At 43.7% G+C, this 72,089-nt stretch overlaps 2 pseudogenes; both read right to left on the bottom strand.

Annotated features, from left to right (window-relative positions):
• Nucleotides 1-43,742: 43,742 nt before the first annotated feature.
• On the bottom strand, nucleotides 43,743-44,376 carry LOC103640043 (uncharacterized; annotated as a pseudogene).
• Nucleotides 44,377-62,057: 17,681 nt separating this feature from the next.
• LOC103638612 (protein trichome birefringence-like 16) lies at nucleotides 62,058-63,188 on the bottom strand (annotated as a pseudogene).
• Between the last annotated feature and the right edge of the window lie 8,901 nt (nucleotides 63,189-72,089).

Genomic DNA, 72,089 nt, shown 5'->3' with positions numbered 1-72,089 from the left:
TCAACACAAACACATGGACTAACTAGTTTGTCTAGAATTCAGGTATTACAGATGCATAAGGTTCAACACAAACCAATAAAAGATTCAAGTTAGGGACTCAATTTGAAACGGAGCAAAGAACTTGAGTGGGCTGAGAATTGGCGCACCAGACAGTGTCCGGTGCACCAGGACCGTACAGATGTCAACCAGCCACTCTTGGGAATTCTAGGGCGCACTCCGCTATAATTCACCGGACTGTCCGGTGTGCCACCGGAGCAACGGCTATCTGCGCCAACGGTCGACTCTGATAGCAAGAACAGTGCAGCACAGTACCGCGCAGAAGTTAGAGCAGCTAAGTGAGAGGGGCACCGGACTGTCCGGTGCCGCAAGAGGACAAAGCCTCCAACGGTCGACCGGCTTCGAACCCTAACGGTTGGGTGACGTGGCAGCGCACCGGACAAGGAACAGTGCCTGTCCGGTGCGCCCATCGCCAGCAGCCTTGGCCAACGGCTACCAAGGTGGTTGGGGGCTATAAATACCCCCCAACCACCACAACCTTTGGAATCCAAATTTTTCAGAGATCACATTCAATACAAGAGATAGTGCATTCACTCCAAGACACATTTCCAAAGATCAAACCCTCTCCAAGCCTAGAATTCAACTCAAACATTTAGTGACTTGTGAGAGAGTGTGTTCGTGTTCTTTTGCGCTCTTGTCTCTTGGATTGCCTTTCTTCTTTATCATTCTTGTTCTCAAGTGACTTGTAATCAAAGCAAGAGACACCTAAGTGTGTGGTGGTCCTTGCGGGGTCTTAGTGACCCGATTAATTAAGGAGAAGGCTCACTCGGTCTAAGTGACTGTTTGAGAGAGTGAACGGGTTGAAATAGACCCGGTCTTTGTGACCTCCTCAACGGGGACTAGGTTCTTTGGAACCGAACCTCGGTAAAACAAATCATCGTGTTCACTCGCCTTGATTCTTGTTTGATTTGTTTCCCCTCTCTTTTGGACTTGAATTTAATTCTAATGCTAACCCCCGGCTTGAAGTGTGTGTTTAAAGTTATAAATTTCAGGTTTCGCCTATTCACCCCCCTCTAGGCGACTTTCAATTGGTATCAGAGCCAGTGCTTCATTAAGAGTATAACCAACTCGAAGTGATGTCTGGATATCACGCCAAGGGGGAGATCATGACCGGCGACAAGTCCGCAAGCTCGGGGAGGACTCCTTCAAAGGAGTCCGGCAACAAATACAAGGAGGAATCCTCTTCCTCCATCAAGTCGCATCGGAGAGGTGATAAGAAGAAGATGAAGAAAGTGGTCTACTACGAGACAGACTCTTCGTCACCCTCTACATCAAGCTCCGAGTCATCCACTACTTCTAAGCGCCATGAGCACAAGAAGTATAGTAAGATGCCCCTACGCTATCCTCGCATTTCAAAGCGTGCTCCATTACTTTCCGTACCCCTAGGCAAACCACCATATTTTGATGGTGAAGGTTATTGTATGTGGAGTGATAAAATGAGGCACCATCTAACCTCACTCCACGAAAGTATTTGGGATATTGTTGAGTATGGAGCGCAGGTACCTAAGGTGGGGGACAAAGACTACGACTCGGACGAGGCCGCCCAAATTAGGCACTTTAACTCCCAAGCCACGTCTATACTCCTCGCCTCCTTGTGTCGAGAGGAGTATAACAGGTGCAAGGATTAAAGAGCGCCAAAGAAATTTGGGACGTCCTCAAAACCGCACACGAAGGGGACGAGGTGACCAAGATCACCAAGCGGGAAACGATCGAGGGCGAGCTCGGTTGATTCGTCCTCAACAAAGGAGAAGAGCCGCAAGCCATGTACAACCGGCTCAAGACCATAGTGAACCAAGTGCGCAACCTCGGGAGCACCAAGTGGGATGACCATGAAATGGTCAAGGTTATTATTAGATCACTTGTTTTTCGTAATCCCACTCAAGTGCAACTAATCCGTGGAGACCCTAGATATAAACAGATGTCTCCCGAGGAAGTGATTGGCAAGTTTGTGGGCTTTGAACTTATGATCAAAGACTCCAAACACATTGTCAACATGGAGCAAGGCACCACCTCCACACCCGAGGTGCAACCCGTCGCATGCAAAGCGACGGAAGAGAGGAAGGAGGAGTCTACATCAAGTAGGCTTCCAATTGACGCCTCCAAGCTCGATAACGAGGAAATGGCTCTCATCATCAAGAGCTTCCGCCAAATCCTCAAGCAAAGGAGAGGGAAGGACTACAAGTCCCGCTCCAAGAAGGTGTGCTACCAGTGTGGTAAGTCCGGTCATTTCATAGCAAAATGTCCAATTTCTAGTGGAAGTGACAGGGACGACGACAAAAAAGGGAAGAAGAAGGAGAATAAGAGATACTATAAGAAGAAGGGCGGCGATGCCCACATATGTCGGGAATGGGACTCCGACGAGAGCTCCACCGACTCCTCCTCCGATGAGGACGCCGCCAACATCGCCGTCAACAAGGGCCTCCTCTTCCTCAATGTCGGCCACAAGTGTCTCATGGCTAAGGACAGCAAGAAGAAGAAGGTACACTCTAGAGCCACCCCCAAATATACAACATCTAGTGATGAGTGTAGCTCTAGTGATAGTGAAGATAATTTAATGTCTCTCTTTGCCAACCTTAGCATGGACCAAAAGAAAAAATTAAATGAACTAATTGAAGCCATTAATGAGAAGGATGAACTCTTGGATAGCCAAGAGGACTTCCTCGTTAAAGAAAACAAAAAATTTGTTAAACTGAAAAATGCTTATGCTCAGGAAGTAGAAAAATGTGAAAATTTAGCTAAGGAGCTTAGCATTTGACTTGACTCAATTTCTAGTCTTAGAACTGAAAATGCTAGTTTAATTTCTAAGATTGAAAAATTGTATGTTTGCAATGATTCTATTTCCTGTCTTAGAAATGAAAATGTTAGATTAAATGCTAAGATAGAGGAATTAAATACTTGTAAACCATCTACATCTACTATTGAGCATATTTCTATTTGTACTAGATGTAGAGATGTTAATATAGAAGCTATAGATGATCAACTTGCCATGATTAAACAACAAAATGATCACATAGCTAAATTAACTACTAAAATTGCCGAGCATGAACTAGAAAATGAAAATTTTAAATTTGCTAAAAGCATGCTTTATAATGGGAGACGCCCTAGCATTAAAGATGGCATTGGTTTCCAACAGGGGAGCAATGTCAAGCTTAATTCCCATAAAAAATTATCTAACTTTGTAAAGGGCAAGGCTCCCATGGTTCAGGATAGTGAGGGTTACATTTTATATCCTGCTAACTATACTGAGCATAGAATTAGAAAAATTCATGCTAGGAAACCTCATATTGTTTCTCATCATGCATTTATGTATAAAAATGAGGCTTCTAGTTCTAGGCATGCCACTCACATTAAAATGCCTAAAAAGAAAATTCCTGCTGCATCAAATGAGCATAATGTTTCATTTAAGACTTTTGATGTATCTTATGTTTTAACTAACAAATCAGGCAAAATAGTTGCCAAATATGTTAGGGGCAAACACAAGAGTTCAAAGACTTATGTTTGGGTACCCAAGGTGCTTGTTTCTAATGTCAAAGGACCCAAGACTGTTTGGGTACCTAAGAACAAGGCCTAAATTGTTTTGTAGGTTTATGCATTCGATGGTTCAAGTTGGATAATCGATAGCGGGTGCACAAACCACATGATAGGGGAGAAAAGGATGTTCTCCTCCTATGAGAAAAATGATGATCCCCAAAGAGCTATCACATTCGGGAATGGAAATCAAGGCTTGGTCAAAGGTTTGGGTAAAATTGTTATATCACCTGACCATTCTATTTCAAATGTTTTTCTTGTAGATTCCTTAGACTATAATTTGCTTTCTGTTTCTCAATTATGCAAAATGGGCTACAACTGTCTATTTACAGATATAGGTGTTATTGTCTTTAGAAGAAGTGATGATTCAGTAGCTTTTAAGGGAGTGCTAGATGGTTAGCTATACTTAGTTGATTTTAATGATAATCAAGCTGAACTAGACACTTGCTTAATTGCTAAGACTAACATGGGTTGGCTCTGGCATTGCCGACTGGCCCATGTTGGAATGAAGAATCTTCACAAGCTTCTAAAGGGAGAGCACATTTTAGGACTAACAAATGTTCATTTTGAGAAAGACAGGGTTGTAGCGCATGCCAAGCAGGAAAGCAAGTTGGCGCTCATCATCCACACAAGAATATAATGACGACTTACAGGCCACTTGAGCTACTCCACATGGACCTATTCGGCCCGATCGCTTACATAAGCATCGGCGGGAGTAAGTACTGTCTAGTTAATGTGGATGATTATTCTCGCTTCACTTGGGTATTCTTTTTGCAGGAAAAATCACAAACCCAAGAGACTTTAAAAGGATTCTTAAGACGGGCTCAAAATGAGTTCGGATTAAGAATCAAAAAGATAAGAAGCGACATTGGGACGGAGTTCAAAAATTCTCAAATCGAAGGATTTCTTGAGGAGAAGGGCATCAAGCATGAGTTCTCTTCTCCCTACACACCTCAACAAAATGGTGTAGTGGAGAGGAAGAGAAGAACTCTACTAGACATGGCAAGGACCATGCTTGATGAGTACAAGACTTCGGACCGGTTTTGGGCGGAGGCGATTAACACCGCCTGCTACTCCATCAACCGGTTATATCTTCACCGAATCCTCAAGAAGACATCATATGAACTCCTCACCGGTAAAAAGCCCAATGTTTCATATTTTAGAGTCTTTGGGAGTAAATGTTTTATTCTTATTAAGAGAGATAGAAAATCTAAATTTGCTTCTAAAGCAGTAGAAGGCTTTTTACTTGGTTATGACTCAAACACAAGGGCATATAGAGTCTTCAACAAATCCACTGGATTAGTTGAGATTTCTTGTGATATTGTGTTTGATGAGACTAATGGCTCTCAAGTGGAGCAAGTCGATCTTGATGAGCTACATGATGAAGAGGCTCCATGCGTCGCGCTAAGGAACATGTCCATTGGGGATGTGTGTCCTAAGGAATCCAAAGAGCCCACACAAACACAAGATCAACCATCATCTTCCATGCAAGTATCTCCACCAACTCAAGACGAGGATCAGGCTCAAAATGATGAAGATGAAGATCAAGAGGATGAGCCACCTCAAGAGGAGGACAGTGATCAAGGGGGAGATGATGATAAAGACAAGGAAGATGAACAAGAAATACAGGGTCAAAGACCGCCACACCCAAGAGTCCACCAAGCAATTCAACAAGATCACCCCGTCAACTCCATCCTTGGTGACATTTATAAGGGGGTAACTACTAGATCTCGAGTTGCTCATTTCTGTGAACATTAGTCTTTTGTGTCCTCCATTGAGCCATACAGGGTAGAGGATGCACTAAGAGATCCGGATTGGTGCTGGCTATGCAAGAGGAACTCAACAACTTCACGAGGAATGAGGTATGGCATTTAGTTTCATGTCCTAATCAAAATGTTGTAGGCACCAAATGGGTATTCCGCAACAAGCAAGATGAGCATGGTGTGGTGACAAGAAACAAAGCCCGACTTGTGGCTAAAGGTTATTCACAAGTCGAAGGTTTGGACTTTGATGAAACTTATGCACTCGTAGCTAGGCTTGAGTCAATTCTTATATTACTTGCCTATTCTACTTACCATGGCTTTAAGCTTTATCAAGTGGACGAGAAAAGTGCCTTCCTCAATGGACCTATCAAGGAAGAGGTCTATGTTGAGCAACCTCCCGGCTTTGAAGATAGTGAGTATCTTAATCATGTGTATAAGCTCTCAAAGGCGCTTTATGGGCTTAAGCAAGCCCCAAGAGCATGGTATGAATGCCTGCGAGATTTCCTCATCACTAATGGCTTCAAAGTCGGTAAAGTCGATCCTACTCTCTTTACTAAAACTGTTGCAAAAGACTTGTTTGTAAAATTTATGTTGATGATATTATATTTGGGTCTACTAACAAGTCAACCTGTGAAGAGTTTAGTAGGATCATGATACGGAAATTCGAGATGTCAATGATGGGGGAGTTGAAGTATTTTCTAGGTTTTCAAATCAAGCAACTCCAAGATGGCACCTTCATCAGCCAAACAAAGTACATTCAAGACATACTTAAGAAGTTTGGGATGAAGGATGGCAAACCCATCAAGACACCCATGGGAACCAATGGGCATCTCGACCTCGACACGGGAGGTAAATCCGTAGATCAAAAGGTATACCGGTCGATGATAGGATCTTTACTCTATTTATGCGCATCTCGACCGGATATTATGCTTTCTGTATGCATGTGTGCAAGGTTCCAAGCAAATCCTAAGGAAGTTCACCTTAGGGTCGTAAAGAGAATCATGAGGTATTTAGTTTACACTCCTAAGTTTGGCCTTTGGTACCCCAAGGGATCCACTTTTGATTTAATAGGATATTCTGATGCTGATTGGGTAAGGTGTAAAATTGATAGGAAGAGCACATCAGGGACTTGTCAGTTTCTGGGGAGATCCCTGGTGTCATGGGCTTCAAAGAAACAAAACTCTGTAGCTCTTTCCACCGCCGAAGCCGAGTACATTATCGTAGGCCATTGTTGCGTGCAATTACTTTGGATGAGGCAAACCCTCAGGGACTATGGCTACAAATTGAGCAAAGTCCCTCTCCTATGTGATAATGAGAGTGCAATCCACATGGCAGATAATCCCGTTGAACACAGCCGCACTAAGCACATAGACATCTGGTATCACTTTCTGAGGGATCACCAACAAAAGGGGATATCGAAATAGCCTATGTAAACACCAAGAATCAATTAGCCGATATCTTTACGAAGCCACTAGATGAAACCTTTAGCAAACTAAGGAATGAGCTAAATATACTTGATTCTCGGAATTTTGATTGAAACAATGCACACATAGCTCATTTATATACCTTTGATCATGTCTCTTTCATTTGGTGCAAATGCACATTTCTTATTCTTCTTGTACCAAGGCTACGACTAATGTGTTTTCAAGTGTATTTCTATACTAAGTCGTAGATTGAAAGGGAAATGGAGTCTTCGAAAAACAACAAGACTTCCACTCCACAACTCTGACGGTATCATCTACCCTTTGTCGTTGTTCCTCCACGCTCTCAATTGGTATGATCCTTCACTCTTATTTACTTGTACCAATCGGGAGAAAGTATTAAAGGGCTCTCAAAGTCTCCATTTTTGGCGATTAATGCCAAAGGGGGAGAAAGTATTATGCCTAAAGCAAAAGGACCGCACCACCACCATTTCAAAAAAATTCAAAATGAAGTTTTAATTGGCATTTTCTCATTTGGTATCTATTTCAATTGATGTATTCTCAAATTATTATATGATATCAATTGGTATCTATGTTTCACTTGTAAAATTTCAAAACCCTCTTGAAAGCTAAGAGGAGAATTTCATTCAGTGGGAGTTTTTATTTAGTCAAAGGAAAAGCATTTGAAACAGGGGGAGAAATTTCAAATCTTGAAAATGCTTCTTGCAAATCTTATTCATATACCTTTGACTATTTGCAAAAAGAGTTTGAAAAGATTTTCCAAAAAGATTTGCAAAAACAAACATGTGGTGCAAGAGTGGTCCAAAATGTTAAATAAAAGAAAACGCATTCCATTCATATCTAGTGAGATTTTCAATTGGTTTGATTCCAAGTAACCTATGCACATTTCAAATACAAACTAGTTACAATTCTGCACTCTATATTTTCTTTGGTTTGTGTTGGCATCAATCACCAAAGGGGGAGATTGAAAGGGAAATAGGGTTAACTGTTTCCTATAATTAATTTTGGTGGTTGATGATCAACACAAACACATGGACTAACTAGTTTGTCTAGAATTCAGGTATTACAGGTGCATAAGGTTCAACACAAACCAATAAAAGATTCAAGTTAGGGACTCAATTTGAAACAAAGCAAAGAACTTGAGTGGGCTGAGAATTAGCGCACCGGACAGTGTCCGGTGCACTAGGACCGTACAGATGTCAACCAGCCACTCTCGGGAATTCCAGGGCGCACTCCGCTATAATTCACCGGACTGTCCGGTGTGCCAGCGGAGCAACGGCTATGTGCGCCAACGGTCGACTCTAGCAGCAGGAATAGTGCCGCACAGTATCACGCAGAATTCAGAGCAACGAAGTTAGAGGGGCACGGGACTGTCCGGTGTCGCAAGAGGACAAAGCCTCCAACGGTCGACCAGCTCCGAACCCTAACGGTTGGGTGACGTGGCAGCGCACCAGACAAGAAACAGTGCATGTCCGGTGGCACACCGGACTGTCCGGTGCGCCCATCGCCAGCAGACTTGGCCAACGGCTACCAAGGTGGTTGGGGGCTATAAATACCCCCCAACCACCACAAACATTGGCATCCAACTTTTTCAGAGATCACATTCAATAAAAGAGTTAGTGCATTCACTCCAAGACACATTTCCAAAGATCAAACCCTCTCCAAGCCTAGAATTCAACTCAAACATTTAGTGACTTATGAGAGAGAGTGTTCGTGTTCTTATGCGCTCTTGTCTCTTGGATTGCCTTTCTTCTTTCTCATTCTTGTTCTCAAGTGACTTGTAATCAAAGCAAGAGACACCTAAGTGTGTGGTGGTCCTTGCGGGGTCTTAGTGACCCGATTGATTAAGGAGAAGGCTCATCAGTCTAAGTGACTGTTTGAGAGAGGGAAAGGGTTGAAATAGACCCGGTCTTTGTGACTTCCTCAACGGGGACTAGGTTCTTTGGAACCGAACCTTGGTAAAACAAATCATCGTGTTCACTCACCTTGATTCTTGTTTGATTTATTTTCCCCTCTCTTTCGGACTTGAATTTAATTCTAACGCTAACCCCCGGCTTGAAGTGTGTGTTTAAAGTTATAAATTTCAGGTTTCGTCTATTCACTCCCCCTCTAGACGACTTTCAACCCGTAAAAATCTTATTGATCGCCGACGGTGCCATTGTCAAGCTGGAGCATAAAGGATGAAGGATATGAACCGTGACATCATCGTGCTGCATAGACCGGCCTGGACATCAGTGGTGGCTATGGTGCCATCCTTGTGATGTAGGTTCACCAAGGAGAAACTGTTTCTTGGTTGGTGATGGTTACATAGGGAAAGCTATGAACATATAGAGGCGTCTTTAGAGCATCTCCAAAAATGCATCCTATAAAAGTAGCATAAAAATTAAAAATAGATGTATTTTATAGAATTTAGACACCAACAAAAAATTAAACTCCAACAGTTTCTTTTATAGCTTGAGCCATATAACTTAATTTGGGACACCGAGATAAGTCACTGTTGAGATGCTCTTATGCATTGCAATAGTGAAACCGAATAACACATACTCACATAGTAATGATGTTGGTTTTCGATTTATAAGGATAGTAATGGCATGCATGAGTGTGGTCTAGTTGATGAATTGCACGGGGGAGAATTGGATGCCATGTGTAATAAATGAAGGTTGCATACTCTCTATGGTGTAATATTAGATGTCGTTTTATACAACATTTCATATACCAAGAAATGAGTAACCGGGGGGGGGGGGGGGGGGGGGGGGGTAAATTTCCAGTCATACCCATATTAGATAGGGGTCCAATGTCCTCTTTGTATGCGCGTAACCAGCCAGCCATGCAGAATCAAGAGGTAAAACTGGATAATATTGGTTTTATATTCTAGAATGATACCTTTTGTTACTCTATACTTATTGATATATGATGACATCTAATACTACAACGGAGGAAGTATATGCGACAAGCATATATTCTTCTGGGTTTCGGGGATTTTAATATGCCAAATTAAATTCTGCGGGTGGAAGACATTTGGACGACAGGAAAGTGGTGGGACAAGAAAGAGATGGGGAATTTGCTTAATTTGCCAAACGGATCCAACCCATTTCTTACCAATCAGTTCTTCGCGCTACCAGTACAAGTTAATAAAATCAAATCGTTCTTTGAAAAAACACCGGACGGATTACATATATGCGGACAAACCCACTCCCCATGCATGTGTCCATCCGTCAGACCAAAAACGCTTCTTGTTTGGGCGTGAATCCTGGAGTAATCCAATGCATTGGAATTAAGTTTAGATTCTCATGCAAACTCCAAGAAACTGATAAAGCCTAGTTTGGGTACTCTAATATTGACACTAATTCATATGTGTTAAGCTGGATTGAGGTATAAATTAGTTTAAGTTATACCTCAATGCATCTCAATACATGTAGATTGAAGTTAATACTAAAGTACTCAAACAATGCCTAGCCTAAATGGGCAGCACACATCTGATAACTTTTATGTCATTCTTTTTATCTTTCCTCAACTCCTGTTTTCATTATACTTAACACTTATAGCCAGATACGTACGTATAACAATTGGAGCCAAATACTCAGCATGATTCTGGTATTGAAACCCAACCGTTGAGACTTCGGTAACTCAGAGCCTCCTTGCAACCATCGTCAGATTATGGAGACGAGCTCATCAGAGTCCAAGACGACAGCAACGCCACCAAACAACAAAAGCACAGACAGACAGATAACAATGGCTACCACGATGGATCCTTTGCCATCAACTTACACTCCAATGACAGATAAAACCAACGTTCATCTCATCACGGACGACGTCTGCACCCGCCTATAAAAAGCACCGGCTTCATGATGGTGGCGTGCACGGGCGAGCTCACGAGCCAAGCCACGGCGACCATGGCGACCTGGTTCGGCTGCTCCAGGAAGGCGGCGCGGGGCCAGCACGTGAAGCTGGTGTTCCCGGGTGGCCACGTCGAGCTGCTGGACCGCCCGACGCTGGCCGCGGACGTGATGGCGCGGCATCCGCGGTTCTGCGTGGCGCGGCCCGACGTGTTCCGGGAGCCGGCGGGCGCGGTCGCCGCGCCGGACGCGGTCCTGGAGCTCGGGCACAAGTACTTCATCGTGCCGTGCAGCACCGTGCGGAGGCTGCTCAAGTACTCCGCCCCCGCAACCCCATCCCTATCCCCATCGTCCTCCCGCGGCGGCAGTAGCGGAACCGTGGCGCTGAAGCGGCACCTCGCAAGCGAGAGGGGGTACAAGGTCGGCGGCAGGAGAAAGTGGTTCCGGTGCCTTGTGGGTGGCAGCGGCGGAGCCCAGGCGCAATCGCAGTCGCAGAGGCCCAACCGTGAAGGCGTTGGCCACAGCGGCAAAGACAAGATGGTGAGGAAGCTAGACATGAAAGAAACCAATAAGGAGAACGGCAAGGCGCCCAGTGGAGGGTCGCCCGGAAGGCGGCGGCGGCGGCGAGGCGCCTCGCCGGGCAACTCGGCATCCTATTCTTGGCAGCCGAGTCTTCACAGCATAACTGAAGAGTAATCGCAGGGGATGGGGCACCGCATCCGTCCTTGTCTTTCGCCGACTCCATCTTTAATTCTGATGAGACGGCTGGCTGCTATGTTCGTCGTCAGCACGCAGTGCTTCCTCCCTTGGTGTGTGTGCGTGCGTGCGCTCGACATGGCTCGTGCCTTTGTTCTTTGCTGCCTGCCGTTGCCGGGCACGGTCTCCCGAGCTCGTCAAGCAGGCACGCCGTAGAGGAACCAATAATATTGACGCCGTTGGACTTGGACCTGGACGCCAAGCCGCGCGGACAAGGGGCCAAGTACGTTGATGGTAAGGTACAAATGTATCCTAAAAATGTAGAATATACAGATTTATTTAAAATTTCGTCATATATGTCTTTCTATAAAGTCTAAATATATCCGTGAGACAAATACATTTTTTTAACGTAGTGGCAGTAGCTCTAGCTCTCAATTAAAAAGAAAGGAATTGACCCAGTTTCAAGGGAAACCGGACCCAAAACCTATACAGAACACACAAACAAACCAGACAACAACAACTCCACACACACAATGTCTATCCTGAGTCATCGTTGTCGAGCTTAACATAAATGACGAGCAGCTCCGACTCCCCAAGACGAACAACACATGGCCGAAGGAAACACCACGACGACGACGACTACAAACCAATGTTTTAAATGTCTGGCTAAGCACCTTAGCGGTGAGGGTTTGAATCAGCTAAAATGGCTATAGCCGACTATAGCTGGCAGCTAAGCCATTTAGCGGGTTTAGAAAAAAATGTGGCATATCTTCATATATTAGAGCACAAACTCATAAACTGACAGTTCAACAGTTCAAAGTAAAAATATGATAGCTCAAACTGGTAATTCAAATGTTCATAAGACATCAACAACACTTGTAAAAGTCGTTGAACCATTGTCTAACAAACTCACAAATATTAAGTTGCAAAATAAAATTGATAAACCATGGAGCATAAACTGATCTATTCATCTCCTAAATCATCTGAATCTGAATATTGATGCATTGAAATGTCACCATCTCCATTATCTTTAGATTCCGAAGATGAGACAGCGGCTTCATTCTCTAAACCACCATACAACAGGGAATGTAGACTCCTAATTTTCTTCTTCCTAGGGCGCACAAGCCTTTTTCTTTTTGGTTGTGGCTGCGACAGTTGTGGTTCATGTATTGTTGCTCCAACTTGTGCACCCCCATGTTCTTCATCTTTATCTGAATTAGCATTTGGAACAAGCCCATAAACTCATTGGCATCATCCTCAAGAACACCATTCATTTCCCTCTCTAGTGGATCTTTGATCTTGTTCTCTCTTTTTTGCCTTAGTCTTGAATTAAAATTAACAAAAACAAGATCTCTCATTCTGTCATGCAGCAGTTTGTTTCTCTTCTTTGTGTGAACCTATGTTTAGGTGCTAAATATTAAAGAATAATCGCAAAGAAAAGAATGAACAGTTGGAACAAATAAAAACATTTTTGTTACCTGCTCAAAATCCGACCAATTCCGCTCACAACCTGAGGAGCTGCATGTTAAATTCAGTATTCTTGTTGCTAATAACCTCAGATTTGGTGTGCTTGTGCCATGATTCAGCCACCATTTTGCTGTATAAAAAAGAATAGTCATATAAAGAGATAAGCAATTATAAAATAACATTTCTTGTTGTTGATTACTACAATTGATTCACCTGGATTGAAGTTCTTATTTCTTCTCTGCCTTACTGCAATGTCATGTCCAAATGTCCCTTGTTGTTCTTGATATACATTTAGCTCTTCAATTATATTATCTTGAGTTTCTTCATCTTCAATTGTCTTGGTAATGCAAGCAATTACTGCAGCTCTAAATGAACCATCAAGCTCAATTTCTGACTTGTTTGGGTAATAAAAATAAAGGTTCAAATAATACCCTGCCAAATGTAGTGGAGTTTTCAGCTTGTCCCACCTTTTGTCAATTATGTCCCAAGCAACTTTGAAGCTATTTTCATTATTGTCAAACCTCATAGCAATTTCTTTCTTTGCCTCAAGCATACATCCATGCAAGAACCCCATAGCAGAACATCAATATCCATTCTCCTCAATACATTAGCCAATGGCTCAAAGAAATTGACGGCCATGTCAACATTTTTCCAAAAGCCTTCTGATCTCACCACTTTGTTGGCTTTCATGCCCTTCGCCTTTTTCAAGTAACCCAACTCATTGAGCTCATCTGATCTAAAGATCCTTGAGATATCCTTCTTGTTATCTTGCAAACTTTTTAAATTCAAATACTCAGTGGCAAAACGAGTCACTCCAGAACGAACCAAATCTTTCCCCAAGAATTTCCTCATCAAATCTAACACTCTTGTATGAGCATATAAGAAGGCAGTCACATGTTTTGCACTAGAAATTGTTTTCTCAACAGCTCCAATTTTTGCAAGGTCCTCATGCATGAGATCAAGGCAGTGAGCAGCACATCCATTCCAAAAAATGGAGGGTCTCTTTGCTGCCAATAGACTTGCTGCTGCTGCTGTATTGACACTAGCATTATCTGTGACCACCTGGACAACATGTTCCTCTCCTATCTCTTGGATGCATCTATCCACAAGATCAAAAATATATTTGCCATCCTTCTTCATAGCGGAGTAGTCCACAGAATCCAAGAAACAGACCCCTTGAGCACTATGGACAACTAAATTCATTACCCCCCCCGACCCTTTCTATTTGTCCATGCATCTATCATAATTGTACAACCTGTGAGTTGCCATGATTCTTGGTGGCTCTTAAATCTATCCAACACCTTTTCTTTGCATTTTTTCAAGAATGGTCCGCTCATCTCATAGGAACTAGGACCTCTCAAACCTCTACCAAATGCTCCAATTGCCTCAACCATATGAGCAAAGCTAGGAAGGGTGACTGTGTTATGTGCAATACCAGCTTCATAAAAGAATTGACATATATACTCACAAGCTCTATCCCTCCTCTCCTCTCTTTTCTGAGTTGTCAATTGTGTTTGAATTTTTTGGCTAGTGCTCAATCCTCTTTTGTTCTTTTGGACAGATTCTTCAATTGACTCAGGTTTGTAGAATTTATCAATAGTGCCACCAGTTGTTGCTAACTAGAGCTACTACCACCTTTTGTTGACTTGAGCACAATAACATCATTCCCATTTTCACTCTCTTCTTCACTTGACCTATCACCTCCTGAATTATCAAGATCAATTTCATCTCTTTCCCTTTGTTTTTCCTTTCTTTTTTCTCCTTTGCATCACAGTTCTTTGTAAGCAAAGCCACCATGTCTTCTTTAACAGGAGTTGGCACTTTCTTGCACTTAGAAACATTAAAGCCTGCAATGTTAGCAAGATGGTACTTCACTCTTGTAATTCCAGCATTGATCAACTTGTCACAATAGTTGCACTTTAGTGAATGCTTCTTCTTTAAATCTGGACGATAACAATGCTTCCATGCAGGATCATCTGACTTGATAGTTGCTGTTGTTGATTGTGTTATTGAAGCAGAGGCAACACTTGATGGGTTATCTATGAAATAAAAAAATTCTAATTTACAATCCAATAACCAGCCAAATTTGTTAACCTATCTAATATCTACTGTTGGGGACTTGTTCTCAAATGCTATGAATTAAGAACAAGGCAACACAGGAAGAAGTTAATGGTTAATGCCCTTCGTCCCTCGAAGCATTATTTCCCTTAGGATATAACGATCTTTAGACGAAGGTCATGAAGGACATACCTTCATCATCACAGTTTACATTGATGAAAGAAGAAGCATATGAAACATGAGAAACAACATGAATAATTATATAACATCATTTATGTGTCCTTATTATATAATTGTGGATGAATAAGAACAATATTGAATTACATTTATACCTTCGGCTTGACAGAAGACAAAGGTACAAGCGTGGTGCACGAGCGAGTACAAGTCAGTGTGAACAGTATAGGGGTACTGTTCACCTATTTATAGGCACGGGACGCAGCCCGGTCGAAATTACATTTATGTCCTCTACAACTAGTTACAATCATGGCACAAATTACCATGGGCCGATTGGTCTTTTCCTCTTTAAGTCGGTGCAGCCCTTCGTATCAAGGTATGTCGCTACGCCGAAGCTCACTGGAAGGTAGCTAGGTATGTACCTTCGTGCTATGTTTGCTTCTGTGCTGATCTTCCAAAGGTGTTTCTCCTTAAAGGACCTTCGGCGACGAAGCAGACCCCCAACAGTAGCCCATTCGCGGTGCTAGATCGTTTTTCGTAACGAGCATGATCTGTGAAAATATCTCCAAGGCTTCGAAATGCTGAAGGTCCGAAAACACCTTCCCTGAGCTTGTTGTCGAGAAACGATTAAAATATTCCAAGCGTGAGGTGGCCACCATGTGGCTGGTACACACGGTCTAGCGATTCTCCTCCAAGCGCCGAGTGGTCCACCATTCAGTGAATGCGGGTAACTGTTCAGCGAGTGCTGGCGACTTGGTGGTTCACCTTCCCACCTGCAACACTATATAAACAGACGGGTAGTTGTGAAGTTACCACATCATTCATTGTGATTGTACTGTTGTGCTGTTGAAAAATTTAACCATAGCCGAAGCTTTTTCACTGCATTCTCGAGCAAAGCATCATCTTGATTTAGCTTCGGCAAAAGAAAGAGCTTCGTCAAAACTGGAAAAATCATTAGCTTCGTAAAAACCGTGCAAAACTCATCATCAGATGGCCAGGGTACGCTCAACTGCAAGGGTGACTTGCGAAGGAGAAGAAGTCGAAGCCACCGAGACAGCCCCGATTTCCGAAGTTATGAGGCAATCGGGATTGGTTGTGATGGAGGAAGTTATTGACGAAGGTGCACCTACTGCCGAAGCTGAACAAGCTGACATCGAAGAAGAAAATGCTGATGAAGAAGAGGAAGACTACAACACTCTGACCCCATCAAAACCCAGCCACTTGGACTTTGAAAAATCTACTGTGTTTGAGGCTGATGTACCCATGATGATGAAGCTGGGTTACTTCGGAGAAGCTGAGAAGAAACTTATTCATTTTGCCGGAGAAGAAACCACTCTAGAGCCCAAAAATGACGAAGTAGTGGTTTTCAAGAGCCTTTTCAGAGCGGGATTGCGGTTTCCCTTGAACGAGATGATTGGGGAAGTTTTGGATAATTATGATATCTATCTTCATCAGCTGACCCCTAACGCTATCGTTAGGCTCAGCGTCTTCATCTGGGCGCTTCGAAGCCAAGGAATGGACCCGAATGCTGAAGCTTTCTGTCGAGTGCATGAGCTACATTACCAGACAAAGGCCAGAGAAGACATTTACATGAAAATTTTGGCTGTTACAACTTCGCGTATCGCAAGGATACGAAGGCTCCGGTGCTCAGCTATCGCACCAAGTGGCCAACCGGCTAAAAAAGTGAGTGATTCTATGTCAAGGCCGATGAGAAGAAGAGAGAGAGAGAAGTTGAAGACGATGGTCATGAGCCCACTGAGTTTGAGCTTCGGACTGACTAGGCCCTTGTGCCGCATGTCGTTGGGGTCACCATGCCAACAAGCTGTGGCAGAATTCAGGGTGGTGGCTGAACAGATCAGCACTAGAGATCTAGTGCAAGAATAACTAGCCAACAAGGTATCTCCAACATTGAGTGAATGGAGTATGCCGAAGCTAAAGGGAATAAGGAAGAAGAATGAACTTGTTCGATTGCCCTATCGCTTCAAGTTTGAGAAACAATTCAAAGAGCCCTGCCAAGAGTGGCTAGAAATGATTGAAACTATGTGCAACGAAATTTTGGGCAATTACACTAAAAAAGAAGATCAGTTGATGACTGCAGCCTTCGGCACCCGACCAAAACGAAGGTTGAATCGGGTGATGGATGCTTTAAACTTTGAATACCCTGACTATGAACGACTAAACAAGGGTGCCGAAGGGCAAAAGAGAAAAAGGATTGTTAGTGTTTTGAGCAGACAAGCTGCTAGGATGGTGAAAGAAGATGAAGAAGCTCTGAAAAAGAGAAAAACCAGTCCTGAGCCGAAGATAGCTGCTTCAAAGAAGAGAAAGGTTGCGGCTCCGGAGGCAAAAGCAGCTGAGATAGAAGAGGAAATTGTTGCAACGCCTTCTACTGCTGAAGTAGAAGAAATTCTAAAGGTAATGACCGAATCCTTACCTATCAAGCTGCTAAGTCCACTAGGGCCGCAATTGACGAAGCTTTTAGAGAAAAAGGACGAGCCTTTGGTAACGAAGAAGGCGGTTGGGCCAAAAAAGGCGAAGGATTATTACTGTTATGCAAGCTATTGAGGAAACATCATCGCCGGCCTCAGCGTTAAAAACAACACCAGCTACCGAAGTTGTTGCTTCTGCCGAAGCTACCAACCTGGAGTGTACGTTATCTGATATCGATAAAGTACTCTTGGATTTGGATGCAGAGGAGACTGCTGCTTCTGCAGAAGAAGTTGAAAGGGAAATGTGTCCTTGGGCCATTTCTAAGTATTTTGGTGATTAAGTGTCCAACACAAATGGTTATGTGTTAGACTATGCCAAATGGTGGACAAAGTGCAAATCAATACAAAGGTATGATTCTAGACTTAGTACATTGGTTTTAGTGTACTAACATATTTGTCTAAGTGCTAGAATCAGGAGAAAACAATTTGGAAAAAAGCTGGCAGTGTGCAGCTAAAGACAGCTTCGGTCTGGGTGCACCGGACAGTGTCCGGTGGTGCACCGGACAGTGTCCGGTGCGCCAGGACCAGTCTCGGTGAACAGTCCACTCTCGGGACTTGACGGCGGTGTACGACTATAAATCACTGGACTGTCCGGTGGTGCACCGGACTGTCCGGTGAGCCATCCACGGCGAAGTCGTCGCTCTCGGAAAGCAATCAACGGCATACGACTATAATTCATCGGACTGTCCGGTGGTGCACCGGACTGTCCGGTGAGCCAACTATCGGCCGCGCCGATGGTCGGTCGCACAATCCGCGCGTGACGCTTGGCCGAGCCAAAGGTCAGGAGGGGGCACCGGACTGTCCGGTGTGCACCGGACAGTGTCCGGTGCGCCAACGGCTCCAAATCACCAACGGTCGGCTGCGCCAAAACAGGAAAGAAATCTGCACCGGACAGTGTCCGGTGCACCAGTCGACAGAAGGCAAGATTTGCCTTCCTGGATTGCTCTCAACGGCTCCTAGCTGCCTTTGGGCTAAAAGGGACCCCTAGGCGCATGAAGAAGAACAACAAGCATACTTTGAGCATTCTTGATCATTCACACTTTGTCTTTGCGCACTCGTTTGACATTCTTAGTGATTTGAGCTTCGTTCTAGTGAGAACTCTGTGATATTCATTTGAGCTCAAGTCTTGGCTGTGTGTGTGCGTATTGCTGTGGACTTGTGTGTGTTGCTCATCCCATCCTTACTTCTGTGTTCATTTGTGATCATCTTTTGTAAGGGCGAGAGACTCCAAGTTGTGGAGATTCCTCGCAAACGGGATATAGTGAAAGGAAGAGAAACACCGTGGTATTCAAGTGGATCTTTGGATCACTTGAGAGGGGTTGATTGCAACCCTCATCCGTTGGGACGCCACAACGTGGAGTAGGCAAGTGAAGAACTTGGCCGAACCACGGGATAAACCATTGTGCCTCTCTGTGTTGAGATCTTTGTGGTTATTGTGTTTTGCAAGAACTCCTCTCTAGCCACTTGGCTTTATTGCTCTAACACTTAATCAAGTTTGTGGCTTTAAGTTTTAAGTTTTTACAGGATCACCTATTCACCCCCCTCTAGGTGCTCTCAATTGGTATCAGAGTCGTTCTCTTCAAGAAAGGGACTAATCGCCTGAAGAGATGGATCCTAAGGGAAAGAGGATGGTGGTCAACGACAATGAGAAGGAGTCCATCTTCAACGAGCCAAGGGACGACAAAGTCAATGACTCCGGCTCGAGTCAAAAGAAGAAAGACGGAAAGAAGAAGAGGCGCATCAGGAAGGTTGTCTACTACGACAGCGACGAATCTTCCTCTTCTCAAAAGGACGACGAATACGAGGAGAAAAAGAAAACGGTTAACTCGAACTTTTCTTTTGATTATTCTCGTATTCCACATAATTCAAACGCTCATTTGCTTTCCATTCCACTTGGTAAACCCCCACACTTTGATGGAGAGGACTACGGATTTTGGAGTCACAAAATGCGTAGCCACTTGTTTTCTCTTCATCCAAGTATATGGGAGATAGTAAAAAATGGGATGCAATTTGATAGTTCCGATAACTCCATGTTTATCAATGAACAAATCCATAAAAATGCACAAGCTACTACTGTTCTTTTAGCATCCTTGTGCAGGGAAGAGTACAATAAGGTGAGCGGCTTGGACAACGCCAAGCAGATCTGGGACACCCTCAAGATCTCGCATGAGGGGAACGACGTCACCATGCTCACCAATATGGAGTTGGTGGAAGGCGAACTAGGAAGGTTCGCAATGATCAGGGGAGAGGAGCCAACTCAAACATACAATAGGCTCAAGACCCTGGTCAACAAGATAAGAAGCTATGGAAGCACGAGATGGACAGACCACGACGTCGTCCGACTCATGCTAAGGTCCTTCACTATCCTTGATCCTCATCTTGTAAACTCTATTCGTGAGAATCCTAGGTACATCAAGATGACGCCCGAGGAAATACTCGGAAAGTTTGTAAGCGGGCGAATGATGATCAAGGAGGCAAGGTACGTTGATGAAGCGTTGAATGGCCCAATCTACGAGCCTCAATCTGTTGCTCTCAAAGCAACAAGTAGCAGGGAGACGCTACCTAGCAAGGTGGCGCAAGTTGAGGCGGTCGGGCTAAATGAAGATGAAATGGCCCTCATCATCAAGCGCTTCAAGACGGCGCTCAAAGGTCGCAAGGAACACCCCAACAAGAGCAAGACGAAGGGGAAGCGCTCCTGCTTCAAGTGTGGTAAGATTGGTCACTTTATTGCTAACTGTCTCGATAATGATAGTGACCAGGAACAAGGGAAGAGCGGAAAGTGGGAAAAGAAGAAGACCTACAAAAAGGCAAAGGGCGAGGCACACCTTGGAAAGGAGTGGGATTCGGATTGCTCCTCGTCCGACTCCGACAATGAAGGACTCGCCGCCTCAGCCTTCAACAAGTCAGCTCTCTTCCCCAACGAGCATCACACATGCCTCATGGCAAAGGAGAAGAAGGTAAATACTAGAAGTACTATTACATATTCTTCCTTAAGTGATGATGAGTCTAGTGATGATGAAGTAGACTATGCTAGTTTATTCAAAGGTTTAGATAGAACTAAAATTGATAAGGTCAATGAATTGATTGATGCTTTGAATGAGAAGAATAGACTTTTAGAAAAGCAAGAAGATCTTTTATATGAAGAGCATGATAAATTTATAAGTGCGCAAAATTCTCTTGCTTTAGAAGTTAAAAGAAATGAAATGCTTTCATGTGAATTGTCTACATGCCATGAATCCATTTCTAGCTTAAAGAGTAGCAATGATAACTTGAATGCTAAGTTAGAAATAGCTAATAAATCAACCTCTTGTGTAGAACATGTTGTGATTTGCAATAGGTGTAAAGATTTTAATGTTGATGCTTGTAGTGAACACCAAGTTTCCATTTCTAAATTAAATGATGAGGTGACTAGTCTTAATGCTCAACTTAAGACTAGCAAAAATGAATTCGATAAACTAAAATTTGCAAGGGATGCCTACACGATTGGTAGACACCCCTCAATTAAGGATGGGCTTGGCTTTAAGAGGGAAGCCAAGAACTTAATAAGTCATAAGGCTCCCATCTCCGCCAAGGAGAAAGGGAAGGCCCCTATGGCTAATAGTGCTCAAAAGAACCATGCTTTCATGTATCATGATAGGAGATATTCTAGGAATGTTCATTATGATAGAAGTAACAATGATGTTGATTCAAATGTCATGTTTGCTTCAAGTTCTTCCTATGTGCATGGTAGAGATATGCCTAGGAAAAATGTCATTCATCATATGCCTAGGAGAAATTTTGCTCATGTTCCTAGGAAAATAGTTAATGAACCTTCTACAATTTATCATGCTTGCAATGCTTCCTTTGCAATTTGTAGAAAGGATAAGAATGTGATTGCTAGGAAATTAGGGGCAAAATGCAAGGGAGATAAAACTTGTATTTGGGTCCCTAAGACCATCGTTACTAACCTTGTAGGACCCAACAAGCGTTGGGTACCTAAAACCCAAGCCTAATTTGCCTTGCAGGTTTATGCATCCGGGGGCTCAAGCTGGATTATCGACAGCGGATGCACAAACCACATGACGGGGGAGAAGAAGATGTTCACCTCCTACGTCAAGAATAAAGATTCCCAAGATTCAATCATATTCGGTGACGGAAATCAAGGCAAGGTTAAAGGACTAGGAAAGATCGATATTTCATCCGAGCACTCCATTTCTAATGTGTTTTTAGTTGAGTCGCTCGAGTATAACTTGTTGTCCGTTAGTCAATTATGTAATATTGGTTATAATTGCTTATTCACAAATGTAGATGTGTTTGTCTTTAGAAGAAGTGATGGTTCATTAGCTTTTAAGGGTGTACTAGACGACAAACTTTATTTAGTTGATTTTGCAAAAGAGGAGGCCGGTCTAGATGCATGCTTAATTGCTAAGACTAGCATGGGCTGGCTGTGGCATCGCCGTTTAGCACAAGTGGGGATGAAGAACCTTCACAAACTTCTAAAGGGAGAACATGTGTTAGGTCTAACAAATGTGACTTTCGAAAAAGATAGACCTATTGTGCAGCTTGTCAAGCAGGTAAACAAGTGGGAAATGCTCATCACAGCAAGAACGTGATGACTACATCAAGACCCCTAGAGCTGCTGCATATGGACCTCTTCGGACCCGTCGCCTACCTTAGCATCGAGGGAAGTAAGTATGGTTTAGTAATTGTTGATGATTTTTCCCGCTTCACTTGGGTATTCTTTTTGCAGGATAAAACAGAAACCCAAGGAACCCTCAAGCGCTTCATAAGGAGAGCTCAAAATGAGTTTGAGCTCAAAGTGAAGAAGACAAGGAGCGACAACGGGTCCGAGTTCAAAAACCTTCAAGTGGAGGAGTACCTTGAGGAGGAAGGAATCAAGCACGAGTTCTCCGCTCCCTACACACCACAGCAAAACGTTGTGGTAGAGAGGAAGAATAGGACGCTCATCGACATGGCGAGGACGATGCTTGGAGAGTTCAAGACGCCCGAGCGGTTTTGGTCGGAAGCCGTGAACACGGCTTGCCACACCATAAACCGGGTCTACCTTCATCGCCTCCTCAAGAAGACTTCGTATGAGCTTCTAACCGGTAACAAACCAAATGTGTCATACTGTTGGGGGTATGCTTCGTAGCCGAAGATCCTGAAGAAAGAAACACCTTCGACAGGTCCTCTCCAAAGCAGCGCCGAAGCTATCGCCTATAAAGCTTCGGCACAGTGACATGTCTCAAGACGAAGGGGTGAACCGACTTAAAGATGAAATGACTTAAAGACCCATGATATTCTGTGTCATTATTGTAGTTCGTTGTAAAGGGCATAAATGTAATTATACACGGGCTGCGTCCTGTGCCTATAAATAGGTGAACAGTACCCCTGTACTGTTCACGGAATCCTGTAATCACGCATTGGGTATTTGCTTCGGTATTACACTGGTATTTCAACTTTCCTTCAAGTCGAAGGTACATTTATAATTTGTCATCATTTCCATAATAATAGAATAAAAATGAGTTAATAATAATAATCAATTGCTTATATTATTTCTTCATATTTTATGTAAAACCTTCGTCACTATCCATTGTGCTTATGAAGGTATGTCATTCATAATCTTCGTCCGGAATTCATTATATCCCAAGGGAAATAATGCTTCGAAGGACGAAGGACCATAATATTTAACCATTTCTGTGTTGCCTTGTTCTTGATTCATAGAAGTTAAGAACAAGTCCCCAACATTGGCGCCCACCTCCGGTGAACTCACATCCACTTGCTGAGCTGATGGCTTCGTTCCAAGCTGGAGTTGCTTCGGCTTCGAAGTTTGTGCTCTCGATAACAGGCGGTTCATGCTCAGAGCCGGCTAACAAGAAACAGAAGAAGGAGGCACAGAGAAGGGTACAAGATGTAGGGGTACAAGGACCCTTCATCAAGTCAAGATGGTCTCACATCCCAATTACCTTCTCTCAAGAGGATCTTCAGCTCAAGGATTACCCACACAATGATGCTATGGTTATTTCTTGTGTGATCAAAGGATTTCTGGTCCACAATGTTTTGGTTGATACAGGCAGTGCAGCGGACATTATATTTGCTAAAGCCTTCAGACAAATGCAAGAGCCCGAAGACAAGATCCATGATGCCACACATCCCCTTTGTGGCTTCGGAGGAAGGCAGATTGTAGCACTTGGCAAGATCACAATGCCAGTAACCTTCGGTTTTATCAACAACACAAGGTCTGAACAAGTTGTCTTTGATATTGTTGACATGGAATACCCCTACAATGCAATCATTGGTCGCGGTACTCTCAATGCATTTGAAGCAATTCTTCATCCAGCATATCTTTGCATGAAGATACCTTCGGACCAAGGGCCCATTGCTATTCATGGAAGCCAGGAAGCTGCCAGAAGGGCCGAAGGAAACTGGACAGACTCAAAAGCAATCCATAACATAGATGGAGCTGAAGCTTGTGAGCAATACAAGTACAGAAGAGAGAAAGCTGCTTCGGCCGATCAGCCGAAGTCCATGCTCTTATGCGATGACATAGCAGAACAGAAGGTGCTATTGGGATCTCAACTGTCCTAAGAACAGGAGAAAACCTTGATAAGGTTTCTAGTTAACAACAATGATGTTTTTGCATGGTCAGCTAATGATCTTTGTGGAGTCAACAGGGATGTTATTGAACACTCGCTCAATGTTGATCCATCCTTCAAACCCAGAAAGCAGAGGCTTCGGAAGATGTCTGATGACAAGGCCGAAGGTGCTCGGAATGAAGTGAAAAGACTCCTTAGCGCCGGAGTCATCAGAGAAGTAAAATACCCAGAATGGCTAGCCAACACTGTTATGGTAAAAAAGGTCAATGGCAAATGGAGGATGTGTATTGATTTTACTGACCTCAACAAGGCTTGTCCAAAAGATGAGTTTCCATTGCCAAGGATAGATTCCCTAGTTGATGCAGCAGCTTCATCAGAATTTATGAGTCTATTGGATTGTTATTCAGGCTATCATCAAATTTGGATGAAGAAGGAGGATGAGCCAAAAACCAGCTTCATAACCCCTAGCGAAACATATTGTTACCTTCGGATGCCTGAGGGGCTCAAGAATGCTGGAGGAAGCTTCAGCAGAATGACAGCGAAGGTTCTTCACTCTCAGATAGGCAGAAATGTGCTAACTTATGTCGATGATATCATTGTAAAAAGCACGAAGCAAGAAAATCACATTGCTGATCTGCAGGAGACTTTCGCTAATTTTAGACAGGCCGGTCTAAAGCTGAATCCAGAAAAGTGTGTTTTCGGAGTAAAGAAGGGGAAATTCCTTGGCTGCCTAGTTTCAACAAAAGGGATTGAGGCTAATCCAAATAAAATCAAAGTTATTCTTCGAATGGAACCACCAAGCACAAAGAAGGGGGCTCAGCGACTGACGGGAAGACTTGCATCTCTGAACCGATTCATATCTAGATCAGCAGAAAGAAATCTACCATTTTTTGAAACACTGAAGTCAGCCGAAGTTTTTCAATGGGGACCAGTTCAACAGAAAGCCTTCGACGAGCTGAAGAAGTATTTGATAGACCTAACGACATTAACTCCACCAACGCCAGGGGCTCCTCTGTTGTTATATGTGGCAGCTTCGCACTCAGCGGTAAGTGCGGCACTTGTCCAAGAGAAGCTTGAAGGGCAAGTCAAAAAGCAAGCCCCAATATACTTCGTCTCCGAAGTCCTTAGTTTATCAAAGAAAAATTATACAGAATTGGAGAAGGTGCTGTATGCTGTTTTGATGGCTTCCAGGAAGCTTCGACACTATTTTCAAGCATACAATATAATTGTCCCTTCTTCACAACCATTGAAGGATATTATGAGAAATAGAGAAGCTACTGGAAGGGTTGGAAAATGGGCTGCGGAACTCAATGAGTTTTGCATTGATTATGTGCATAGATCTTCGATTCAGTCCCAGGCGTTAGCAGACTTCATTGCTGACTGGACGCCAGGGGCTCAGGAAGAAGAAGCGAGTAAAGATGCTGAAGCTTGGACAGTATTCTGCGATGGTTCTTGGGGAACCTTCGGGGCAGGAGCAGCCGCTGTGTTAGTTGCACCCTCCAAAGTTAAAACTTGCTACGCAGCAAGACTTGATTTTAGCTGCACAAATAACATTGCTAAGTACGAAGCTTTGCTTTTGGGTCTTTGGAAGTTAAAGGCAATGGGAATTAGAAGGGCAGTTCTTAAAACTAATTCACAGGTTATTTCTGGTCATATTGACAAGATTTGTAAAGCAAGAGACCCGAAGCTTGAGAAATATTTAGACACGGTCCGAAGGATTGAAGCTTCCTTTGAAGGGTTTTCTATCAAAAATATTCCTCGAGGAGAAAATGAACATGCTGATTTGCTAGCCAAGTCAGCAGCACAGGGGCTGCCCTTACCTTCGGAAGTATTTTCGAAACAATAAAAGCACCTTCGGTTGAACTTCTTGAGAGAGAAGTCCTCAATATATCTCCTTTTTATAGTGAAGACTGGAGAACTGAAATCATCTCTTTCCTTCAGGGTAATTTTCTTTCAGATGACGAAGCCTATAACAAGAGAATAGAGGCAAGAGCTCGACCATATGTTATAATAGAAGGGGAGCTGTACAAGCATGGAGTCTGTTCTCCACTACTCAAATGTTTATCCAGAGCCAAAGGTATAGAATTGATGAAGGAAATACACGCAGGCCTGTGTGGATCTCACATTGGATCTAGGCCTTTGCTGGGAAAAGTTTTTCGTCAAGGATTTTATTGGCCAAAAGCAGCTTCGGATGCAGCGGAATTAGTCCAAAAGTGCGAAGGCTGTCAGAAATGTGCAAGAGATCAAAAACAACCTTCGTCTTTAACCCAGTTAATACAACCCACTTGGCCATTGCAAAGGTGGGGCCTTGATTTGTTAGGACCACTACCACCAGCACAAGGGAACTTAAGATATGTTGTAGTGGCAGTGGAATATTTTTCTAAATGGATCGAGGCAAAGCCTTTAGCCACAATAACTTCGGTTACTATTCAAAAGTTTTTCTGGCAAAATATTGTCTGTCGCTTTGGAGTGCCGAAGGCCATTACTGTGGACAATGGAACGCAATTTGATTCTGAAGCTTTCAGAGAATTTTGTGAACAAATTGGCACGAAGATCCATTTTGCATCAGTTCGGCATCCGGAGTCAAGTGGACTTGTTGAAAGGGCTAATGGCATCATAATGACGGGAATAATGAAGTTAATCTTCAATCAGCCCAGGGGAAAGTGACCAGATGAATTAATCAAAGTGGTGTGGAGCCACAACACAACAATATCAAGATCAACAAGTTTTACACCATTCAAATTGCTGTTTGGTGACGAAGCAATAACCCCAGAAGAAGCTAAAGCGGGATCAATAAGAACAATGGCTTCGGCAGAAGACGAAGCTGATTATTCTGTGGCAAAAGATGCTATAGAAGGGATCAGACTTCAAGCTGTAGAGAATATCAAGCCGAAACAATAAAATGACGTGACAGAAATGTTCGGCTAAAAAATATTAAGCCAGGACACTTGGTACTTCGGAGAGTCGCCAACCCAGACACAGTAGGCAAGCTACAGCTGAAGTGGGAAGGACCTTTTCTGGTAGTATCTTCGTCAAGACCCGGTTCTTACAGATTGAAGGATATGGACGGCAACGACATTCCTAGATCATGGAATGCGGATGAGCTTCGGCGATATTATGTCTAGTTTGATGTAATTTTTTATATTCTTTTTTATGGCACCCTTTTCCGTTCCAAAGGGGGAGAAAGGTTTTTAAAGGGGCCATAGCATGTAATTTTTCTTTTTATTTCAGCTCTATAAAAGCAATATCCCCCAAAGATGTAAATGTAAAAGCTGAGAACGCACCATCGAGTGCAAAGAAAAAAGAAAAGAAAACAAGGAGAAGCTCAAAAGTCGTTCCTAAGGGAATGCAGAGCTTACAGCGAAAAGTCAACGCTGATTCCGCTGAAGTAAAAGGCGAAGAAGCTCCTAAGGGAGGCTTACAGCGAAAAGTCAACGCTGATTCTGCCGAAGTAAAAGGCGAAGAAGCTCCTAAGGGAGGCTTACAACGAAAAGTCAGCGCTGATACACCGAAAAGTAAACGGTGAAGCCGAAAAATAAGCGGCAAAGAAGATTTGAGTCATTCCCAAGGGAATGAAGGGTTCGGTTATGGCTTCGAATATGTATTTGGACATTCATTTGCACGATACATTACATCATGACATTTGCATTCATAAACATTCACTTAGACATACATAGGATCATCATCAGCATAACATACAAACTTGCTTTGGTTCCGAAAGGAAGGTAATTTTATGCTTCGCTGTGTATGCAAAGAAGGGAAGGTGTTTTTCGCTTATGGCTCAAAAGAATTAATTTCGTCCACACCAAAGCATTTCATACATGGACGGAAAAGTAAGGTTATATTACAAAGTGAACCTCAAGTTACATCATACTTTATACAAGTTTTTACAGGAGTTTTTTGAGCTATTTTTACAGATTATTCAAGCTTCGACATCATCTCTGAAGCTTCGTCCTTTTACTCTGTAGCTTCAGCTTCGGCTTGGTCAATCTGTACGGAAGTATTGTAAGCTAAATTCAAAATTCAAAGGAAAAGGTAAGCACAAGGTATGATTTTGTTACCAGCTTGAGGTGGCTCCGAGCTTCGTCACTAGCTTTGCTCCGACCACCCTTTGTCCATACTAACTTTATAAATCTATTTGCAATACTCCGAGCCAGATTGGGAACATTATCTAGGTCTGCTGGTGACAGGCTGAAGTTGGGTCTGTTAACAATCTTGTCGTGTTCACAGCCAGACTTCAAAAAGGCAACAGTTGTGCCCCGAGAAGCTGCCAGGGCACAGAAGTCGCTATGCCCAGCTATAACTTCGTCAAGATCATTAATTTCACCCTCAATGTGTTCAAAGGCACCAGGCAGGTCTTCAGCTGAAGGAGTAAACTCTTCACTACTGGCTCCAACAAAATGGAACACTTGCTTTAACCGATGAATGCATCGACTGCTGAACTCCAGGCACTTATTCTGATGATTTTTCAAAGATTCTTTCTGTTCCGAATTTCTTTGAGCTTCGGCTTCAAGTTTTGCATCAAGCTTCAGCTTTTCTTGTTCGAAATTTTCTGATTGGGAAAGAAGCTTCGAATTTAATTCTGTTATTTTTGCTTCAGCGTCCACTAATAAGCCTTCAGCTGTTTGTAGCTCGAAGTCTTTTTTCTCGATTGCAGCAGATTGCTCTTTTATCTTGTTTTCTAAGTTTTCAATTATAACTTCTTGCCTTTTATCCTCTAAGTCTTGCTGCATTTTTAATGCCTTGCTCAAAAGTATACTCTGCGGACAAATAACCCTCGTTAGAAAATATTTCTGTGGCCATAAATAATAACAGTTAAACACAAGATATTTACCTTAAAATTAGAATAGAACAAGCTGCCGACAATGTGTTGTCGTCGGTAGCGGCTTATATCCACTTCGAGCTTCGGGAAGCCGATACTCTTTGATAGAGTACCGACGACCTTCGTGCCGGTTTGATCTCGTATGCAGCCTAACCCTTCATCATCAATACCACTGAAGAGAAGCGCCCCCGGCCGGTACCCGCAAGATATAGCATACTCTTTTAATTCCTCTTTTTCAGCTTCTGTTAGCTTCTAGCCAATTAAGTTTCGGAAGTCAAAAGTTTCATCTTCCGAAGTATCTTCGGTTATTCCTTCTTTCTCGGGTTTCGCGGCCGTGGTCTCTTCGGTGGCTCCAGCAGTTTCTTCAGCGGCCATGTTTAGCAGCATTTTATCTATATCAGCAGCTATGCTCTCTAAATTAATATCTTCGTAGTTGGCATCTTCGGCTCTGGCTTCTTCTGCGGCAACCTCCGAAGGTACAGCTTCGGTAGCTGTTGTGCCTTCAATCGCCAGCACCTTCGGAGTTGGAGCTCTTGGTGGTGTTGTTTCAATCACTTCTGTCACGGTAACAATCCTTTGCCTTTTTGGCCTAGATGCCTTTGCCTTTGTGGGCTCCTTTTCATTATGAAAAAGCTTTGTCAGATGAAGCCCCAATGGACTTAGTTTGACAGGCAAAGTTTCAGTCATTACCTTTAGAATTTCCTCTATTTCAGCATCAGAAGATGTTGCAGAAGTCTTCTCTTCTTCATCAATTGATTTTTGCTCTGGGATCGAGTCCTTTCTTTTCTTCGAAGCTAATACTTTTGCTTCAAACTTTTGTTTCTTCTTTTTTGATTGATCTTCGTCGTCTTTGTTCAAAGCACTAGCCACTCTTTTTCTTTTCTGCCCTTCGGCACCCTTGTCGAGTCGTTCATAATCAGGATATTCAAAGCCTATAGCATCCAGCACTCTGTTTAGCTCGTTTCGGACGGGTGCCGAAGGCTGCTGTCATCAATTGATCTTCTTTTTTTAGAATAATTCCCAAGAATTTCGGTGCACATTACTTCGATTGTTTCTCGCCATTCTTGGCAGGGTGCTTTGAAATATTTCTTGAACTTGTAGTGGTAGGGCAGTCGGACAAGTTCCCCCTCTTTCTTATCTCCTTCAAGCTTCGGCATAGCCCATTCCTTCATAGTTGGAAATATTTTGAAAGCCAAAAATTCCTGCACTAAGTCCCTAGTGCCAATATGCTCTGCGATAATCCTGAATTCAGCCAGCGCAGTTTGGGTTGGACCTTCTGGTGTCATATTGCATTGGGGTCTGGTCTCTCCAAAGATCAATTCTAGCGGACTCTGCACCAGCTTCTCCTTGTCATCGTCAATTTTGACGTAGAACCATTCCGATTTCCAGCCTGCCGGCCACTTGCTTCGGTAGCTAATCACAGGAAATTTTGTAGTCTTCTGGTAAGCAAAATTGTAACAACCAAAATTTTCATGTAATCCATCCTTTATGGCCTTGGTTTGGTAATGTAGCTCATGCACCCGGCAGAAACCTTCGGCAAACGGTTCCACCCCCTGGCTTCGGAGAGCCCAACTATAAACACTAAGCCTAACGATAGCGTTAGGAGTTAGTTGATGAACGTGGATCCCAAACTTCTTTAGCACATCGGCAATCATCTTATTTAAAGGGAATCTTAAACCAGCTTTGAGGAAACTCTTGAAAACTACTATTTCATCTTTTTCTGGCTTCGGAGTAGTTTCTTCTCCACCGAAGCGAATCAGCTCTTTCTTATCTTCGCTGAAATAGCCCAACTTCACCATCTTAGGAAAATCAGCTTCAGAGATGGTGGATTTTCCGAAGTCCAGGTGGCTAGGCTTGCTCGGCACTGCGCTGCTGTAATCATCTTCAGAATCGGTCTTTTCAATACCAGCTTGCTCTGCTTCAGCAGCAGGGACGTCTTCCGGTGTCACCAACCCAGATCGCTTCATTGCCTCCGAAATAGGAACGGTCTCAACAGCTTCGGTCTCATCCCCATCACGATCGACCCTTGCAGTAGAGCGAACTCTGACCATTTGATTATGACTTAATTGAAATTTTTGGTGTTGGCTTTTTTGTTTTTTCCGAAGCTCTTACTCTTGTGCCAAAGCAGATTCACAAGCGAGGTTTCGTCTGAGCACGATGATCAAGCTTCGGCTATGACTAAAAATTTGGCAGCAAAACAGTACAATAGCAATGAATGATGTGGTAACTTCACACCTACCCGTCTGTTTATATAGTGCTGCAGGTGGGAAGGTGAATCGGCAACGTCTCCAGCACCGAACAAACAGTCACCCGCACTCACTGAACGGTGGGCCACATAGTTCGAGAAGGTGAATCGCTGGCGAGCGCGTAATTGGTGCAAGATGGGTCGCGCGCGCGACGATTATTTTAATCATTTCTCGCCAACGAGCTCAGGGAAGGTGTTTTTTGGATCTTCGGCATCCCAAAGCCTAGAAGATTTTTTCACGGATCAAGCTCGTTACGAAAAACGATCTAGCACCACGAAGGGGCTACTGTTGGGGGTATGCTTCATAGCCGAAGATTCTGAAGAAAGAAACACCTTTGGCAGGTCCTCTCCAAAGCAGCGCCGAAGCTATCGCCTATAAAGCTTCGGCACAGTGACATGTCTCAAGACGAAGGGGTGAACCGACTTAAAGATGAAATGACTTAAAGACCCATGATATTCTGTGTCATTATTGTAGTTCGTTGTAAAGGGCATAAATGTAATTATACACGGGCTGCGTCCTGTGCCTATAAATAGGTGAACAGTACCCCTGTACTGTTCACGGAATCCTGTAATCACGCATTGGGTGTTTGCTTCTATATTACACTGATATTTCAACTTTCCTTCAAGCCGAAGGTACATTTATAATTTGTCATCATTTCCATAATAATAGAATAAAAATGAGTTAATAATAATAATCAATTGCTTATATTATTTCTTCATATTTTATGTAAAACCTTCGTCACTATCCATTGTGCTTATGAAGGTATGTCATTCATAATCTTCGTCCGGAATTCATTATATCCCAAGGGAAATAATGCTTCGAAGGATGAAGGACCATAATATTTAACCATTTCTGTGTTGCCTTGTTCTTGATTCATAGAAGTTAAGAACAAGTCCCCAACACATACTTTCGTGTATTTGGGAGTAAATGCTACATTCTAGTGAAGAAAGGTAGGAATTCTAAGTTTGCTCCCAAAGCTGTAGAAGGGTTTTTGTTAGGTTATGACTCAAATACAAAGGCGTATAGGGTCTTCAACAAATCATCGGGTTTGGTTGAAGTCTCTAGCGACGTTGTATTTGATGAGACTAATGGCTCTCCAAGAGAGCAAGTTGTTGATCTTGATGACGTAGATGAAGAAGACGTTCCAACGGCCGCAATACGCACCATGGCGATTGGCGATGTGCGACCACATGAACAAAAGGAGCAAGATCAACCCTCTTCTTCAACAATGGTGCATCCCCCAACTCAAGACGAAGAACAGGTTCATCAAGAAGAGGCGTGTGATCAAGGAGGAGCACAAGATGATCATGCTTTGGAGGAAGAAGCACCTCAAGCCCCTCCAACTCAAGTTCGGGCGACGATTCAAAGGAATCATCTCGTCGACCAAATATTGGGTGATATAAGCAAGGGAGTAACTACTCGCTCTAGATTAGTTAATTTTTGTGAGCATTACTCTTTTGTCTCTTCTATTGAGCCTTTCAGGGTAGAAGAGGCCTTGCTAGATCCGGACTGGGTGTTGGCCATGCAGGAGGAGCTCAACAATTTCAAGAGAAATGAAGTTTGGACACTGGTGCCATGTCCCTAGCAAAACGTTGTGGGAACCAAGTGGGTGTTCCGGAACAAACAGGACGAGCACGGGGTGGTGACAAGGAACAAGGCACAACTTGTGGCAAAAGGTTATGCCCAAGTCGCAGGTTTGGACTTTGAGGAGACTTTTGCTCCTGTGGGTAGGCTAGAGTCAATTCGCATATTGTTAGCCTATGTCGCTCACCATTCTTTCAGGTTGTTCCAAATAGATGTGAAGAGCGCTTTCCTAAACGGGCCAATCAAGGAGGAGGTGTACGTAGAGCAACCCCCTGGTTTTGAGGATGAACGGTACCCCGACCACGTGTGTAAGCTCTCTAAGGCGCTCTATGGACTTAAGCAAGCCCCAAGAGCATGGTATGAATGCTTTAGAGACTTTTTAATTGCTAATGCTTTCAAGGTTGGGAAAGCCGATCCAACTTTATTCACTAAGACGTGTGATGGCGATTTATTTGTGTGCCAAATTTATGTCAATGACATAATATTTGGTTCTACTAACCAAAAGTCTTGTGAAGAGTTTAGCAGGGTGATGACCCAAAAGTTTGAAATGTCGATGATGGGCGAGTTGAACTACTTCCTTGGGTTCCAAGTGAAGCAACTCAAGGACGGCACTTTCATCTCCCAAACGAAGTACACGCAAGACTTGATCAAGCGGTTTGGAATGAAGGACGCCAAGCCCGCAAAGACTCCAATGGGAACCGACGGACACGTCGACCTCAACAAAGGAGGTAAGTCCGTTGATCAAAAAGCATACCGGTCTATGATAGGTTCCTTGCTTTACTTATGTGCTAGTAGACCGGATATTATGCTTGGTGTATGCATGTGTGCCAAATTTCAATCCGATCCAAGGGAGTGTCACTTAGTGGCCGTGAAGCGAATTCTTAGATATTTAGTCGCTACGCCTTGCTTCGGGATCTGGTATCCAAAGGGGTCTACCTTTGACTTGATTGGATATTCAGACTCCGACTATGCTGGATGTAAGGTTGATAGGAAGAGTACATCGGGGACGTGCCAATTCTTAGGAAGGTCCCTGGTGTCATGGAGTTCTAAGAAACAAACTTCTATTGCCCTATCCACCGCTGAGGCCGAGTACGTTGCCGCAGGACAATGTTGTGCGCAACTACTTTGGATGAGGCAAACCCTCCGGGACTTTGGCTACAATCTGAGCAAAGTCCCACTCCTATGTGATAATGAGAGTGCTATCCGCATGGCGGACAATCCTGTTGAACACAGCCGCACAAAGCACATAGACATCTGGCATCACTTTTTGAGAGACCACCAGCAAAAAGGAGATATCGAAGTGTTTTATGTTAGCACCGAGAACCAGCTAACCGATATCTTTACCAAGCCTCTAGATGAGTCAACCTTTTGCAGGCTGCGTAGTGAGCTAAATGTCTTAGATTCGCGGAACTTGGATTGATTTATAGCATACATGTGTCTTTATACCTTGATCATGTTCCTTATGCATTTTGTTGTTCATTTATGGTGCTCAAGTTGTACCAGCACTCCCCGGACCTCACAAGTTCATTTGCAAGTGATGCACATATTTAGGGGGAGATGTGCTACAACTTGACCCCTTGAGACTAACCATGTGTTTGAGCTTGCTTGATTTAGTCTCAAAGGTGGATTGAAAGGGAAAGGTGGACTTGGACCATGAAAGACTTCCACTGCACTCCGATGAGAGGGTAACTTACTCCAAGTTCATCTCCATGTCTCTCATTGCCTTTTGCTCTTAATTGACAATTTTGGTGAGGCAATGAGGTCAAAAGGGCCAAGATTGATCCTGTTTTGGTGCTTGATGCCAAAGGGGGAGAAAATAAGGCCAAAGCAAGAAATGGATCAGCTACCACTTGAGAATTTTCAAAATAGTAGAGTTAGAGTTTTTGTTTTGTCAAAATCCTCTTAATGTCTCTTCTTGTCAAAAGTTGGTCTCTTGTGGGGAGAATATTTGATTATGGGGAAAAGGGGGAGTTTTTGAATCTTTGATCAATTTCTATTGGAATACCTCTCTCTATGCCTCAACAAGTGAATTTGACTTAGAGATAGGAAATTGAGTTTGATTTACAAAAACAAACCAAGTGGTGGCAAAGAATGATCCAAATATGCCAAATTTGAATCAAAACAAATTCTTGTTCTCATTTTGCATTGATGTTGCACTTCTATATGTTGCTTTTTGTTGTGTTGGCATAAATCACCAAAAAGGGGGAGATTGAAAGGGAAATGTGCCCTTGGGCCATTTCTAAGTATTTTGGTGATTAAGTGTCCAACACAAATGGTTATGTGTTAGACTATGCCAAATGGTGGACAAAGTGCAAATCAATACAAAGGTATGATTCTAGACTTAGTACATTGGTTTTAGTGTACTAACATATTTGTCTAAGTACTAGAATCAGGAGAAAACAATTTGGAAAAAAAGCTGGCAGTGTGCAGCTAAAGACAACTTCGGTCTGGGTGCACCGGACAGTCCGGTGGTGCACCGGACAGTGTCCGGTGCGCCAGGACCAGTCTCGGTGAACAGTCCGCTCTCGGGACTTGACGGTGGTGTACGACTATATATCACCGGACTGTCCGGTGGTGCACCGGACTGTCCGGTGAGCCATCCACGGCGAAGTCGTCGCTCTCAGGAAGCAATCAACGGCGTACGGCTATAATTCACCGGACTGTCCGGTGGTGCACCTAACTGTCCGGTGAGCCAACTGTCGGCCGCGCAATCCGCTCGTGATGTGTGGCCGAGCCAAAGGTCAGGAGGGGGCACCGGACTGTCCGGTGTGCACCGGATAGTGTCCGGTGTGCCAACGGCTCCAGATCACCAACGGTCGGCTGCGCCAAAATAGGAAAGAAATCTGCACCGGACTGTCTGGTGCACCAGTCGACAGAAGGCAAGATTTGCCTTCCTGGATTGCTCTCAATGGCACCTAGCTGCCTTGGGGCTAAAAGGGAACCCTAGGCGCATGAAGGAGAACACCAAGCATACTTTGAGCATTCTTGATCATTCACACTTCGTCTTTGCGCACTCGTTTGACATTCTTAGTGATTTGAGCTCCAATCTAGTGAGAACTCTGTGGTATTCATTTGAGCTCAAGTCTTGGTTGTGTGTGTGCGTATTGCTGTGGACTTATGTGTGTTGCTCATCCCATACTTACTTCCGTGTTCATTTGTGATCATCTTTTGTAAGGGCGAGAGACTCCAAGTTGTGGAGATTCCTCGCAAACGGGATATAGTGAAAGGAAGAGAAACACCGTGGTATTCAAGTGGATCTTTGGATCACTTGAGAGGGGTTGATTGCAACCCTCGTCCGTTGGGACGCCACAACGTGGATTAGGCAAGTGTTGAACTTGGCCGAACCAAAGGATAAACCACTGTGCCTCTCTGTGTTGAGATCTTTGTGGTTATTGTGTTTTGCAAGAACTCCTCTCTAGCCACTTGGCTTTATTGCTCTAACACTTAATCAAGTTTGTGGCTTTAAGTTTTAAGTTTTTACAGGATCACCTATTCACCCCCCCCTCTAGGTGCTCTCAGAAGTCCTGGCCATGGTGCCTCGAAAAGGGAAGGAAGCTGCCGAAGAAATTTTGGAAGAAAAAGGCTTCAATTTTCAAAATATAATTGGTCAAGAATTATCCAAGGCTGAGAAAGAGGAGCTGCAGGAGTATGCTATATCCTGTGGCTACCAGCCAGGAGCGATGCTCTTCTGTGGAATTAACGAAGAAAGCTTAGGATGTATTCGAGATCGAACTGGAGCAAATATTATCAGCACTCTGTCAAAGAGTGTTGGCTTTTCGAAGCTTGAAGCTGACATCAGTCGCTACCAACGACAACATATCGTCGGAAGTTTATTCTATTCTAATTTCAAGGTAAAATTTTTTCCCTTAGCTTTTCATTGTTTTACGATGAAGGCAATTTCTGATGAAGGTTATTTTGCACAGAGTATGCTACTAAGTAAAGCCTTGAGGATGCAATAGGACCTCGAAGATAAGAAGAATGAGGTTATAAATGAAGGCTTGGAAAGTAAAATCAAAGATCATGAAGCTGCTCTTGAAAAAAGAAAGATTTTGTTCTTGAAACAATGGAGGTTTCATTGGCAGAGGCCCAAGCCGAAATTACCAGATTAAACAGTGAACTCCTCCTGAAGTCAGAAAGCTTCGAGCAAGAAAAGAAGAATTTTGATGCGAAGCTTGAAGCCAAAGTCGAAAAGAGTTTGAATTTGCAAAAATCCTTGAAAGAGCTTCAGGATAAATGCCTAAACTTTGGCAATCAGTGCGTGCAACGGCTGAAGTAGGTCTTCAACTCGGTGGGAGCCAGTTCTGAGAAATTTGAACCTTCGGTTGAAGACCTGTCAAGCACCTTCGAACATATTGAAGGCGAAGTTGATGCGCTTGACGAAGTTATAGCTGGGCACGGTGACTTCTGTGCCCTGCTAGCTTCTCGCGGCACAGCTGTTGCCTTTATGAAGGCTGGTTGCATGCACGATAAGATCGTAAACATGCCAAACTTTAGCTTGTCACCAGCGGACTTGACTGACATCCCCAGCCTGGCCTGAAGCATTGGAAATAGATTTATAACGCAAATCTGGACGAAGGGTGGGCGAGACTTAGCTAGTGACGAAGCTCGAAGTCATCTCAAGCCGGTATTAAACTTGTACCTGTTGCTTACCTTCTCCTGAGATTTCTATTTACCTTATACCGCTTTGTTATGTACAGGATGACGAAGCCGAAGATCAATTATCTGAAGCTTGACGGATTCTGATGAAGCTGCTGAACAAAGCTTTAGAAACATTTAAATTACCTTTGTAAAAGATATTGTAATTTAGGAATCAAACATTACTCTATAAATTTGTCCATACCTTGTAATATATTTTTACCTTTTCATCCGTGTGTAGATTGCTTTGATGTGGACGAAACTTATATCTTTTGAGCCGAAGGCGAAAAACACCTTCCCTTCTTTTCGTACGCAACAAAGCGTATCTTTGTTTCTTTATGCTCATCGAAGCATTGCCATCAAACCCGAAGCATCTGTTTGTACTCCATGTTATGATGATGATGATTCTACGAATGTCTACATGAATGTGTATGAATGCAATGAATGATGTAATGTAATGTGCAAATGGATGTCCCGAACACACACGAGGCCACACCCAGACTCTGCATCCCCTTAGGGACGACTTTGGAGTCTTCTTCACCATTTATTTTTCGGTGTAAGTTCTGCATCCCCTTAGGAATAACTTTGGAACTTATTCTCCTTCTATTTCGGCGGTATAAGCTCTACATCCCCTTAGGAACGACTTTTGAGCTTCTCCCTGTTTTTCTTTTTTGCACTCGATGGTGCATGCTCAGATTTTACATTTTACATTCTTTTGGGGGATTTGGCTCTCATGGAGCTAAATAAGAAAGGAAAAAATTACAAGCTATGGCCCCATTAAAAACCTTTCTCCCCCTTTGGAAAGGAAAAGGGTGCCATAGAAAAAATGAAAAAAGATTACATCAAATTACATGTAATATCGCCGAAGCTCATCCGCATTCCAAGATCTAGGTATGTCATTGCCATCCATATCCTTAAGAACCGGGCCTCGACGAAGATACCACCAGAAAAGGTCCTTCCCACTTCAGCTGCAATTTGCCTATTGTGTCCGGATTGGCCACTCTCCGAAGCACCAAATGCCCTGGCTTAATATTTTTCAACCGGACTTTTCTGTCACGCCATTTTATTGTTTTGGCTTGATATTTATTGATGTTCTCCACAGCCTGAAGTCTGGTCCCTTCTATAGTATCTTTTTCTATGTGGTAATCAGCTTCGTCTTCTGCCGAAGCTGCTATTCTTATTGACCTCGCTTTAGCTTCTTCTGGAGTTATAGCTTCGTCACCAAATAATAATTTAAAAGGTGTAAAACCTGTTGACCTTGATATGGTTGTATTGTGGATCCACACCACTTTAATCAACTCATCTGGCCACTTTCCTCTGGGCTGATTGAAGATTAGCTTCATTATTCCTGTCATTATAATGCCATTTGCTCATTCTACCAGCTCGTTTGACTCCGGATGCCTAACTGATGCAAAATGAATCTTTGTGCCAATTTAATCACAGAAATCCTTGAACGTTTCAGCATCAAATTATGTTCCATTATCCACAGTTATAGCCTTCGGCACGCCGAAGCGACAAACAATATTTTGCCACAAGAATTTCTGGACTGTAACCGAAGTTATTGTAGCCAAAGGCTTCGCTTCAATCCATTTGGAGAAGTATTCTACAGCCACCACAACATATTTCAAATTACCTTGCGCTGGTGGAAGTGGGCCTAACAAATTCAGGCCCCATCTTTGCAATGGCCAAGTAGGTTGTATTAGTTGAGTGAGAGACGAAGGTTGTTCCTGGTCTCTTGCACATTTTTGACAATTTTCACATTTTTGAACTAGCTCTGCTGCATCCGAAGTTGTCTTTGGCCAGTAAAATCCTTGTCTAAATACTTTTCCCAACAAAGGCCTAGACCCAATATGAGATCCACTTAGACCCGCATATATCTCCTTCATTAATTCAATACCTTCAACTCTTGATAAACACTTGAGGAGTGGAGAATAGACTCCATGTTTATATAATTCCCCTTCTACTATCACATATGGTCTTGTCCTTGCTTACATTCTCTTATTGTAAGCTTCGTCGTCCGAAAGACAATTACCTTGGAGGAAAGATATGATTTCAGTCCTCCAATCTTCACTATGTACTGGGGAAATTGCAAGCACTACTCTCTCCATAAGTTCGACCGAAGGTGCTTTTATTGTTTCAAAAAATACTTCTGAAGGTAGAGGGAGCCCCTGTGCCGCTGACTTGGCTAGCAGATCTGCATGCTCATTTTCTCCTCTTGGGATATTCTTGACAGAAAAACCTTTGAAAGAAGCCTCTAACCTTCGAACTGTATCAGATATTTTTCAAGCTTCGGGTCCCTTGCCTTGCTACTTTTGTCTATATGTCCAGAAATGACTTGAGAATCAGTTTTCAGAATGGCCCTTCTTATTCCCATTGCCCTTAACTTCCGAAGCCCCAACAGAAGTGCTTCGTATTCAGCAATATTATTTGTGCAACTAAAGTCAAGCCTGGTACATAACATGTTTTGACTTTCGAAGGCGCCACTAGGACAGCAGCCGCTCCTGCACCAAAGGTTCCCCAGGAACCATCGTAGAACACTGTCCAAGCTTCGGCATCTTTGTTTATTTCTTCTTCCTGAGCCCCTGGCGTCCAATCAGCAATGAAGTCTGTTAACGGCTGGGACTGAATTGAAGATCTATGCACATAGTCAATAGCGAATTCGTTAAGCTCTGCAGCCTATTTTCCAATCCTTCCAGTAGCTTCTCAGTTCCTCATTATGTCCTTCAAAGACTGTGACGAAGGAACGATTATGTGATATGCTTGAAAATAATGCTGAAGCTTCCTGGATGCCATTAACACAGCATACAACACCTTCTCCAATTTTGTATAATTTTTCTTTGATAAACTTAAAACTTTGGAGACGAAGTACACTAGAGCTTGCTTTTTGACTTGGCCATCTAGCTTCTCCTGTACAAGCGCCGCACTCACTGCAGAGTGCGAAGCTGCCACATATAAGAGCAATGGAGCCACTGGCGCAGGTGGAGTTAGTGTTGTTAAATCAATCAAGTATTGCATCAGCTCTTTGAAGGCTTTTTGTTGAGCCGAACCCCATTGAAAAACTTCGGCTGACTTCAATATTTCAAAGAATGGCAGATTTCTTTCTGCTAATCTAGATATGAATATATTTAATGATGTCAGTCTTCCTGCCAGGCGTTGGGCCCCCTTTTTTGTGCTTGGCGGCTCCATCCGAAGGATAGCTTCAATCTTGCTTGGGTTGGCTTCAATTCCATTCGTTGATACCAAACAACCAAGGAACTTGCCCTTCTTCACCCCAAAAACACACTTTTCTGGATTTAATTTCAGGCCAGCTTGTCTGAAATTGGCAAATGTCTCTTGCATATCAGCAATGTGATTTTCTTGCTTTGTGCTTTTCACTATGATATCATCAACATAGGTCAGTACATTCCTGTCTATTTGAGAATGAAGGACCTTAGTTGTCATCCTGCTGAAGCTTCCTCCGGCATTTTTGAGCCCCTCAGGCATCCGAAGATAGCGATAGGTGCCACTGGGAGTTATGAAGCTAGTGTTCGGCTCATCTTCCTTCTTCATCCATATTTGATGATAGCCTGAGTAACAATTCAGTAGACTCATGAGCTCTAAAGAAGCTGTTGCATCTACTAGAGAGTCTATTCTTAGCAATGGGAACTCGTCCTTTGGACAAGCCTTGTTAAGATCTATAAAATCAATGCACATTCTCCATTTACCGTTGGTCTTCTTCACCATAACAGTGTTGGCTAGCCATTCTAGGTATTTCACCTCTCTGATAACACCAGCACTAAGAAGTCTCTTCACTTCGTTCCGAGCACCTTCAGCTTTGTCTTCAGACATTTTCTGAAGCCTTTGTTTTCTTGGCCTGAAGGATGGATCCACATTGAGTGAATGTTCAATGGCATCTCTGTTGACACCACAGAGATCATTGGCTGACCAAGCAAAGACATCTTTGTTGTTGAATAAGAATCTTAGCAAAGTCTTCTCTTGTTCTTCAGATAGCTGAGACCCCAGCAGTACCCTTTGTTCTTCTATGTCTTCACATAGGAGCATAGGCTTCGGCTGATCCGCCAAAGCAGCCTTCTCTCTTTTGTATTTATACTGCTCACAGGCTTCGGCTCCATCTATGTTATGAATTTCCTTTGAATCTGTCCAGTTTCCTTCGGCTCTTCTGGCAGCTTCTTGACTCCCATGGACAGCAATGGGCCCTTGTTCCGAAGGTATCTTCATGCATAAATATGCTGGATGAAGTATCGCTTCGAAAGCATTAAGTGTCCCTCGACCAATGATTGCATTATAAGGGTACTCCATGTCAACAATGTCAAAGACAACCTGTTCAGTCCTTGTGTTATGGACGAAGTCGAAGGTCACTGGCATTGTGATGTTGTCGAGTGCTACAATCTGCCTTCCTCCAAAGCCACAAAGAGGGTGTGTAGCATCATGAATTTTATCTTCTGGTTCTTGCATCTGTCTAAAGGCCTTAGCAAATATGATATCTGTTGCACTGCCTGTATCAACCAAAACATTATGGACCAGAAATCCCTTGATCACACAAGATATGACCATAGCATCATTGTGAGGGTAATCTTTAAGCTGAAGGTCCTCCTGGGAGAAGGTGATTGGAATGTGGGACCATTTTGACTTGATGAAGGGTCCCTGCACCCCAACATGCTGCACCCTTCTCTGTGCTTCTTTTTTCTGCTTCTTGTTAGCCGGCTCTGAGCTTGAACCGCCTGTTATCGGGAGCACCAGCTTCGTAGCCGAAGGTGCTTCGAGTTGGTTGTTAAACGAAGCCATCAGCTCAAAAGTGGAAGTGAGTTCACCGGAGGTGGGCGCCAATGTTGGGCACTTGTTCTCAAATGCTATGAATTAAGAACAAGGCAACACAGGAAGAAGTTAATGGTTAATGTCCTTCATCCCTCGAAGCATTATTTCCCTTAGGATATAACGATCTTCGGACGAAGGTCATGAAGGACATACCTTCATCATCACAGTTTACATTGATGAAAGAAGAAACATATGAAACATGAGAAACAACATGAATAATTATATAACATCATTTATGTGTCCTTATTATATAATTATGAATGAATAAGAACAATATTGAATTACATTTATACCTTCGGCTTGACAGAAGACTAAGGTACAAGCGTGACACACGAGCGAGTACAAGTCAGCGTGAACAGTACAGGGGTACTGTTCACCTATTTATAGGCATGGGACGCAGCCCAGTCAAAATTACATTTATGTCCTCTACAACTAGTTACAATCATGGCACAAATTACCATGGGCCGATTGGTCTTTTCCTCTTTAAGTCGGTGCAGCCCTTTGTATCAAGGTATGTCGCTACGCCGAAGCTCCCTGGAAGGTAGCTTCGGTATGTACCTTCGTGCTATGTTTGCTTCTGTGCTGATCTTTCGAAGGTGTTTCTCCTTAAAGGACCTTCGGCGACGAAGCAGGCCCCCAACATCTACTTCACATTTCACATATCAATAAGTATCTAAGCATCTAGTAATGAAGAAGCAAAGAAACATGGGATCTGCTAACTTGCCTTGTTGCTGCTGCTAGGATTCTGACATGGCGAGGAAATTGCTGCGCTCCTAGCTTCCTCTTTGTCCGTGAGTGTAGATCTACGCGCGCCTCGCTGCCTCTGCAAAAGCAAGCAAGCGACCGAGACGCGCCACCAGCAACTTTCTCGTGGCCTGGGGACGCGACACTAGGGGCCTCCCCACGAGCCTGTCGCCTTCCGAGATGGTACTCGGTAGAGAGGATGATGGAGGAGGAGCTACCGAGCTAGTAGCTGGCTTGTAGGTGTGGAGGATGAGGGAGCAAGGGAGAGAGAAAGGGACGGCGGTGGCGCTGGATGGCTGAAGCCAGACGGACGGACGTGCAAGGGTTTGGAGGAGAGAAGGTTGTAGGGTATGTGTATTGAACTATTGATTATTGAATACAGTTTTGGGCCTCCACTCCACACTCAAACATGCAGCCCAATACCTGCGCTAAATCCAGCTAAATCTATGTGTTTAGCGGGCTAAATGAGGCGATTAGCGGCTAACTTTGGTTAGCATTAAATTTAGCATATCCTAGCTTCAGAGCTGTTAAAGCGCTATAGCCGGCTAAATAGCCGCTATTAGCGGGCTATTTTAAACATTGCTACAAACACCGGTACAAGAGAAGGAAGACTGCGGCGCACCGTCGTTGCCAAGCCACGAGATACCCCACTCGAGACAGCTCTGATTCTTCACCAGCGAGACTTCCAAAACCTCGATCCACCGCCCCGCCTCCACCAAATGCCTCATCTTCGAAGAAAACAAGCCCACGAAGAAGGGGGTTCGCCCCACATCATCGTTGTCGAGCCACATCCCCTAACGTAGCAGCTTCGACTTCACGATGCAAGCCCCCACCTCCACACGCAAACCAGGACTCGAAAGACGAAAGCAACTACTGAAGGCTATGATGTGGCTGAGATGAACTTCAGTAGCGACGCCTTCAGGAAGGGAGTGACATAGGGGGACGCCATCGTCACTGGTCCGAGGTGGATCGGGCTTTCGCCCACGGAAGACAAAGCTAGGGAACATGACGCCCTTAACAGGGGAAGCGACGCCCAAGGACGTCATCGTTGCTAAGGCTTTCGCCCAAGAAAACCCCCCAGTACAACGTCCGGCCAGGACCCCAGGACAAAGCACACCTCCACAGCCGATGTCGCCCAGACAACCCACACAGACCCATACAGAGGGCCAACAACGCGCCGGCTGCCACAACAGCCACAAAGCTTTGTCGACCACCACCACCTTCGGTTGGGCCCACGGTCCTGGTCGAGCAGCAGCAGCACCTCCCGTCGCACCACCGCACCTCCCGTCGGCCATCCCTGGCAGCAGCCGCTGCGACGCGCCAGATCCACTGGCATGCGCACCACCGCAAACGCCGCTGGGGCCACTGCAGCCCACTTGCCGACGCCACACACCACCACTGAGGAGCCAGATCCTCCGCTCCTCACCGTCGCACGATTGTCGCCCCATCTAGAGCAGTAGTCAAGGTCGTGAGGGGAGGAGAGGGGTGGCAAAGAAGAGAGCGCCACCCCACAGCGCCTGCACGAGCCCCAAACCGCCGCCGCCGCTGACGCAACCTCCACCGGCTGCTAGTGCCCACTGCCGAGGGCAGATCCGGCCGTTAGGGGCCCAGATCCGGCCCTGATGATCCACCGTGCACAGCCCCCCGACGACGCTGGGGATGAGGAAGACCCTCCCCAGCAACCTCCGCGCTTGGAACTAGAACCGCCCGGCGCAGAACCCGCTCCGATCTGAGCACTAGGAGACCAAACGATATACAACCCCAAATTTGCTCTACTCGCCACCGACTCACATCCGCTGACGCTGACCGCTGCTGATCGTTATCTTCATTGGCGGCTGCGCCCACACGGACGGCAAGCGCAGCTAATCTTACTAATTTTTTTTCCATATCCAGCATAGCTAGCTTCTCCTGCAGTCGTTCGTCCATATCTAAGGGTGGTAATGGACTCTAGATTTTACGCTACAAACTTTAAGGATCGAATCGGGTTAGAATCAGGCCCTATTCCTATTCATTTTTAAACTAACATTATTTAAGGGTCCTAACTTTTTGTGAAGGGCATTTGGACCGTGATCCATTACCACTCCTATCCATATATAGATATCTCAGTAGTATGAATATTAAATATTATTTAGTTATAGAAATAATTGTATAAATAAAAACTAAATATCGAGATGAATTTATTAACCCTAAGCAATCTATGATTAGCAAATTTTTACTGTAACATCACACGTACAAATCACACTAATTAAGCTTAATATGTATGTCTTACCATTTAGATTTCATAAATATAACTAGGTATGTGCCCGTGCGTTACAACGGCTCACAATCACGGAAACGAGGAGGTAGATTTTTTCGAAAACTACAAAAAGCATATGATCTTTCGACATAACATACAGAAGAAGCATCAGAGAATAAAGCATCAGAGAATAAGCAGAGCTAGCACTATATAGCATTAGAGAATAAAGCATTAGAGAATAAGCAGAGCATCGAGATGGAAATCATAAAACAATGTAAGCCTCAACTACAGAAGAAGCATCAGAGAATAAAGAACAATAATTAGTAACACTATATAAAGCAGTTAACAACACATGATTGTCAAGCAAGCGTATGAGCAGAGCTAGCACTCTTCTAGTACACATCTGAGCATAGGTTCTCCTAGCTGTGGATAAAAAGATGATGATCAACGAAAGAACAACCTTAACCAATTGAAGGATTTAGTAGAGAGAAGTAGGTCAATGCGTCGACCTAAAGTAGAACTCTATCTGCTTGAATAGCTTGACATGTTCCTCTTGTACGTCAGGTTCAGGCGCCTGAAAGTAAGGATAAGCGGTCAACGAACCTGAGCAAGTCCGCCAGAAGCTACAAAATTGAACTTCATATAAACTTCCCTCTCGACAAGGTGATAAATGATAAGCCAATAACCAAACACTATACTCTACTGCCAGAGGACGAGAAAGCACACATAGAAATAACTTGACACTTCAATGTTTCTATAAATTTCAGTAATCTAAAAATGCAAACAACATAGAAATAATAATGTCTTCCAAACTCAGATTTTTTTCCTATAATACACAGGTGTCAAATCATGATAAAGAATCAAAAGCTATGCTCATATTTAGTAAATAACACAAAATAGGTTGCTTATGAAACACTAAAATTAAAAGAAGACAATGCATATTAGTGGAATGTGATATTTAGAACTGACACATAATAATTGATGTAACATAGGTTGCTCATTTATATACAAAAAACAAGAAGTTGAGTGTTGTAACAACTATATATTCTTCACAGGCATCTTTCAGTTATTTGCTAATGTTCAAATCAACAACAATATGTTTTTTTGTCAAAAATGTACAAAAGAACCTAAACATAGGTGTTGCTACTTTGACAAACAATAAGGCAAACTGTGCACATATACAACAGGCAGGATGTATCCAGAAACATGTGAAATGCTTAGGGCTAGAAGAAGGTTATCGTGTGACTTTTTACTACACAGGGGCAGCTGGCTCAGGCATGTTGAGCTAGCTTCTTCACTGTTGAGGCCATGTTCTTGCCCTGGTGCTCGGCAAGGGCAAGTTTGGTCTCACTGGGTTGTTTGATGCCATTGCCAACAAAGACGCCAACGCCACCAGAATATGCATTTCATTCTCAGTACCTGTTTTTGGTCCTGCGTCAAGAGGAACCAGAGGAAATTGTAGTAGCAGGGAAAAAATACTGATCTTTCATTGGAATTATTTCCTGGTTTTACAAATTCTTGGGCTTACAAACAAAGAATATTAAACAAATAAATTTTAGACAAGCAGTCATCAAGCATGTATTTTATCAATGGAAAATCCATAGTAGCAGAAGGAAATATGTGTGTTGTCATCTTGACATATCTAATTATATTGATTCTATAACATTTTGGTATATCTAAAAGTTGAATTTCATTCTCATAGCCATGGTGAGAGGCTGAGTGCATGCAAAATAATGTCACAATGGTTGTGCTTGCTAACGGAAAATATGAAAACAAATGTGAATTTCCATCCCAATCTAATTCAAAAACATATCTTGGAAAGATGAGGTCAAGAAGTCTAGCGTGGAAGCAACCAGTATCTCACCATTCTTAGGAGTACATAAATTATTCTGAACCTGTAAAAGCAATAAAAATAAAAAATATCAGCTATCAAAGTTGTGCTAAGGTGCTAGTATATAAAAGTAAATTCGATCTACTTAAAAAAGAAGGAAAGCAAATGCTACCCTATGAGCATAAGCGCTTCAGTGCGAGCTTCCTCCGTCCAAGGGACATGCAAATTCATTTCATCTCCATCAAAATCAGCATTGTAAGGGTTTAGGGTTTATTGTAAAAGCTCTTCTTCTGTCACTTCACCTGGGACCAAAGCACAATCGAGTAACAGAACCATATCAGTTGGAATGGGGTTTTAAGCAGAGAAGGCGGTAGCAGCGCAAAGTTGCACACCTGAATGGTGGCGCACTGCACGCACTGGAGGGCGATAAAGTTTAGAACCACGAAAAGAGTTGAAAATGATCCATTTTTCATCTCCATCAAAATCAGTGAATCCATGTGTGTACCTCATGACTTCAAATACTACCAGTACCACGAAAAGAGTAGTCTGAATAACAACATAAAGGTGATTCATGTCCTGCTGAAGGATACCTTTCCAAATTGGTGCTCCATTCTGCATCTTTGAAAGTGATCTTTCTGCATTTTATTCTGGGTAGTATCTGCAAGCCTGCAACTACAATAAATGCTATGAAGCATTTAATATTCAGATTGGTTCAAACTCAGGTATTTAATATATCATTCCTATAAAGTGGAAAGCTACAACATGTGACAGATACAATGAACTGTACTCTGAAACAGTGCTGATCATTCCAAAGTCAAGAGTCAGGAGATCACTTTTGCAGCACTAACTCAACCAGAGGTTAAAAACCACTGAAAGTCTGAAACCTAGAGCATTGTAGATAGAGGCATCATTGAGTTTTGCCGAAACAAATGCTACACAAAAAGAAGGAACATGACTTAATTTACTAAACATGAGAATGGAAAATAAAGGCTACATGAACATTTACTTATTCAAGCCCAAAGCTGGTAGACAGAGAGGAAAAATAAACTGGACACCCTACTGACATAAATCCAACGGCGTCATTGAGTTTTGCATGCACACACCAAAATCAATACCTATACTCTACAACAAACTACAGAGGGAAACAAAAACTCAGGTATTCAGGACCAAACACAACTAATTGGTATGTGTATTTCTTAGCAGCCATAACCTTCCAATCCATCTATATGGGCACTTGTGTTAAATGTAACTTACTAATAAGAACTGAATGAATGGTGGCAGTTCGATGATGGCTGGCTGAATAAGTAAATGCTCATACGCTCTTAAGATCAATCTCCATTCCATTGTTCTCAAGATCTCATGAATGGCTGGGGAAGGAATGGATTTCCCCTGCTTCACGAAGACGATGGATCTTTCTGTGGATCAATCGCAAGAGGAAGGGCTTGCAAGCAGAGGACGAACAAGACTTGCAATTCACTATGTGCTCCTGTGACCTGACGAAGCCATGAGCACAGCGACAACGGCGACGAACATGAAGAGCATGAAGCCGAGCAGGACGTAGGTCTTCCGCGACGACTCGCGGTACTCCTCGAAGAGCAGTACGCCCTAGAAGGTGCTGACGAGCGGCATGGCCTGGACAACGTCAGTGGCGGCGTACCCTGTGGCCTGGCCGCCCATGAACTGGAAGCCGTTGCCGAAGCCGCAGAGCAGGCCGGCGAGGAGGGCCCACTAGCGGTCGTCCCAGTCCCACCAACAGGTAGCGGCGCACCAACGCAAAGGTTAACCCACCCGCCCACCCAGCAGCACTCACTCACGAGACCATCCACCGCGACATGCTCTCTTGTCCGTGCCCCCGTCCTCCCTTTCCCCCTCCACCTCCGCGGCGCCCGTGGTAACCTCGCCACGCCACATCGCGTGCGAGAACCAACCGTCGTCGGCCCTCTAATTAAGCTGCCTGCGCGGTGTGATCCGGTGTCCACCGCTGCCCCGCTGGAGGAGAAGGAGGAGGAAAGGGGCATGGGTGGAGCACAGGGGAATGCTAGAGGCGAAGCCACCGTCACCGGGCTCCTTCGGCGCGGCCGGGGCGGCGGCACACATCCACGCTTAGAGATCGAAAAAAAGGAAAACATCACCTTGTACAGATTGGACCTGCTCTTGCCTCGACTTGGGCGTGCACCACCGCGGGCTCGACATCTCCGTTGACAGCGTGGGTGGCTCCGCCTCAGATTCACTTCCTCGCCTCGTGCTCCGTCAAACGCACCAGCGCACATCGACGATAGTCATGATTCAGGCCCTATGCACGACACCTCTTGCCTTTGATTTGCCGTCCCGCCTCGCGGACTCGACACTAAAAGGGAAATAGGGTTTAACCTTTTCTATAAATAATTTTGGTGGTTGACTGCCCAACACAAATAATTGGACTAACTAGTTTGCTCTAGATTATATTCCACAGGAGCATAAAGGTTCAACACAAACCAATAAAAAATTAAAGAAAGGGTTCAAAAAGAAAGGAGCAAAGAAACCCAAGTGTGCCCTGGTCTGGCGCACCGGACAGTCCGGTGTGCCACCGGACAGTGTCCGGTGCACCAGGACCGTACAGCTGTTAACTAGCCATCTTCAGGTTTCTGAGGCCGCGCTCTGCTATAATTCACCGGACTGTCCCGTGTGCCACCAGACTGTCCGGTGCACCAAGCGGAGCAACGACTACCAACGCAACGGTCCACTGCAACGGACACCTACAAACGCTACAGTGCGCGGACAGTGCGCATAGAAGTCAGAGCAGCCGCCAGAGGCGCACCGGACAGTGCACATTACCTGTCCAGTGCGGCACCGGACTGTCTGGTGCCACTAGAAGACAAAGCTCCAACGGTCCAAACCGCCACAACCCGAACAGTTGGGTGACATGGCTGTCGCACCGGACAGTGTCCGGTGGTGCACCGGACTGTCCGGTGCGCCCATCGACAGCAGCCTGCCCCAACGGTTATTTTGGTGGTTGAGGGCTATAAATACCCCTCAACCACCACTACTCCAACCATCCAAGCATTCATCACTCTCCATTCAATACAAGAGCAAAGTGCAACACTCCAAGACACAAATCAAAGCCTCTGATCCGATCAAAGTCCCCAATTCAATTCTAGCGCATTAGGACTTGTGAGAGGATCACCTGTGTTTCTTTGTTGCTCTTGTTTGCTTGGCTTGGCTTTCTTTTCTTTCTCACTTCTTACTCTCATGTGCTTTGTAAGCGAGGCAAGAGACACCAATTGTGTGGTGATCCTTGCGGGGTCCAAGTGACCCGTGAGATTAAGGAAGAAGCCTCACTCGGTCTAAGTGACCGTTTGAGAGAGGGAAAGGGTTGAAAGAGACTCGGTCTTTGTGACCACCTCAATGGGTACTAGGTTCTTTGAAACCGAACCTCGGTAAAACAAATCACCGTGTTATCTGTTTTATTTTCTTGGTTGATTTGTTTTCCCCTCTCTCCCGAACTCGGTTTTTATTCTAACGCTAACCCCGGATTGAAGTGTGCTTAAAGTGGTAATTTTCAGATTCCACCTATTCACCCCCCTCCTCTAGGCGACTTTCAATTTGTATCAGAGCCTGGTACTTCATTTAGAGTCTAACCACTCGAAGTGATGTCAGGAGGATCCGCCAAGAGGGAGATGGAAACGGGCACAAGCCACGGGAAGGCTCCATCAAAGGAGTCCAGCGCCAAAGGAAGGGAGGATTCACCTCCATGAGTCAAGTCGCATCGGAGTGGCGACAATAAGAAGAAGAAGATGAAGAAAGTGGTCTACTACAAGACCGATTCTTCGTTGCCATCCACCTCCGGCTCCGACGCCGCGTCCGTCACTTCTAAGCGCCATGAGCGCAAGAAGTTTAGTAAGATCCCCTTACGCTATCCCCGCATTTCTAAACGCGCTCCTTTACTTTCCGTTCCATTAGGTAAACCACCAGTTTTTTATGGTGAAGATTATTCTATGTGGAGTGCTAAAATGAAAGGTCATCTAACCTCACTCCACGAAAGCATATGGGATGTTGTTGAGTATGGAGCGCAGGTACCACATGTAGGGGATAAGGACTATGACTCGGACGAAGTCGCCCAAATACGGCACTTTAACTCTCAAGCAACTACTATACTCCTCGCCTCTTTAAGTCGAGAGGAGTATAACAAAGTGCATGGGTTAGAGACCGCCAAAGAAATTTGGGACGTCCTCAAGACCACACACGAAGGGGATGAGGTGACCAAGATCACCAAAAGGGAGACGATCAAGGGAGAGCTCGGTCAATTCGTCCTCAACCATGGAGAAGAGCCACAAGCCATGTACAACCGGCTAAAGACCATGGTGAACCAAGTGTGCAACCTCAGGAGCACCAAATGGGATGACCATGAAATGGTCAAGGTTATTCTAAGATCACTTGTTTTTCGCAATCCTACGCAAGTTCAATTAATACATGGTGATCCTAGATATAAGTTAATGTCTCCCGAGGAAGTTATGGGAAAGTTTGTGAGCTTTGAATTGATGATCAAAGGCTCCAAACAAATCGTCAACTTGGAGCAAGGCGGCACCTCCACACCCGAGGTGCAACCCATCGCATTCAAAGCGACGGAGGAGAAGAAAGAAGAGTCTACATCAAGTAGGCTCCCCATCGACGCCTCCAAGCTCGAGAACGAGGAAATGGCGCTCATCATCAAGAGCTTCCACCAAATCCTCAAGCAAAGGAGGGGGAAAGATTACAAACCCCGCTCCAAGAGGGTGTGCTACAAGTGTGGTAAGCCCGGTCATTTTATTGCAAAATGTCCTATGTCTAGTGATAGTGATAGAGGCGACGACAAGAGAGGAAATAAGAAGGAAAAGAAGAAGTACTACAAGAAGAAGGGCGGTGATGCCCACGTGTGTCGGGAATGGGACTCCGACGTGAGCTCCACCGACTCCTGCTCCGACGAGGATGCCGCCAACATCACCGTCAACAAAGGTCTTCTCTTCCCCAACGTCGGCCACAAGTGCCTCATGGCAAAGGATGGCAAAAGGAAGAAGGTAAAATCTAGAGCCTCCACCAAATATACAACATCTAGTGATGAGGGTAGCTCTAGTGAAGATGAGAATAATTTGCTTACCCTTTTTGCCAACCTTAACATGCAACAGAAAGAAAAATTGAATGAATTGATAGGTGTTATTCATGAGAAGGATGAACTCTTGGATAGCCAAGAGGAATTTCTTATTAAGGAAAACAAAAAACATGTTAAATTTAAAAATGCTTATGCTCAGGAAGTTAAAAAATGTGAAAATTTGACTAAGGAGCTTAGCATTTGCCATGACACTATTTCTAACCTTAGAACTGAGGATGCTAGTTTAAATGCTAAGGTTGAGAAATTAAGTGCTTGTAATGATTCAATTGCCAATCTTAGAAATGAAAATGCTAGTTTAATTGCTAAGATTGATAAATTGAATGAATCTATTTCTAGCCTTAAAACTGAAAATGCTAGTTTAATTTCAAAGGCTAAAGATTTAAATGTTTGCAATGATTCCATTTCCTGTCTTAGAGATGAAAATGCCATGCTAAAATCTAAGATAGATGAATTAAATGTTTGCAAACCATCTACATCTACTATTGAGCATGTTGTCATTTGTACTAGATGTAGAGATATTAATGTTGATGTTATACATGATCACCTTGCCTTAATTAAACAACAAAATGATCATATAGCTCAACTAACTGCAAAAATTAATGAGCATGAAATTGAAAATGAAAATTTTAAATTTGCTAGAAGCATGCTCTATAGTGGGAGACGCCCTATCATTAAGGATGGCATTGGTTTTCAACAGGGAAGCAATGTCAAGCTCAATGCCCCTAAAAGATTGTCTAATTTTGTTAAGGGCAAGGCTCCCATGGTTCAGGATAACGAGGGCTATATTTTATATCCTGCTAGTTATCCCAAACACAAAATTAGGAGAATTCATGCTAAGAAATCTCATTCTGTTTCTCACCATTCTTTTATGTATAACAATGAGGCATCTAGCTCTATGCATTCTACCCATGTTAAAATGTCCAAAAAGAAAATTCCTACTGCATCAAATGAGCCTAATGTTTCATTTAAGACTTTTGATGCATCTTATGTTTTAACTAAAAAATCAGGCAAAGTAGTTGCCAAATATGTTGGGGGCAAACACAAGAGCTCTAAGACTTGTGTTTGGGTACCCAAGGTGCTTGTTTATAATGTGAAAGGACACAAGACCGTTTGGGTACGTAAGAACAAGGCCTAAATTTTTTTGCAGGTTTATGCATCCGGGGGCTCAAGTTGGATAATAGATAGCGGATGCACAAACCACATGACAGGGGAGAAAAGGATGTTCTCCTCCTATGAGAAAAACGATGATCCCCAAAGAGCTATCACATTCGGGGATGGAAATCAAGGTTTGGTCAAAGAACTTGGTAAAATTGCTATATCACCTGACCATTCTATTTCCTATGTTTTTCTTGTAGATTCTTTAGATTACAATTTGCTTTCTGTTTCGCAATTATGTAAAATGGGCTACAATTGTCTTTTTACGGATACATGTGTTACTGTCTTTAGAAGAAGTGATAATTCAATAGCATTTAAGGGAGTATTAGAGGGTCAGCTATACTTAGTTGATTTTAATAGAGCTGAACTCGATACTTGCTTAATTGCTAAGATTAATATGGGTTGGCTCTGGCATCACCGACTAGCCCATGTTGGGATGAAGAATCTTCACAAACTTCTAAAGGGAGAACGCATTTTGGGACTAACCAATGTTCATTTTGAGAAAGACAGGGTTTGTAGCGCATGCCAAGCAGGAAAGCAAGTTGGTACCCACCATCCACACAAGAACATCATGACGACCGACAGGCCGCTTGAGCTACTCCACATGGATTTATTCAGCCCAATCGCTTACATAAGCATCGACGGGAGTAAGTATTGTCTTGTAATTGTGGATGATTATTCTCGCTTCACTTGGGTATTATTTTTGCAGGAAAAATCACAGACCCAAGAAACTTTAAAGGGATTCTTGAGACGGGCTCAAAATGAGTTCGGATTGAGAATCCAAAAGATAAGAAGCGACATTGGGACGGAGTTCAAGAACTCTCAAATTGAAGGCTTTCTTGAGGATGAGGGGATCAAGCATGAGTTCTCTTCTCCCTACACACCTCAACAAAATGGTGTAGTGGAGAGGAAGAGTAGAACACTATTGGACATGGCAAGGACCATGCTTGATGTGTACAAGACTCCGGACCGGTTTTGGGCCGAGGCAATTAACACCGCCTGCTACTCCATCAACTGGATCTACCTTCACCGAATCCTCAAGAAGACATCATATGAACTCCTCACCGGTAAAAAGCCCAATGTTTCATATTTTAGAGTCTTTGGTAGCAAATGTTTTATTCTTGTTAAAAGAGGTAGAAAATATAAATTTGCTCCTAAGGCTGTAGAAGGCTTTTTACTTGGTTATGACTCAAACACAAGGGCATATAGAGTCTTCAACAAATCCACTGGATTAGTTGAGGTTTCTTGTGACATTGTGTTTGATGAGACTAATGGCTCTCAAGTAGAGCAAGTTGATCTTGATGAACTAGATGATGAAGAGGCTTCGTGCGTCGCGCTAAGGAACATGTCCATTAGGGATGTGTGTCCTAAGGAATCCGAAGAGCCTACACAAGCACAAGAGCAACCATCATCTTCCATGCAAGCATCTCCACCAACTCAAGATGAGGATCAGGCTCAAGATGATGAAGATCAAGAGGATGAGCCACCTCAAGAAGAGGACAATGATCAAGGGGGAGATCAAGTCGATAAGGACAAGGAAGATGAGCAAGAAGTACAGGGTCAAAGACCGCCACACCCAAGAGTCCACCAAGCGATTCAAAAAGATCACTCCGTAAACTCCATTCTCGGTGACATTCATAAGGGGGTAACCACTCAATCTCGAGTCGCTCATTTTTGTGAACAGTACTCTTTTGTGTCCTCTATTGAGCCATACAGGATGGAGGATGCACTAAGAGACTCGGATTGGGTGTTGGCAATGCAAGAGGAACTCAACAACTTCACGAGGAATGAAGTATGGCATTTAGTTCCACGTCCTAACCAAAATGTTGTAGGAACCAAGTGGGTATTCCACAACAAGCAAGATGAGCATGGTGTGGTGACAAGGAACAAAGCCCGACTTGTTGCCAAAGGATATTCACAAGTTGAAGGTTTGGACTTTGGTGAAACCTATGCACCCGTAGCTAGGCTTGAGTCAATTCGTATATTACTTGCCTATGCTACTTACCATGGCTTTAAGCTTTATCAAATGGACGTGAAAAGTGCCTTCCTCAATGGACCAATCAAGGAAGAGGTCTATGTTGAGCAACCTCCCGGCTTTGAAGATAGTGAGTACCCTAACCATGTTTATAAACTCTCAAAGGCGCTTTATGGGCTCAAGCAAGCCCCAAGAGCATGCTATGAATGTTTGCGAGATTTCCTTATCACTAATGGCTTCAAAGTCGGAAAAGTCGATCCTACTCTCTTTACCAAAACCATTGCAAAAGATTTGTTTGTATGCCAAATTTATGTTGATGATATCATATTTGGGTCTACTAACAAATCTACTTGTGAAGCGTTTAGTAGGATAATGATTCAAAAATTCGAGATGTCTATGATGGGGGAGTTGAAGTATTTCCTAGGATTTCAAGTCAAGCAACTCCAAGATGGCACCTTCATCAGCCAAACAAAGTACATACAAGACATACTTAACAAGTTTGGAATGAAGGATGCCAAGCCCATCAAGACACCCATGGGAACAAATGGGCATCTCGACCTCGACACGGGAGGTAAATCCGTAGATCAAAAGGTATATCGGCCGATGATAGGATCTTTACTCTATTTATGTGCATCTCGATCGGATATTATGCTTTCTATATGCATGTGTGCAAGGTTCCAAGCCGATCCTAAGGAAATTTATCTTAGGGCCGTGAAAAGAATCATGAGATATTTAGTTTATACTCCTAAGTTTGGACATTGGTACCCCAAGGGATCCACTTTTGATTTAATAGGTTATTTCGATGCCGATTGGGCAGGGTGTAAAATTGATAGGAAGAGCACATTAGGGACTTGTCAGTTTCTAGGAAGGTCCCTGGTGTCTTGGGCTTTAAAGAAACAAAACTCAGTAGCTCTTTCAACCGCCGAAGCCGAGTATATTGCCGCAGGCCATTGTTGTGCGCAATTACTTTGGATGAGGCAAACCCTCAGGGACTATGGCTACAAATTGAGCAAAGTCCCTCTCTTATGTGATAATGAGAGTGCAATCCGCATGGGGATAATCCCGTTGAACACAGCCGCAGTAAGCACATAGACATTCAGTATCACTTTTTGAGGGATCACCAACAAAGGGGGGATATCGAGATAGCTTATGTTAGCACCAAAGAACAATTACCCAATATCTTTACCAAGCCACTAGATGATAAAACCTTTACCAAACTTAGGAATGAGCTAAATGTACTTGATTCTCGAAATTTTGATTGAAACATTGCACACATCGCTCATTTATATACCTTTGATCATATCTCTTTCATGACTATGACTAATGTGTTTTCAAGTGTAATTCTATGCTAGTCATAGATTGAAAGGGAAATGGAGTCTTCAGTGAAGACAAGGCTTCCACTCCACTCTATCGGTATGATTTACCCTTCGCTGTCACTTCACACCACTCTTCGATTGGTATAATCTTCAATCATATTTCATTTACCAATGGAGGAGAAAGTAAAAAGGGCTCTCAACGTCTCCGTTTTTTGGCGATTAATGCCAAAGGGGGAGAAATATTAAGCCCAAAGCAAAAGGACCGCACCACCACCAATTTCAAAATTTTCAAGAATTTTTCAAATTGGTATCTAAATGTATTTGATCTTATTCAATTTGGTATTTAGAAAAATTGGTAAAACCCTCTTGAACACTAAGAGGAGCATTTGATTCAGGGAGAGTTTTGTTAAGTCAAAGGAAAAGCATTTGAAATAGGGGGAGAAATTTTCAAGTCTTAAAAATGTTTCTCGCAATCTTATTCATATACCTTTGACTATTTGCAAAAGTCTTTGAAAAGATTTTCCAAAAGAATTTGTAAAAACAAAACAAGTGGTGCAAATGTGGTCCAAAATGTTAAATAAAAGAAAGCAAACCATGCATATCTAGTGAAAGTATAAATTGGTTTAATTCCAAGTAACCTATGCACTTACCTTATGCAAACTAGTTCAATTATGCACTCATATATTTGCTTTGGTTTGTGTTGGCATCAATCACCAAAAAGGGTGAGATTGAAAGGGAAATAGGGTTTAACCTTTTCCTATAAATAATTTTGGTGGTTGACTGCCCAACACAAATAATCGGACTAACTAGTTTGCTCTAGATTATATTCCACAGGTGCATAAAGGTTCAACACAAACCAATAAAAAGATTAAAGAAAGGGTTCAAAAAGAAAGGAGCAACGAAACCCAAGTGTGCCCTGGTCTGGCGCACCGGATAGTCCGGTGTGCCACCGGACAGTGTCCGGTGCACCAGGACCGTACAGCTGCGAACTAGCCATCTTCGGGTTTCTGAGGCCGCGCTCCGCTATAATTCACCGGACTGTCCGGTGTGCCACCGGACTGTCCGGTGCACCAAGCAGAGCAACGGTCGACTGCAACGGACACCTGCAAACGCTACAGTGCGCGGACAGTGCGCCCAGAAGCCAGAGCAGCCGCAAGAGGCGCACCGGACTATCCGGTGCCACTATAAGACAAAAGCTCCAACGGTCGAAACCGCCAGAACCCTAACGGTTGGGTGACGTGGCTGGCGCACCGGACAGTGTCCGGTGGTGCACCGGACTGTCCGGTGCGCCCATCGACAGCAGCTTGCACCAACGGTTGTTTTGGTGGGTGAGGGCTATAAATACCCCTCAACCACCACTACTCCAACCATCCAAGCATTCATCACTCTCCATTCAATACAAGAGCAAAGTGCAACACTCCAAGACACAAATCAAAGCCTCCGATCCGATCAAAGTCCCTAATTCAATTCTAGCGCATTAGGACTTGTGAGAGGATCACTCGTGTTTCTTTGTTGCTCTTGTTTACTTGGCTTTCTTTTCTTTCTCACTTCTTACTCTCAAGTGCTTTGTAAGCAAGAGACACCAATTGTGTGGTGATCCTTACGGGGTCTAAGTGACCCGTGAGATTAAGGAAGAAGCATCACTCGGTCTAAGTGACCGTTTGAGAGAGGGAAAGGGTTAAAAGAAACTCGGTCTTTGTGACCACCTCAACGGGGACTAGGTTCTTTGGAACCAAACCTTGGTAACAAATCACTGTGTCATATGTTTTATTTTCTTGGTTGATTTGTTTTCCCCTCTCTCCCGGACTCGATTTTTATTCTAACGCTAACCCCGGATTGAAGTGTGCTTAAAGTGGTAATTTTCAGATTCCACCTATTCACCCCCCCCCTCTAGGCGACTTTCAGACACCTCCATCGATGGTGATGGCTATCTCGGGCGGGCAGGCGGGGGTGCACGATGGCGGCTATATCGGGCGGGGCGACTTGCGGTTGGAGCCCAGCCATCGCGCGGGGACAAGGACGCAGGCGTGCGGGGACGACGGTCAGGAGCTATGCGCGGAGTCGCCTTCCATGGAGAGAGCGGACGCGGACGCAGATCTAGGGCGGAGGTGCCGAACCCTTCCATGGAGATCGGGCTATCGCAGACTTCCATGGAGAGAGCGGGGTCGGGGTACCCAATCCACGTCGCGGAGTCGCCGTCCATGGAGAGCGCAGACGCGGAGAGAGCCAGGCACCGCGATCCAGGGTGGAGGATGTCGCGGACGCGGATGCGGGTCGAGACTGCGGGGCGAGCGGTCTGCAGGGATTGCGAACGCGTGGTGGTGGAGAGCTGCCTGCGCGGAAACGAAATGTGCGGAGCCATGGATGGAAGGGCGAGCTGCCTGCGCGGAGCCATGGATGGAAGGCGCGCGACGGCAGACGGTAGAACCGTGCACCAAATATTGTGAACGCCTACACTAGCATCTTAAGTAGTAGTAGAGATTAGTTTTATAATAAAACTATATTTATTACTTGTATTTGTCTTAAAGATGCTGACGAACGTGGGTGCTCATGTAGCCTCCATTCGGCACTCCCCACTCATACATGCCACTACTATCCTTATGAATCCTAAAACCAGCATTATTAGGCTATCTTAATAGTTTACCCATCATCATCCCTATATTCAAACTCCACTATGTGAATAGTATAGCCTATAGTGTATAATAGTGCAAAATCGTGTTTTGAGTGACTATATGAATATGGATGAGCTATTGAAGACGGTTTTACTATCTTTTATTCGGCTTCACCATTGCAATGCATAAGGAACCAGACCAATGGGGTGTCAGAACCAAGATTTACCATCTCGTTTCTGAGCAATTTCCTGTTGAATGACGAGAACGAGAAACTGCTCGAATTTCGGCAAAATTCACATTTTCCAAATGGTTTTTGAATTTGACATAAAACAAAATTCGGTAATCTCGGTTGAGAAACAGTTAATATTGAGCGGTTTTCAGTGATTTACCACCGAGAAATGTTGATTACCTTCGAAATTTTCTTTTGGCATGATTTATTTTAATTTGTTTAATTCATGCTACACAATGAATAATAATATATTCACACAAAATTTGATAACCAAAATCACAGGTAACATACATATGCAAATACAAATGCAATTTGAGTGCAACACAAAGTAATAGAACTTCACAATAATGACATACAAGTATACATAAAGTTTTTTCAAAAACATAATTCTTCACACATGTCGAATTATAAATGAATGAAAAGAGGACGTCTAAGAGATGGGTGAATTAGAACTTCTATTTTTCGTGCTAATCTAGGCCTACGATTTAACCTCTTAAGCAAAACCTATGCGTATAAACAAACAAGCTAGTGTAACTAAGATTCTGTCTATGTGTTGTTATCTCTACCACAAAACAGAGTTATGCAACCTAAGTTCTAGTCCTACCAACTAGCATATAGTTTATGCTAGGAATGGTAAAGCACACAACTAAAGAAAGCAATATAAATGCATAAGCTTAAATGTGAGAGATGCAAACTGTCGTTGAAACATCGATATTTTTACTGAAGTGTCAAGAATTGCGCAACATACTTACTAATCCTTGTTGGTGCCCCTACGCAAAGGATAGCCCACAAGAGGGCCAAGCACACGGACAAAGATAACTTCGTACATAGCCCCATGCCTTCTCCGCATGCAAGTGGTGCTCCGCTTCTAGCCTCCCTCGGATGCTCCTCGTCGTCTTCACTATCAAGCTTCTGGTCAAAACACTATGGGTCTCATTCTCCTAGGTACACAGTGGTGGACACACCTCAAACGTGGTTGGTATAGTATCCCAAGACTATTGCCCCACTCGGTATAACTACAACGACTCAGGCAAGAGCCAAGGGGTACGTGAGTGTTTAACCTCACTCTAATCAACTAGGAACAAACCTAGAGCAAGCGATATGCAACGGTCTAACTAACCAAAGCAATTCGCAAAGAACATATGCTAATCACCGAGTGGTTCTATTAAGCACTTGGGTGTTTTGATGTAGACCCTAAAAGTCGGTTTTAGAGTCTATGTGGTTTTCTTTTATTTATTAGAGAGAAGAGTTGTTAAAAGTTTACCTTATTGTGTGAATTATGCATTTGAGATTTATTTCTTGAAATAAAGCTAAATAAAAACTTTTGTTTTTGCATGGACACCGCCGCAAGAGACAGAGAGATCCGCCGCTGCAAGAGACAGAGAGAAGGAGAGATCCGCCATGATTGAAGTCATGTTCATGCCATCGCCCAATCCCCTATTGATACCTCAAGCGCCGCACCTGGTCGTAGCCTAGCCGTGCAAGGACAACAACCAGGACAACCAGTCTTGCTCGCAAGAGTTCGAGCCTTACGCCGATCTGCCCAGCGCCGTGGCTAGCACGTATTGTCCCCATGCACACCGATAAGACACCACTAACTGATTCATGATATACTTTGCATCGTGTAGCACTGAATGAGGTAGTAATTGGCGCACCTGAGAGCAAGATTGGGTTCCACCGGCGAGTCACCATCATAGGCTAGAGGGTCGTGGTTGTTGTCGGTAGTTGTAAGGGATAAGAAGGATGTTGGCCATTGATCTGGGTTTGGATGGTGAGGATTAAAATGTAGCGTACCGCTTCATTGGATTAGATCTCTCACTTTAGATTGAAGTATCGACAGGCATGATTAGATTGTGCTTAATAAAATACTAGGTGAGTGCCCGTGCGTTGCAACGGAAACATATAATGTTATAATAACTTATGTATAAATGTATGTTATATTATGAACGCCTACTTTGCTCTCTTATAGTAATAAAGACTTCACCTTTGGATCTTTACCTTTGGCTTAATGGAGAGTTTTACAGGGACCGACATGCAAAACCTAAAGCCATATCCGCTTAAAAAAGCTAGGGATCCGTGAATAGTGTACATGTCAAAACAAAAGAAAGAACAAAAAAACTGCACACGACGTCAATCACTCTCACTGCCTCTTTCCACCCTGCTGTAGATTGCCCTTTCTGTCGATATATACCCAACATAGGATGTTGCGACTGATTGGTTTCCCGATCTGCACACACACGAGCACGCGCCCGGACGGTTCGCTCGCTCCCCACCTCCACACCCGCCGCTCTCCACAGTGCTGCTGTCGAGGCGTCTTTCTCCGATCGTATGTGCCGAGCTCCTCCTGCCTGCAGTCTGCCTCACCTTCTGTTTTGCTTGCACTTGAATAGCCACCTTCTGCTTCGCGCCATGCATATATCTTCTCTTGCGGTGGCTTTATTGTACATCATGCGGGCCTTCTTGCGTGGATGCTCCTCTCTTGGCTAGTTGTTTGTTTCTTGCAGAGGAATGTATTGCTGCTCAGTGCTTCACTACCAACAACATTGGGTCTCTGGCAACGACATAGTACTCTGTGGTAGTTATTGTATATACAAACTTCACCCATAAACAATTCAATGTATCCCTTGGCATCTTCAAATTTAGCTACAGGTTATAGTTGGGCTGCAAGGATCTCGTTCTAGGTGTCGGGCATGCAGGAAAGGCACCAGTGCAGGCAATCCAGAACGCCGGGAGTGGCCTTGACGTTGTACCGCGAAATATGCCCTTCGTCCCTCAGCCGCGAGAGGGCAGTGAGGTCCAGGAGCCTAACCCTGGTGCCCCTCACGGCACCCTTGGCGTCGGCGTCCTCCGAACGGTCGAGGTGGACGCCGCTCCCTCCCTGGCTGGTGTTGTCGCAGCTGCCTCTGGTGTCCCAGTCCCCATTGAAGAAGTGTCGGGGCGATATCGACCTGTAGAACGCCTTCATCTTGGGGCGGCGGGGGAGCTGCGCGTCCACCCACCTAACGACGCTGTGGACGGTGAAGTTCTTGGCCTTCCAGATGACGGCAGTGTTCCTGTCGTTGTTGGGCGCTCCGCCGAGATACATCTCCCACCTGTTCGCCCTCAGCTTCCCCGGGTTCTAGTGGTGGGGGTGTTGAGGACCAGGACGTGGAGCCTGTGGAGGTCACTCTTCAGAAAAGCAGGCGGGCGGTCCAGGTGCATGGCGTAACTGGTCGCTCGGTCTGATGGGTTCAGGGGCTCCAAATCACAGAGCGTTGATGACCAGTGGTATATAATTGTTGTGTTGGTGCTCGGGAACCGGTAGGCCCAGCCATCTAGACTTTTTTGCACCCGGTGCTAACACAAAGCCATAATCTGCACCAACATCTTCTACATCCAACCTCTCCTTTCCACCAGTGACCATACACATCATCGACTGAAACATCTGCCTCCCTTGAGAATCGCCCATGTAAGCGATGATTTTATCCTGCATTCTGAAACATATTCGGATTAATGTTTCCGTGTTGTGCTGACTCAAAGATTTTAGCCAAACAGCGTGGCATACACCATCTCTAAATTCACCAGAGGTTGGCTATGTAGTATGTACCTTCTCAAGAACTGGGAGACCTCAAACTCTAGCATCTCACAAGCTTCAGGCAGCCATCTGAATTTTTCATACGAGAAATCTTTTCGCTGGGTTAGTTTGCAGGACCAACTCTCTGAAAGCCACTGCTTACAACCAAACCCTGAGTATAGTGGTCTACGATTGTTAGAAACCCACTTCCCATTCCTGTACTCGCATTCTGTAGGACATAAAAGCGAACATAACATACAAATTAAAGCAAGATAACCTGTGCGCCAGCTAATGCACAAGTAAACTGAACAGAAATAATCTTCTGGATTTTGTGCAAAGGCAATATGAGAAATATGTCAATGGAGAAAATAAGTACATTTGTATGCTCGCATAAGAAATAAATTCATGGTTTCTCTAGCAGCCACAAAGATGAGTATACCTTTCTTGTTTGGGAGCAGGGCGGAGGCGCTCCTTTCCTTCTTGGCCAGCGACAGCATGGACTGGGCAGCGGCTTCCGGGTCTCTGTCGTGGGGTGCGGCGGCGACGGACCCCGGCCCGACCATGCTGTCCTTCGCAGGCCCGTCCTCCTCCGTCGCCGACGTCGAGGTGCGGCTCCAGGATTTCGCCGCGGGTCACGTGGAAGCGGAGGCGACAGTGATTTCCAAACGACTTGCTCAAGCTCAACTAAAGCAACCCAACGATATGGCATGAATGCAAATAATCAAGGAATATATAATCCAGGAGAGAAAGAGGAGACGAGAGAGAGACTCACCAACGGAGCTGGTCGGTTTCTTCTGTCCATGGCTGCTCCTCAAGCAACAAATCGACAAGCTGTCTGCAGCTGCAAGAACAAACCGATCACGGACAGGACATCTCAGTTCGCCTCCGAGCCGAACCGCTGGAAGAAGTTGGGAAATGGCAACCTCAAACGGATTCTTCCAACCAGAAACTTATTCCAGCACCCTGCTGTGCAATTGCGAGGAGAAAGGAGAGGAAGACGAGAAAGAAGTAGCGACTTGCGACACTAAATGGCTCCTCGCATTAAAGTGTGTTGATGGCGGCCTCGGATACATTCAAGGTGCGCAGATCAGAGGGAGAGGAGGGTGGGGGGATCCGCGGCAAGAAATCAACAGCACGCGCGACACTTTCTGGATTGCGACCTCGGTTCCCCGTAATCGCGGATGAGAGGGGGAGGAGGGTTGGGGGATCCACGACACCTTCCATCTGCGGCAAGAAATCAACAGCATCCGTGACACCTTCTGGATTGCGGCCTCGGTTCCCCGAAATCCCGGATCAGAGAGGGAGGAGGGTGGGGGATCTGCGGGCGTTGATTGCGGAGAGCCCTCGTCAGAACCGTGCACCAATATAAATTGTGGACGGTTTGGTATGATGCCATTAAAATCTTTTTCTATTTCCCATGTGTTGAAGTTCGGATGACATGCTAACGCTAATTCTAACTAATCTGGCTCCATATGTTGAAAGTCTGGGAATTCTAATCAGTTGCCATCCTACATCAGAATATGGCAATCGGCTAATTGGTCAAAATCATTTTTGTACGTTAGTTTAACAGCAGAAGTAAAATAGAACCCATGCACAGGGATAGCTGGATGTATCATCGTCAGTCTTTTCAGCATAATCCTACAGTTACTCAGATCCATGAAACTGCACACATTGCAAATCGGTGTTCTCAGAAGTTGCAGGAGCTCAGTAGCAAGAAAGCCAATGTGAAAAAGAAACAAAATATGCAGAATGGTAAGAAAAGCAGCACAAAAGGAGTGAGACAAACAAGGCGAAGCCGGCCGGATCGAGCACTGCACCCTTTTCTAGCTTTTGCACACACCACCTGCTGCCGCATCACCGCGCGCGCGAGGTCTCAGTCGCCACTCGCCAGCGTGATTTGCGACCCCCGCCGACCACATCCTGGTGATTTCGCGGGATGGCGGCCGTTGCGGGCGACCGACGATTTCGCGGTGGCTGGTGGGGGCGCGTGGACGCGCGGCGGATGCGGCCGTGGCGTGCGGGCGGCGGTTTCGCGGTGGCTGGTGGGGGCGCGTGGACGCGCGGCGGATGCGGCCGTGGCGTGCGGGCGGCGGTTTCGTGGCGGATAGCGGGGCGTGCGCGTGCGGGTACGAGCGGGGGCAGTCTACACTCCACTCTTAATAGTTGTAGAGATATGGGCCAAAGATCTGAGATCCTGCGGTCCCGAGTGCATGCTGGTTCGGTGGAGTGAGCATCCAATCTTGACCTTAGATCTTGAGATGGATGCCTAGAGTGATTCTCCCTTAAGTTAGCCGCCTATTTTCAGTTTTGCCTCTAAGTAGTTTAAGATTTGCTCCGCCGTCCACGTGAAGTCAAAGATCATTATCAACTGGTCCAATATTTTATAAAATAGACCCTATGTCTTAAATAAATAGAACCTGCCATCCTGGACTGGCCTATTTACATCGAGACCCTCTAAGTTATTGTAAAAATTATGCAGAGGCCCTCACACAAATAGGTCCTTGGAATTTACTAATAGGTCCTTATAGGCATTAAATTAATATCAAAATCCCTAAAACTTATTTAATTCATATCTTTCGTATTTGACTCCGATTTTAGTGGTTCTCAAATCTATAGAATTGACTCGACGCGTTGATTTATTTTACGCAGATGTTTTCCATGTTTGGTGTAATGTTATTTTTATTTATTATTTACCTATTTGTATTCTTTGCTGCAAATAGAAGAGCGAAGGTTATAAGGAACCTGAAGCCCAATCTTGGGGAGCATATGAGCAGTTGGAGTTACACCAAAAAGGCAAGCGTGTCGTTGATCATGTTGTTTTGGCCTATTAATATTTACCGTTATGTTCTCACCTCTACATGCACAGTTAGGTTTAATTGACATGACCTAATAGCTTACATAGATTTGTTTTCCCTATACCTTGTTTATACCTAGTTCATTTATTATTGGGTAGAATTGCTATTGCTTTACTTGGTTATGGGATAATGATACTTATGAATCTTGACCATGTTCTATTTTGATTTATTATTGTTCTTTTACTTATGCATGATAATATCACTTTGTTTAATTGGAACATGGAGCGGCTGTGGTGTTTGTGACCCGACTGCATACCACGGGGTTATCCATGTGATGCTTTTGGGTAGGACGACGTTTGGGCTGCTTTGAATTGCATAATACCTTACTTCCAGTTGTGGCTAGGTATTGATTTCTAGAGTATGAGGGTACAAATGAGCTTTGTGATGGCTCAGCTACTGTTGATGACGATGGGGTGAAATGGTGTGAGACGATATGATTTTGTCGAGCGCTAACATGAAAGAAATACATGGCGCAACATTTACACTTGTCGGTCTTAGGACTTTCTTGGTTTTTTTAATAGTCTTCTTTCTAGAATCTCCAAGATCATCAAAAATTTCACACCCCGTAGGTCATAATAGCTACTTTTAGAACTATAACAATTAATTTTATGGGTCCATGACCTTTGGGGACACCGGTGGCTCTCAAATGATCTTAGGTCCCGTTTGTTTCCTTTCATTTTGAGGAATTGGAATCTTACTAATGGAATAGGCTATTTTTTTAGAACGTGACATTCCACCACTTTCCAAAGTTATCATATAAGCCTATCTCAAATTCACGGGGTGAGAGATGGAAATTGATTCTATAGATTTACATGTTATTTTTCCGATGTACAACTTATAGCACAATATTCTATTTGCTTCGCTATAATATAAATGTAGTATAAAATTATCTCTCTCATATGATTTAGGATAATATACAAATATATTACATATATAAATATATGAACTTAATTAGTTTTGTCTAAATTATAATTATTAAAATGGAATTGAATTCCAACGAAACAAACGGGGCCTTAGGGTGTTTGAATGCACTACAACTAATAGTTGGTTGGTTAAAAATTAGTAGTGGAATTAGCTAGCTAACAACTAACTATCTAACTATTAACTAATTTACCAAAAATAGATAACAATTGAACTATTAGCTAAGGTGTTTGGATGTCTCAACTAATTTTAACCACTAACTATTAGCTCTAGTGCATTCAAATACCCCCTTAGAGACATCCCAAGCTCAATAAGAGCTCACCCAACCATTTCTTTGGGAAAATAAGGGAGGTGTTTGAAACTAATAGTTAGTTGGCTAAAAATTATTAGTGGAATTAGCTAGCTAACTATTAACTAATTTACTAAAAATAGATAATAGCTAAACTATTAGATAGGGTGTTTGGATGTCTCAACTAATTTTAGCCACTAACTATTAGCTCTAGTGCATTCAAACACACACTAAGTGTTTAGTGTGAAATGAAGTGTTCGTGTAAGAGATTTGAGGTTAGAGAGCAAGTCAAACCTTGTGCACTTGATGGATTTTTTCAATCATTCATGAAACATTTACCTTTAGAGGGAACCCTCCTACATGGCTAGACATCATTCGACGAACTCTTGAGTTTGTGGTGAGACATAGGAAAATTTGTGAGGGATGTGACCGAAAGAGAAATACCAACTAATAGAGACAAGGATAGTGGTAGAGAGGGACCTAGCACGAGAACAAGCATTGCAAGTTGCTCACCATCACCTCGCGGAGATGCATGGTCGAAGTGAGAACCAAAACTCTAGTCAAACTGAAGGAAATGTGTGACGCCTAAGAGGGGGGTGAATTAGGACTTCTAAAACTTTTACTAAACTAGGCCACAAATAAATCCCTAGAGCAAAACCTATGCAAATAATCAAACTAGAATGTGCAAGCTAGGTTTTGTCTAAGTGTTGCTATCTCTACCTGTAAGTGCAATCAACCCTGACTGAGGGTTTTGGTGATTAAATGACAAAACAAACGGGGCCTTAGGGTGTTTGAATGCACTACAACTAGTTGGTTGGTTAAAAATTAATAGTGGAATTAGCTAGCTAACAACTAACTATCTAACTATTAACTAATTTACCAAAAATAGATAACAATTGAACTATTAGCTAAGGTGTTTGGATGTCTCAACTAATTTTAACCACTAACTATTAGCTCTAGTGCATTCAAATACCCCCTTAGAGACATCCCAAGCTCATAAGAGCTCACCCAACCATTTCTTTGGGAAAATAAGGGGGTGTTTGAAACTAATAGTTAGTTGGCTAAAAATTATTAGTGGAATTAGCTAGCTAACTATTAACTAATTTACTAAAAATAGATAATAGCTAAACTATTAGATAGGGTGTTTGGATGTCTCAACTAATTTTAGCCACTAACTATTAGCTCTGGTGCATTCAAACACGCACTAAGTGTTTAGTGTGAAATGAAGTGTTCGTGTAAGAGATTTGAGGTTAGAGAGCAAGTCAAACCTTGTGCACTTGATGGATTTTTTCAATCATTCATGAAACATTTACCTTTAGAGGGAACCCTCCTACATGGCTAGACATCATTCGACGAACTCTTGAGTTTGTGGTGAGACATAGGAAAATTTGTGAGGGATGTAACCGAAAGAGAAATACCAACTAATAGAGACGAGGATAGTGGTAGAGAGGGACCTAGCACGAGAACAAGCATTGCAAGTTGCTCACCATCACCTCGCGGAGATGCATGGTCGAAGTGAGAACCAAAACTCTAGTCAAACTGAAGGAAATGTGTGACGCCTAAGAGGGGGTGAATTAGGACTTCTAAAACTTTTACTAAACTAGGCCACAAATAAATCCCTAGAGCAAAACCTATGCAAATAATCAAACTAGAATGTGCAAACTATGTTTTGTCTAAGTGTTGCTATCTCTACCTGTAAGTGCAATCAACCCTGATTGAGGGTTTTGGTGATTAAATGACAAAACAAATAGAGTCTCTAACAAGTTTGCTCCTAGTATGTATACAGTTATCTTAAATACAGGAGGAGCACAGATTCCATATGTACACAAAAGGGAAAGCACAGCGGATTAAAAATCTACATCATATGGCGTGCTTCAAGTGCTTGTGAACAACGATAGTTTAAATTTTACAATTCTTGAGTCATAGGAATCACCGTTCAATTGAGGGGGTCCGCAAAATTTGAGTAAGGTATTGTGATGAGCTCAGTCCAAACCTCTTCAAAATCCTCTAAGAAAACATTTATTTTGATCACGAATGCTCTTAGAAAAACTACTTTTATTTCCCACTCAGACTTCCCTAAGGTTCTGTTTAGTTTTCTAAAAACCAGCTCGACCAGTTTGAAAACCGGCTCAACCAGTTTGAAAACTGGCTCAACCGGTTTTTGTACTATTCACCTTTTTCCCTGCACTGCTAGTCTGCTGTGTCAGCAGAGCAGTCGCAGCTTTTTGAAAAACCGGTTCAACCGTTTTTGGGGCCGGTTCAGCCGGTTTTGGAGCCAGTTCACCTACCAGTTGAGCCAGTCCCTGAACCGAGAAACACTCTGGTGGAAACCGGCTCAACCGGTTTTCAGTCAGAAAAGCCCAACGACCACCAACTTTTGGGGGCTCCTTTTATATACCCCTTGCACTCTATCTCTTCATTCACTTCTGCCCCATCCACGATTTCTTGGCTAACCTACTCTCAAACAAGAGCATTCATTCCACCTCTCACACCCAAAATCACATCTTCTTCAATTGATTGAAGGACCCTTGGTGTGAGGTGAAGTTTGTCTAACTCGTTGGTGATTTCATCTCTATTCTCCCTTTCTCTTCATCTCTTGAGCTCATCGCAAACTTGAATCTTGTGCGGATTTGTTACTCTTGGAACCTTGTGTTCCTTGACGGATAGTGGTTGCTTGGGAGTCTCCAAATTTGTGGACGACCCAAAGAAGTTTGTATCACCCGCTCGTTGAGCTAAGTTAAGAAGACATTGCCTTAGCCTTGGTGGTCAGCTTGTGGAGGATTAGGGTTGTAAAAGACTCAGCCCTTTGTGGGCTCCTCAACGAGGAGTAGGACACCTCTGTGGTGGTTGCCGAACCTCGGGTTAAATCGTGTGTTCTTGGTGTGTTCTTGAAAAGTGCTTTAAATTGTTGGTCAGTTTAGATCTGTTTATATTGTGTGCAAATCTTGTGGAACCAGTCCACATCGATTTGTCACCCATTCGAGTGGATCTTCTCTGGGGCAAGTCTTAAGAAAGAATCTCTCATTACTTCGTGCTATTTTTTAACTATTTATCTAATCTAAGTTGAGCAGGTTCAAACTTGTTCAGTTATGAACAATACCAGCTGAACCAGTTTGCACCGGTGCAACTTGAAATTTGACATTATCTCGAAGTTTTTGGTGAGATATTTCAGGTGTAGCCTATTCACCCCCCCTCTAGGCTACTTTCAATTGGTATCGGAGCTTTGTGCCACATTTTACGCTTAACCGCGTGAGGTTGCGATCATTTCTACGCAAAGGGACCATGTGGATCCTCTTCTCGAGGAAATCCCTACCACCTCCACTGGTGAGGAAATGGACCCCAATGTCCTCGACCTCACCATGAAGATTGCGGAGACAATGTTCGTCAAAATGAAAGAGGAAGATGCAAAGAAAAAGGCCGAAGAAGAAGAAACTAGACGAAAGGCCCAAGAAGACAGAGGAAAAGGAAAAAATGAATACAATGATGACTCGGTGAAACTTTTGGTGTCAAGGGTGATGAGCAAGGTAAGTCTCAACACCGAAGGATCATCGACCAAAAGTAAAGGTACCGAATTCAATAAGGTTCAATTTTATTATTCTAGAAATTTTATTCCCAACTTCTCTTCGGCTCCACTCAGAAAGTTACCAACTCTTAGTGAGTTGAACTATGACGAGTGGGACGATAAGATGAAGTCACATTTAATCGATGTGCATCCTAGTCTTTAGGAGATTGTTAATATAGGTATGCATAAGCCTACCCAAGGAGAAGAGATGACATCGAAAATGATGCAAGAGGCGCATCGCAGTGCTCAAGCAGTGAGCATAATCAAAGGAAGCCTTTGTCCGGAAGAGTACCGGAAAGTTCAAGGAAGAGATGATGCACGTGACATTTGGAATATTCTGAAAATGTCACATGAGGGAGATCCCAAAGCTAAAAGACACAGGATTGAAGCTTTGGAAAGCGAACTTGCAAGATATGATTGGTCTAAGGGAAACTCTCTTCAATCACTCTTTGATCGGTTAATGGTATTGGTCAACAAAATAAGAGTGCTAGGTAGTGAAGATTGGAGTGACTCAAAGGTCACTAGGCTATTCATGAGAGCCTATAAAGAAAAGGACAAGAGTCTGGCAAGGATGATAAGAGATCGTGATGATTATGAGGAGATGACTCCTCATCAACTATTTGCCAAAATTCAACAACATGAGTCCGAAGAAGCCCCGATCAAAACAAGAGACTCACATGCCTTGTTTTCAAATGAACAAGATTCTTCCAAGAAAAGCAGAGACCACAAGTCAAAGAAAGTGGTTGAAACATCAAGGGATGAAGAGAGTTCAAGTGATGAGGACACTTCTATGTTCATCAAGACCTTCAAGAAGTTTGTAAGGAAAAATGACATGTATCAGAGAAAAGGAAAGAAGAGGGCATGCTATGAATGTGGCCAGACCGGTCACTTCATAGCGGATTGTCCAAACAAAAAGGAACAAGATGCCAAGAAGGATTACAAAAGGGACAAGTTGAAGAAGGGAGACAAGAGCAAGGGATACTTCAAGAAGAAAAGGTATGGCCAAGCTCACATAGGTGAAGAATGGAACTCCGACGAAGAGAGTTCAAGCTCGGAGGAAGAGGAAGAGGTGGCTAATATCGCCATTCAATCCACCTCGACCTCGCAACTCTTCACCAACCTCTCCGACGACTCCTACACTCCCACTTGCCTCATGGCAAAAAGAGATAAGGTAACCTTATTTAATGATGATTTTACTAATGATAATGATGAACAACTTGCTATGAAAAATAAAATGATTAAAGAATTTGGCTTAAATGGATACAATGTAATCACTAAACTAATGGAGAAGCTAGATAAAAGAAAAGCAACCCTTGATGCTCAAGAAGACTTGCTCATCCTTGAAAAGGAGAGAAACCTAGAGCTTCAAGAATTGCTATCCAATAAAGATGAGATGCTCGAAGTTTTGACTAAGGAAATATCTTTAGTCAAAATAACTATAGAGGATAAAAAGAAAGAAATGGCTAATGTAAAAACCTCTATAGTTAGTCTTGCAAATAAAA

The sequence above is a fragment of the Zea mays genome, chromosome 9 (genome assembly GCF_902167145.1).
Source record: "Zea mays cultivar B73 chromosome 9, Zm-B73-REFERENCE-NAM-5.0, whole genome shotgun sequence".
In the NCBI taxonomy this organism is placed as follows: domain Eukaryota; kingdom Viridiplantae; phylum Streptophyta; class Magnoliopsida; order Poales; family Poaceae; genus Zea; species Zea mays.
Note: the sequence above shows the minus strand (reverse complement) of the source record. Positions and strands in the feature narration are given on the sequence as shown.